The sequence below is a fragment of the Lissotriton helveticus genome, chromosome 3_1, assembly GCF_964261635.1.
Source record: "Lissotriton helveticus chromosome 3_1, aLisHel1.1, whole genome shotgun sequence".
Classification (NCBI taxonomy): Eukaryota; Metazoa; Chordata; class Amphibia; order Caudata; family Salamandridae; genus Lissotriton; species Lissotriton helveticus.
In genome coordinates, this window is record NC_136061.1 from 872,158,840 (window position 1) to 872,230,928 (window position 72,089).

A 72,089-nucleotide genomic window follows, 5' to 3' on the forward strand; every position below is an offset into this window, starting at 1 on the left:
GGTTAGACCAGCCAACCTGAAAAGAAATGTTGATTCTCAAAGTTTAAATGCATAGAGAATCGTGATTTAATTAAAGACAAGGAGGCTAGCATTATTTATTTATTTATTTATTTGTTTAAGAAATTTTTTATTCAGTTTTAACAAAATACAACACAAAGCCATACAATAATGTCAATGAATATAATAAGTTAAAACATGAGGCATAGAATTAATAAAGAATCCAGAATAACCTAGAAGAAGAAGAAAGAAAAAGAAAAGAGAAGAATGAGAAAGGGAAAAGAAAGAAAGGAGACAGGGATAGGAAAGGAGGGATAAGGCAGAAGGAGAGGAAGAGAGAAAGAAGCCAGGAGGAAGAGGAATATATGCTGGAAAAGAAAACAATTCATGCAATTAAGTGGGATGATTAGAAGAGAGGTAATTAACAAAGGGAAGCCATAGGAGATCAGACTTAATTTTTAACGAAAGAGAAGAAGAGGAAGCAACAGCAATCCTATGCTCGTCCCATATAAAATTCCACCAGGTATTAACAGATAATTTGGAATTATCCTTCCAACAAGATAAAAACACTTTAAACGCAATAGCAATAAAAAGATCAAGTAACCTGGCCTTAGATGAGACAATATCAATCTCGTCAGATATAGAACCTAAAAATACATTCATTAATGTTAATGATGAAGAACATTGAAACATTCGCATGGATATCCCAAATACATTTCCAAAATGATAAAACGGAATGGCACTCGTACAATTGATGCTTAAGTGTACCTGTTTCAGAAGAACAAGACCAGCATAAAGAAGGCGATGCAGGTGAAAACTTGGAAATACTTACAGGCGTAATGACAGCCATATGATAAATGAAAAAAAGGGATTGCGTAATGCGTGCAGCAATAGAAACTGTAAATAATTTGGACCATAGGCGATCCCAAACATCAACTGGTAGCGAAACACTCAAATCAGTTTCCCATGCAACTTCAACAGGTGATTCGGGACGGACAGTAACACTTGATATCAATATTTTATATACAAGGGCAGCCTTGGGTTGATGAAGGGAGAACAAAGAATAGAGAGGAGAAAGGGGGAAAAAGAAGGTAAAGTATCAGGTGGTGAAAGGAGTGACAAATGAGATTGTATAGCATTAGTTATGCCGGTGTATTCCTGTAGACACGAAACGGGCAGTTGGTAAACATTTTGCAATTCATGAAAAGGGATAAGAGAATCACTTGAAAAGAATTGATATACAAATGAAATCCCCTTCTCTTTCCAGTATTTGTAATAAAAAGATTTGCCCTTATATTTGAGAAACTTATTATACCACACAATGGATGACAAAAAACATTGAAGGGGAGATAAATCTTTGGAAAATGTGTCATGTAACAGTGATTGAGAGTACTTCAGAACCGGGTGTTTGGTCAAAAATGAATAATTGGACATAAAAACAGTATGTTGAAACGAAAAGTCTTTTAACAGTGAGCCTTCAAAGACAACCCATCTAGGAACAGGGGAATCCAAAAAATCATATGTTAAGAAAAGGATTGTTTAATCACAAAGGCAGAGTGGTAAATTTTGAAGTTGGGAAAACGGACACCTCCTTCATTTTTGGGACGGATGAGTTTCCACAAGGCAATGCGAGGGTGTTTATCATTCCACAAAAATTTAGAGCAAAGAGAATTCAAGCGAGCAAAGTATGAGTTAGGTATTTTTAAGGGTAGCATAGATACAGTATAGAACCTAAAAATACATTCATTAATGTTAATGATGAAGAACATTGAAACATTCGCATGGATATCCCAAATACATTTCCAAAATGATAAAACGGAATGGCACTCGTACAATTGATGCTTAAGTGTACCTGTTTCAGAGGAACAAGACCAGCATAAAGAAGGCGATGAAGGTGAAAACTTGGAAATACTTACAGGCGTAATGACAGCCATATGATAAATGAAAAAAAGGGATTGCGTAATGCGTGCAGCAATAGAAACTGTAAATAATTTGGACCATAGGCGATCCCAAACATCAACTGGTAGCGAAACACTCAAATCAGTTTCCCATGCAACTTCAACAGGTGATTCGGGACGGACAGTAACACTTGATATCAATATTTTATATACAAGGGCAGCCTTGGGTTGATGAAGGGAGAACAAAGAATAGAGAGGAGAAAGGGGGAAAAAGAAGGTAAAGTATCAGGTGGTGAAAGGAGTGACAAATGAGATTGTATAGCATTAGTTATGCCGGTGTATTCCTGTAGACACGAAACGGGCAGTTGGTAAACATTTTGCAATTCATGAAAAGGGATAAGAGAATCACTTGAAAAGAATTGATATACAAATGAAATCCCCTTCTCTTTCCAGTATTTGTAATAAAAAGATTTGCCCTTATATTTGAGAAACTTATTATACCACACAATGGATGACAAAAAACATTGAAGGGGAGATAAATCTTTGGAAAATGTGTCATGTAACAGTGATTGAGAGTACTTCAGAACCGGGTGTTTGGTCAAAAATGAATAATTGGACATAAAAACAGTATGTTGAAACGAAAAGTCTTTTAACAGTGAGCCTTCAAAGACAACCCATCTAGGAACAGGGGAATCCAAAAAATCATATGTTAAGAAAAGGATTGTTTAATCACAAAGGCAGAGTGGTAAATTTTGAAGTTGGGAAAACGGACACCTCCTTCATTTTTGGGACGGATGAGTTTCCACAAGGCAATGCAAGGGTGTTTATCATTCCACAAAAATTTAGAGCAAAGAGAATTCAAGCGAGCAAAGTATGAGTTAGGTATTTTTAAGGGTAGCATAGATACAGTATAGAATATATGTGGCGTAATCATCATTTTAATAGTATCTAGTCTACCCCACCAGGACAGGAATAAGGGAGACCAGAGTTGGAGTAGGGATTGGAGTTTCTTGAGAAGGGAATCAAAAGTAAACTTAAGTGTGTCAACGAGGGATGAGGAAAACCAAATGCCAAGGTATTTTATTTTGGAAGGACACCAGGCAAAGTCTGTCAAGTCAAACATGTATTGGTAACAGATGGCATTTAAGGGTAAAACTTCTGTTTTAGATAAATTAAGTTTGTAACCTGAAATAGAAGAATATAAAAGAACTTCATCCATGAAATGTGGGAGCGATGAAACTGGGTTAGCCATATAGACTAGGATGTCATCTGCATAAGCCGAAATTTTCGTTTCAATAGAGGCTATTTTAAAACCATTAATATGAGAGTTATTTCGGATGCGCTCCAAAAAAGGTTCAAGACATAAAATAAACAATAATGGGGAAAGAGGACAACTCTGTCTTGTACCCCTGGCTAAGGAAAAAAATCTAGAGAACTGGTTGTTGACAAAAATACTAGCACGGGGAGAGGAATAAAGGAGCTTGACTAAGGATATAAAGGAGGGACCAAATCCGAACCATTGCAATGTACGAAACATAAACTGCCAGTTGATTCGATCGAATGCTTTCTCTGCATCCAAAGACAGGGCTGCTAGGGGAGATTTAAAGGATTTGCTATCGGAAATAATGTTAGAAAACATACGGGCATTATCAGAGGCTAATCTACCCTTTACAAAGCCAGCCTGATCAGTTTTAATTAGAAGTGGGATGAGGGCATCCAAATGGGAGGCAAGAATTTTAGCGAAAATTTTACAATCATAATTAATCAGGGAAATCGGGCGATAGTTCTTACATTGGGAGTGATCCTTGTATGGTGTGGGAATTATGATAATTTGGGCATCCAGGAAGGATCCCGAGGCCTTAGCAGAGGAAATATATGAGTTAAAAAGTTGGAGCAATTTGGGCACAAAGATGGCATGAAATGCAGAGTAAAACTCAATAGGTAATCCATCAGGGCCCGGAGCCTTAGATTTTTTGAGGGAGTTGATGGCTTGAAGGATTTCTTGAAGAGAAATATCTTTCTCTAATTAGGCAAACTCTTCTGGGAGTGATGGTGGAGAGGGGAGACCATCAAAGAAAGATGTTAAGTTTGAGTCAGACGGGTGAGTGTCGTCAGTATAAAGAGAATGGTAATAATTATGAAAAACTTCCGCAATGTGCTCATCTGAGGATACTAATTTATTTGTACAATCATTAAAAATAGGGCCGATAGTTTTACGTTCAGATTTGATTTTGAGATAGTTTGCCAACATTTTACCCACCTTGTTCTGGCCCCCATGATATTTAGATTTGATTTTTAAGAGGGTATTGCATGCTTCAACCGTAGCAATTTTATTCAACTCAGTTTTTGCTTTAATTAGACTTTGAAGGGCAACTGAGGATTTTGAGGAAAAATAAGAGTGTTCAAGTAGTTTAATATTCTTGAGTTGGTCTTCATATTTACTTCTATTAGCTTTCTTCTTTCTAGCAACATATGAAATAGTGAATGCTCAAAAGTCAGCCTTGAAAGCGTCCCAATTATTAGGGATAGAGGTATCTGAAGGGTTGTTAAGGGTAAAAAACTCATTAATAAACACCTTAACTTCTTTACCAAAAGCAACATCAGACAACAGATAAGTATTACATTTCCATCGACTGAAACTGGAAGAAGTGAGGGTAAGATCAATGATCGCATGAACAGGGGCATGGTCTGAAATAAAAATAGAACCGATATCGGACTTTTGGAGAGAAGGAAGGAGGGATTTACTGACCATAATATAGTCTATCCTTGAGCGGGTATGATGAGCATTTGAGAAAAAGGTATATTCCAGGGAGTCAGGATTGCATGTCTTCCATACATCATAAAGGGGGCGTGCGGCAACGGCAGATTGGAAACATGTATGAGACTTATCAGGTTGAAATTTGTGTGAGGAAAGTCTGTCAGAGAATGGATCTAACCATTGATTAAAGTCACCGGCTATTACAATATTTGGGCATAGTAGAGATAAGAATTTTGATATCATTCCAAAATTTGGGGTCAGGCCGAACCGGACCATAAATGTTCAATAAAACTAAAGTCTTATTTTGGATCACAACCTTTTCCATTACCCAGCGCCCCTCATCATCATTCTGAGAGGATAAAATTTGGACCGACAACCCTTTATGGAACAAAATCGCAACACCCCCTTTTTTGTTAACAGCAGGAGAGAACACCACTTGACCCACCTAATGCCTTTTTAACTTAGAAGATTCGACATCTGTACAATGAGTCTCTTGTAGAAAAACAACTTGAGAATTAAGTTTGGATAATAAATGAGACAATACCTTTTGACGCTTGACAGGATGTCCAAGACCTCGAACATTCCACGTTACAAAATTACACATGGTGGAAGGTGGGGATGGGGTAATACACTTGGGGTAGACACATGGCAGGAGAACATCTACAAGAAAGGATACAACAAAAAAAGATGTAACACCGGAACAGAATACTCATTACATGTAGAATGAGAAAGATAAATGCGTCCACAATCACTGTGACCGACATCAAGAACCACAGAAACCAGAGAAAGGGAAATAGAGAGTGACCAAGAAGAAAAAAGGAAAAGAGTGCACAAGCCAGAGAAAAAAAACAGAAAAGGAAAAAGTAAGTAAGAAAGGAGAGACAAAAGAGGGGAGCAACAGGAAAGAAATAAGAAGACAGAGCAAGGCAAAAAAGCCAGGTCTGAGAGGAAAGAGATAACCAAGACTTCGGCGGTAGGAGACCCCAACGAGGTCACGGACCCCATTCAGCAGCAGAAGAGCAAGGTCGGACAAGGAGAGGGAGAAACCATGGAACCTCAAGAGAGAGGATGACACAAAGACAGACTCATGACGAATTCAGCGCAATCAGATAACCATAACAATTGCAAGCACGCAAAAGATAAAATCAAACATTAGTGTCCATAGCAGATGCAGAGACAGTCTGAAGATAAGCTTGGAGCTTCTGAGGATCATCAAAGGAACGAGTATGACCATTGTGCGTGATCTTGCACAAACACGGATGCAGAATACCATATGTAATATTGAGTTGTCGCATTTGCAGACGAAGATTCAAAAACTCCTTCCGTCGGGCATTAGTTGCGTTGGAAAGGTCCTGTGAAATAAAAACATTATGCCCTGACCACATGAGACGTCGCTTACGTCTGGCAGATTTGAGGACATTCATTAGTTCAGTAAACTCGAGAAATAAAATGATGATGCCACGAGGTTTAGAAGCATTGGAGGTGAGGCGACCTAGACGGTGAGCACGCTAGATATTAAGAGGATTGGACACAGGTTGGAGGTCCAAAAGTTCATGTAGGAACTTGCGAACAAAGGACACCATATCTGATCCCTCAACATTCTCCGGAACACCATATATGCGATTTTCAAGGTCCTCGGTGTGGAGCTTGAGCAATTGAATCTCTTTTTCCAGTTGTGGGATTTTAGATGAGATATCCTGAATATCACTAACGCGCTACTCCAGGTTTAGAACGTTACCTTCCATAAGGACACACCTCTCCTCAATCTGCTTGAGCTTCTTATTAGTGGCAGACATAAAAGGTTGTAGACCCCGTACCTCTTCTAAGATGGAATCCAAAACAGGATTAGGAGAGGTATGAATAGGAGAAGGGGGGTCGTTTTTGAGTCTCTTAGGTTTGGTGCCTGTGTGTGTCGACTTAACAGTACTTGCGTCATGAGACATTGTGGCACCTGAAGAGCGCGTCAAGATTCAAAGGAATAATGTGACTACTGAGAAGAGTAATGCAAAACTCTCAAAAAACGTAGAGAGATGACCTCAAAAGCAGAGGATTGTAGGACACACAGCAAAGGCACAATAGCAGAATGGCAATAGCAGCTCACACCTGGATTGAGTGACCAACATCCACAGTAGGTATTATTATAACCGGCTCATGAATGACAGAGTGCTCTGAATCAGCAAATTTGCCATGAAGAGAAGTAGAAATAGGAGAAAACAACAAGGTGGACAACATCCAGGCGGAGAAATGCAGACATGGTCACAGGTTGCGCAGATAAAGATACATTTCCATTCCAGAACTTAAAATGGCCGTCACAGCCTCAGAGATGAAAACGCTGAGGGTAAAAGTCATTTAAATAGCAGGCTGAAAACTGTGCACATTGCCAAACCTTGTGAAGGAGAGGATAAAGAAAATCAGCACATTACTGGAATACTGGGGGGAACAGCGCCGGCCGTTGTAGAAGGCTGGATAACTGGTGAAAGGACGCGGGCACGGCGGGTCAAAATGGCGGCTGCCCGCGTCCCGAGGGTGAAGAAAAAAACGCCGAAGTCTGCTGCTTCATAAAACCGGCACAAAAGTCACCGAAACTACAGGCAAGGAATGGAGCGCATGTTCCGCCACAGAAACCTCTAAAATTCCGGCATCAATCGACGGATTTGAGGTATTTATATTATGAAGACGCCCGTAGCTCTGCGGAACTCACGGGATAGCCGTCGTCTCTCAGCGGCGCGTAAGCCACGCCCCGGAGGCTAGCATTTTGCATAACCTTTTATTCACCAACTTCTGAGCAGCACTTAAAAGCTACATACATCACCAAGTGAAGTCATTAAGCAAATTAAACATTCAACATAATATACCCCATCAACATGCTATGCTCTTCCTCTTTTGTTTGCTGCTACTGAGCAGATACCAATGCCTTTTATTTATGTCTTTTAAAAACCTGCAAGCGGTGCATAAATACACACTTTGTACTTAGAGTTGTTGCTTGCGATAAGCAACACTGGCAGTAACTTTGCCTCTTTTACTGCCAGCCTTGCTTCTCGTAAGCAAGGACTATAAGTACAAGGTGTGTGTTTACACACCACTTGCAGCTTTTCTAAACACATAAATAAAAGGCAGTGTCATTTAAAATGCCAATAGCTCAAACTCTCGCAAGTGCGAGACCTATTCCATTGCAAATGCTGTGTATTTTCAGCCTTTTTCCTGATCCTCTGATTGAATAACCATGTTGCTTTAAATCAGAAGTCTTACATGTAGCAGTCCTGCTAGTAGGTCAAAACATATGTGGCCTTAAGTAAGTAAACTGTGACACCTCAAAACATACCTGTAGAACTATAAAGTTGTGAAAAATCAGCCCACAACAGGTGAAAGATGAAGACTGACAGACAATACATAGAGTAATGATGAACTCTCATGAAAGCTTACTCAATAACAATATGTTCAGGAATAGAAAGATGCATATGCAAGAAAGCACTTAAAAAGACATATTTGGAGAGGGATGAACAAGACATTTATGTTCACTGGCAAAGTTGACAAAGTTCTCCATTTCTGCCTTCTGCCAAGTTGTGATGTGTCCTCGTTTACCCCCACCTTCAATGGTGTGATTTGAAGGGGACACTGACATAATGTTTACTCGGTCCATATCCATCCAACCTGCAAAAATTATACCGAATTTTATTTTTTATGTGGAAGTGAAGAACATTAAAGCAGTCATTTTTAGTTTGCCAGGAAAATTATTTTCTGTAGATACCAAAAAGGCAAGCAGCAGTATTTCCCTTGGTTGAAGTTCTTGAGGGATTATAGTTTTTGACTTTGGAAATCCATGTTTGTGCGCAAACTCATCTTTTGACCCTTTCTAGGCATTTTTCCCCCTTCAGATGTCAGCAGGTGTCCTCTGCAGAAATGAGTGAAGGGGAAAGAAAGGGAAGTCAGTTTTAATTGCAGAACAGATAAATGCAGATGTAAATTCATGCTTATATCCACTGCAGAATTAGAACCGAAGTTACACTGGAGACCTAACTTTCTTAAATTAAGATATAGCCAAAAATGGTAGGATTTTCATTTAAATTGCAACTAAAAGACAAGCTTTTCAACTTTCTTTGGAAGGTTGTAACAAAACTGTAGTAGATGGGGGCCAACAGTGTGATACCCTCTTGGTGGTTCATTACACAATTGCTTGGAAAATATGTTATATTTAGCATCCCCAATGATCTGTGTTTACCAATATCTGCACTTATGTAGAATATGTGAGAATACATTTATTAATGAGAATGATAACCCATTGTAATTAATTGATCAAACCCACATACCTCGGTAAATATAATTTAGCAATGATCCTCACTAGGCTTGTGAACTCACTCCATGTCATCATGGGCAGTGTGTTTCCAATGCTGGCCTTTTCACTTGCAAACAATGGTTATAAGGTGTGTTCATTTTTGTTTAGTTCAGGGGTGGAAACCCAAGAATACAGGATCTATAATCTAGAATTGTGTCAGAAGAAAGGCCAGGACTGAAAAAATGGAGATATTTCCACGTATATATATTTTCCCAGATGTCTGGGCAGAAATATCCACCTGGACAGGAGAAGCCCATGCAAGTAAGAGTGGTGGGGCAGTGGGGTGGGAGAGTTTCGACAGACGATGACGAGGAAAATTAAATAAATGATAAATGTTCTCTCGTCATTGTCTGTCGACACCGCCCCACCACTCTACCGCCACAACTGCACGGACCACTTCTGTACCTGGATTCAATTAACCAAACAGAGGCAGATGTATTTGCTAAATAGTAGGAGTTTTTGCCTCCACAGGAGGAGATGGAAAGACACACAATCCAAATTACGACCATGAAAAAAAAGCTGGTAATTTTATTGGCTAATTGACCTTCACCTACTATATGGCATTTGTGTTCCAGGCAATTCCAATCTGAGTCTAGGTCAAAACAACACCTTTTTCTTTCAACTACGTTATGTCTCCACACTCATGTCATACTGTCCAAACAACACACATTTACCTCTTGTATACAGGTATGTACCTCATATATATGTCAATCATATACACTTTCATGATTACATTTTAGAAATATTATATTAATCGTAATGCCTTCTTACATTCTTTTGTGCAGTCTTCATGTCTGGTGCCTTGTTGGTGACAGATATAGCAGCCACGGCCCATTCAACAACAGGGCCACAACAGGTAGCTAATCGGTATGCATCCCTACCACTAACCAGGCAACCTTCACTGCCATGACTCACAATCTTGAGAAGTGTGCAGCATTTCATTGTCATAGCTGAACACTGCCATAAATGTATTATGTCTTTAAATACCCAGTCAACCTATTCATTACATAGTTATTTTGTAAGTGATTCGGATTCAAATGTGCTCATTGTCATCATGTCATTTTCTCCTTTGAATGTACTGTCTTGTCCACCACTCCCCGACTTACCATCACCTTTTCTTCTGTTTCACTGCCCAGGCTAAGGTGTGGACTGGCCAAAGACATCAGACAGATGGCAGAATTGACAACTCAGCATACATATCAACTGATGATTCTCTATACATCACTCTCTCAGCATAAGTGTGAAAATAGTGAAAAATTTGATTGTATAAAATAATAAGGAACCTATGTTCACCTTGTCTCATCAACAGGTGTATTGGGTGAAGTTACAGATCTGATGCCTTTCTTATGTAACATGATATTGTCTCAATTTTCCTTACTTCATTGGTAAGTATAGGTATCGCCTGTTACCCACATAACCCACTCATGTTCCAATTACAACCACTCACAAGATCATTTGTTACAGTACCTACCCTCTTTTACATCATCTCAATCTCTTACTATAACTGGCACCTGTCTCTGAATAGCTGGCACAAAGGTTATTAGTCTGTGGATGGTTAATCACAAATGCTCATATAACCTCACAAAATTGGTGCTGTGATAAAGCCTAGAAAGTAGGTTTATATGTTGAAAATGCAACAAAAAAAATGTGTGCTGAATTTCCATTGTTTGTTAAATTTATGTTATCAAGCTAGTGGAGCAGGAAAATGTCCATTCTCTGATGGATGCACTGTTTATGAGCATGGCAACTGAAACGTGACTGCAAGGGAAGACTACACTCAAATATCTGGTTTTGCATTCAGACCCCCTTTTACAAAGGAGATTTTGGCTAACTGTGCATTTTCAAATTGTCACATGGAAGGGGAAAAATATACTGCAAGGCTATATGCATCAAGTAAAAGATTGCTTCAGTATAAGAATGAGTATTATGACCTTTATTAGTAACTAGGTTACCCGTCGCACGTTGCTGCGATCTCCTTAGAATGGAAAATCAAGGAAACTCGTTATGATAACATTCAATTTACATTGTGTCATTTTTATTGAAACTTATTCATTTTAATATGGAAAACATTTCAAAGTGTGGTTTTAATTCTATTTATTGATTCAAGTGCTTGTGAATACACATTTTTTTGTTTTTCCGTCTGGTGCTTACATCAGTATTCGAAAGATTATGAGGGCCCTGGGGGGCCGATGTTAAAAAAAATGTTATGCCAGTAACATTTGCGGGAGTGTACTCAACAACTTCCCAAAGTTTCCTGTCGATCGGATGAATGCTGTTTTAATTCTATTTATTTATTCGAGTGCTTGTGGATATACGATTTTTAGTTTTTCCGTCTTGTGCGTACATCATTATTCAAAAGATTATGAGGGCCCTGGGGGGCCGATATTTAAAAACAATTTATGCCAGAAACCTTTGCGGGAGTGTACTCAACAACTTCCCAAAGTTTCATGGCGATCGGATGAATGGTGTTTTAATTCTATTTATTTATTCGAGTGCTTGTGGATATACGATTTTTAGTTTTTCCGTCTTGTGCGTACATCAGTATTCGAAAGATTATGAGGGCCCTGGGGGGCCGATATTTTTAAAAAAAAATTATGCCAGAAACCTTCGCAAGAGTGTACTCAACAACTTCCCAAAGTTTCCTGGCGATCGGATGAATGCTGTTTTAATTCTATTTATTTATTCGAGTGCTTGCGGATACACAAATTTTGTTTTTCCGTCTTGTACGTACATCATTATTCGAAAGATTATGAGGGCCCTGGGGGGCCGATATTTAAAAACAATTTATGCCAGAAACCTTTGCGGGAGTGTACTCAACAACTTCCCAAAGTTTCATGGCGATCGGATGAATGGTGTTTTAATTCTATTTATTTATTCGAGTGCTTGTGGATATACGATTTTTAGTTTTTCCGTCTTGTGCGTACATCAGTATTCGAAAGATTATGAGGGCCCTGGGGGGCCGATATTTTTTTTAAAAAATTATGCCAGAAACCTTCGCAAGAGTGTACTCAACAACTTCCCAAAGTTTCCTGGCGATCGGATGAATGCTGTTTTAATTCTATTTATTTATTCGAGTGCTTGCGGATACACAAATTTTGTTTTTCCGTCTTGTACGTACATCATTATTCGAAAGATTATGAGGGCCCTGGGGGGCCGATATTTAAAAACAATTTATGCCAGAAACCTTTGCGGGAGTGTACTCAACAACTTCCCAAAGTTTCATGGCGATCGGATGAATGGTGTTTTAATTCTATTTATTTATTCAAGTGCTTGTGGATACACAATTTGTTGTTTTTCCGTCTGGTGCGTACATCAGTATTCAAAAGACTCTGAGGGCCCGGGGGGCCAATATTTAAAAAGAAATTATGCCCAAAACCTTTGCGGGAGTGTACTCAACAACTTCCCAAAGTTTCATGGCGATCCGATGAATGGTGTAGTAATGCATAAAGGACAAACAGACAGACAGACAGACAGACATACATTCGTTTTTATGTATGTAGATCATATAAAACAGATTGCTGAATTTTTTTACTTCCATTCTGACCTGTCAAAATACCCTTTTTGGCAGTGGGAAACTTTCCTTTTAAATATTAATAAGTTAATCCTATGAAGGCCTTGCAACCCACAAGGCAGGGAACATGGTATTTAAAGGTAGGACAAGAAGTTATTTAATGTTAACAAGTCCTTACAATGATTAGCACCCAGAAGCTATTTTCACAGTAGCAACGCTGGCTAGTTCACAGAGAAACAAAGGGAAGCAAGATTAAATGACTTCTACAATCTCTGGATTATTACTATTTGGACATATGGTTAAACCACTCTTTTATTTCTTTATTAAAAGCCCAACATAATGATGAAAATGGATTTTAATAAATAGTAAAGAAAAGTAACTTTTATAAAGTTACATTTTCACTGCTAGAAGCTCCTGGGGCTAATTTGCATTATCTCTCCAGCAGTAGGCTACGGAGTGCTTAGCCCTGATGAGGTTTGAAAACTGCTCGCAGAGGCAATGGCTTGAGTCTGTGCAGCTATTTTCTACTCATCTGGCAGGGGTACCAGTTGGGGTATACTCACAAACTTAATTTTTTTCAAAGGCGTCTTCCTGTCACAATCAATTGATAGGTGACACCTGGAAGGCCCTTGCTTTTGTTCTTCTAGTCAAGCGGACACCTAAGCCAGTGGGGGAAAAATTGCCTTCAGAGCTGATGGAAGTGACCAAAGAGGAAAGCAATGGTCATCACTCTGCGGAATTCCAGGAGTGACCCAAAAACTCTGTGAGATTCCGCAGAGCTCCACCCACCATAGTAACCATGAAATTAAACCAAACCCCTGCGTTTTTTAAAGCAAGATTTAGTACAGTGAACAAACTGGTACATGGTGAGCACCGAAAGAATTTGAAATCATACAGACAAAAATAGTATGAGCAGAGCATTTCACAGAAGCAAATTCAACAATCGTAAAAGCACATAATTGCCAGAATCGAGCTATGTAACAGTGAGCACCTGTGCATCTGCACTATGTATTTCACGTGGAAAAGTTAGACACACTATAAAAGACTAAAGAAAATTGAAAGAGACAGATCATACAATCAAAAATCGCTTCTAGAGACAGTTTATAGTCTGATATTTACTGGGTATGGGAGAAACAGTGTAAACAATGAAGTGCATGGCAAAATGTGTCTGATTCCTAACTGGATGGCACAAGCACATACAAAATTCAACGTGAGTAACAGAAGAAGAAGAACGGATTCAATAAGAATCAAAAACACATACTTTTCTCCACTCGATTTTGCATAGAGAAGTAGAAAATACATTTCAACCAGTAAAGTGCACTAAGTGTGCCAGGGCTGGTAATTCAAATGCTACTAGTGGGCTTGCATCACTGGTTGTGCCACCCACATGAGTAGCCCTGAAAAGAGGTCTCAGGCCTACCATTGTAGTGCCTTTGCACAGTTTGCTAACTGCCATGTCGACCTGGCCAGTTTACCCACTTGCCAGGCCTTACCCTTCCCTTTTCTTACACATAGGACAAACCAATGGTAGGTCCAAGGTACCCCCCTGGGCAGGGTGCAGTGTATGTAAAAGGGAGGACATGTACTAGTGTGGATAACATGTCCTGATAGTGAAATACTGCCAATTTCGTTTTTCACTATTGAAAGGCTATCTTGACAACAGGCCAGAATGGGGAATGCTGTGTATCATGTTAACCTGCATATCTTCCCATAGGAGCAAGATTGAAATTTTAAATCTGGTACCCCTGAACTCAGAATATAATAACACATATTTTAGGAAGGGTGGTTTTAAAATTCTGTGCTTGAAAATAGCACTTTTAGAAAGTGGCTATATTTGTGTTCAACTTTTCTGTGTGCCTCTGCCTGTGTGTGGATTGACTGTCTGGGTGAGTCAACACTAGCCTGAATAGACCTGTCTACATTTGGAGTGGTGGGAGGAGTAGCACCTGGGCCTGAATAGGGCTGTGTCTGCCTTCCACAATGCTGGCTCCACCCCCCGTAGTGCGTCTGATGACCCTGGCCCACACTAACAATGGATGAAGTTGTGCACTTGCAGAGTGCACACAGGACTGATTTGGACTGGGTCCAGGACCCCTCACACATAGAGAACAAAGACTTTTGGGGTATAAATATGAGATCTGAAACCCCTGAATTTTAGACTACTTTGGAACCAAGAAGGAACCTTTGCTGAGGATAAAAGCTGAAGAGCTGAAGCAGAAGTACTGCCCTTGCTTTGTGTCTGCGGTTGGCCTGCATTTGCTATTTCTGCCAAAGGAAGGACAAGGGACTTTGCTGTGTGCTGTGTCCCCTTGCTTGACAAGGACTTTGATGTGTGCTGTGTCCTGAAAAGAAAGTCTCCAAGGGCCTGAGAAGAGCTGGCCTCCTGTTGTGGAAACACAGGGATATAAAAGTTTCCAAGACTACTTTGTGATCAAGAGGAATCCCTGCCAAAGAAGATCAGCTGAAGAGACTGAGGTGAAGTACAGCCCTCGCAGTGTGTCTGGGGCTGGCCTGCAGTTTGCTGTTTCTACTGAGAGAGGACAAAGGGACTTTGCTGTGTGCTGTGTCCCCCACTTAAAGAAGGACTTTGCTGTGTGCAGTGTCCATCTGAAGAAAAGTCTCCACGGGCCTGAGAAGAGCTGGTCTCCTGTTTCTGAAGTTCCAGGCGCAAAAGGACTTCACCCCCAGCTCCCCTGACTTCTTTGCTGGAAGTTCTAACCTGTCCAGAGGTATCTGTCACTGTGTGTAAGGCCCTTGCTATTGGGAGCTGGAAGCGCGATGCAACGAGGGAGATGCATGACTCTGATGCAGCAGGCTCCATCGCATCCCTGAGAAAGCATGTCGCCGTTGTCGCTGTTCACCAAGCATTACCGGAGAAGCGCATCGCAGGGCTGTCGCATCGCTAAGGAAGCGTGCCGCCGCTGATCGGCATCGCATCATCGGAGAAGCGTGTTGCAGATCATGTCACGGCTCAGGAAACCACCGATTTTGCCACACGGCCGTTGGGCGTGCACGCATCTCATCCACGTTGTTGCATCGCAACAGAGATGCCATTTATTGCATCGCACTGGATCATCACAACACATCGAGGCTCCATCTTGTCGCATCGTAACCGGAGCGCAGGAAGAATCAACGCATCGCCTTCACTGCAACCCTTTTCTTTGTTCTGCGTTAAGCATCCAAGGTACTTTGAGAGAAAAGTGTTGCATTTACCATCTACAAGTTTAGTTTTGCAACAACCCTTTTTAAAGACATTCTACTGAGTATCTGTATGTTGGATTTTTGTCGTTTTGGTCTTGTTTAGTTTAGCTAAAGGTATATTGTTTTTCTAAACTGGTGTGGTGTCCATTTGTGGTGTTTTCACTATGTTACTCTGAGTGCTGGTACAAATACTTTACACATTGCCTTTGGGATAAGCCTGTCTGCTCATGCCAAGCTACCAAGGGGGTGAGCAGGGGTTATCTAAAGAGTGTATCCCCCTTCCCCTGACTAGAAGAAAGGGTCCCTATTTGGTCAAAGGTACCTAACTCTGCCAACTAGAGACCCTAATTTCTAACAGGCCCTAACTTTTCAATGCTGTGTTAGTATGATTTTGCAATAGTAATTGGACCAAATTCAGAATTGGATTTTGTTTGAACCTCCTTATGCAGCAAATTGAAGCACATATTAAAGATAATTTTGATGGCATACTGCAATCGCTCTGTTGGGTTAAGTTTGTTGCCAACTCTGTGGCCCTTCGCGTAGCCTCGCTACGCACACTACGCTCAGGGTTAGCAGGTGCTACAGTGCGGTGGAATTGGCTTCAGGGTCACTCTGTGAGCCAAATCATGCCGCCTCTGCTAGACTGCTGCCAGCATACCGGCCGCCCGGCAGTAACCTTGGAATATGATGGCCAGAAGACTGCTGGTGCTGCGGTGTCCTGAAGGCCACAGCGTTGAGGCAGTCAGACTGCAAAACTCATATTCAGGCCCTTAGATATTTTTTTTTAATATTGCTATTTTCACAAGCTAAGAAGTAATGGTATGATTGGCATTACAATTTAAGTTATTTTGACAACTGAAGCTGCTTTTGATAAATTAATAATATATTTTGTAAGTAGATGAAAAACTTTACATTTTAATGTTTGTTTGGTTGAGAAAAATCGGATTTTGCATCACACAAAGAGGGTCTGACTTAGGGGTCTACGAAACTCACGTAATTTGCTTCAGTGTAATTACCGCAAAATTACACAAACGTAAGCATAACTACGAGCAATGCAAACCTGTCATTTTGCACTATATTTTAGCATGGAAGGTGTTTTCGCATCAAGTTTTGGTAAGAGGATGCCTTTATTCAAAATCACCGTGAACAGTCGTCAATTATTTTATGTTTGTTTCATTTATTGCGTTTGCGCTGAATGTTTACCACAAATTGTGCTTTTGTGGTAAATTGCAGTACATTTCTACCATGAATGGCACATCATTAAATGAGTTGGCCTATTGGCATAATTTCATGAATATCGCATAACAAGTCTAATTCAAAACGTAAATTGTTCCAGCATAACTCACATTTCGCCACGGCCTGTTCTGCATTCCCATGACTCCAAACAATTCCAATTCATGTTCACTCATACACTAGTTGTTCACTAGTACAGACGAAGGCAGAGTGAGATAAAGAACGGTGATGGATTAAACCCAGATCTGTTGACTGTTGACTGGGTGTGAGTGTTTGATTGGTTCAGATGCTCCGACCATCACCACCCCCTTTTATACCACGGATGTAGCAAGGCTGGCAGTAAATGGCAGTGGTTTAACATAAGTCCGCGCAGCCCCCACGGTGCGGGGAGGGGGAGCTCCAGGGGACCCCCTCAGCAAAAGTATTAGTAGGTGGTGGGCTGGGAGATGGAGAGGCCATCTCCGTGCATTTTGCAGTGGGACCCCTCAAGTTTTGTTACGTCGTTACGCCACTGAGTAACGACACAACAAGTGTTCCCAGCAGCCTCTTAAGTGTCTCTTAGCCTCAGTGAGCAAAGTAGCGTTGCTTGTCAAACCTAACCCTTCTGACAAGGTCTCTGGCTGTGTCGGGGCTCTTAATGGGTCATTTTGTTTCTTGTAATGGAATCCGTCATTCTCAGGGGCTCGCCTGACATCACTTCCCTTGATGAGCTATAATAGGCCCAATGAATCCTATTGCTTGCTGCGCTAAATTCTTAATTGTTTCTTGGCCCACATGTACTTGGCGGTACAGGTGACTGCTTCAGTAATGAATGATTCATCCCGTGAAGTCTGAATCTCTCCACTCACAACGCTGACTTGTTAAACGGCTTCAGGGTTGCATTGAAGTTGCCATAACACCCAAGAGGTGTCCGGGGAGGGGGGAGGCCCATTGCCTTGAATAAAATAGGATTCAAAGGACGTGCTGTCAACTGTCTCTCAGTTCTGCACTGATATCAGTGAGCTGGGGGAAGAGAGACTCCCCTGCGTGAAGCTGAGCGTTACTAGAGGTCTATTTTTCTGTCTCCAGGAAGCAATTATTTCATAAAAGTTCATTTGACATTTAATTAAAAATGCTTGAATACTTACTTGCAGAGATTATAGAAGAAGGAAATATTGATTGCATTCTGAGGGCAAGCATTGATCAGTATAGCAGAGAAATGCAGAGCCTGTTTCCCACGGGATGGTGCAAAAATGGGAAATGGCACATTGTCAACGACAGGAACAATCTTGACACAATTTGTCGCATCTCCAAATGGCAACTTTGACCCCATTGTGCCGTCTTGATGGAAGCGAGCCATCATCCTTGTGTATGCCTAGAATGTGTGGATAGGGTGTGTAATACACTCGCAATTGCGAGCAGCGGATCATTAATTTTACCAAGCAGGGGAAATGCCCCCCCCCCCCCCTCACCCCTCGACTGGTGTATGGGTAGTAAAACAAAGCAAACAACATGGTTCAGTGGCCCTCTCTTGACTTGGACTCTGGTGCCACTGCACTTGATGCATTATTGACTCCTTACAAACATAATTGAAGCCTGGCCTTTCCGGAAGTGACAGCACTGAGGACATGAAAAAAGATTGAGTGAGGTGAGAGAAAGGTCAGAGCATCAGTGGGAGCCAAAGAAGAGACTGGGTGATGTGAAAGGCAGTAGATCTACTCAACCTTGTGGCCTTGAACCTGTCTCTGTTGCAGCACCATTTTCATTTCTAGTTGTCTGTAGTGGCCAGAACTGTAGAATTGTGCAGTTCCGTGTTTTAGAAATGCAGTCATTTATTTGTATAGTAAATACTACAGAGGCCAAAGGAAGGAACGCAGAGTTTGTTTTAGGCCGATATAACTGTGGGGTTTGGGCTTATACCATGTGTTTCTAAAAGCAGATAATGGGTCATGGATGTAGATAGCGTAGACACATAAAAAGGGGCACAAGCTTGTGATAGAAAGACCGCTCCATTGTCAAACCCAGCAATAGAGAGCATATCACCATGGGCACTCATACAACTATCATGTATGTGCAGCAGTGACCTGGCTGACCTGTTTTGTTAACTCCTCTATTTATTTATTTTATTTATTTAATGCATTTTTATAAAGCGCGGACTTTACCCGAAGGTGTCAGAGCACTGTACAATAGAACCAGTTACGTTACATGAGAGAACTGTTGCAGGAATAAAACAAACAAAAATAGCAGGCCATCGAATTGGAGCGACGCAGGCAAAAGGCAAAAGGCACACAATCTCATGCACAGCATGAACAGACTGTACAAGCAAAAATAAGAATAAATATGACAAATTATATAATGACTAAAGAACTTCCTGGCGAACAATAGCAGGCCATAGAATCAAAACAACGCAAGCAAAAGGAACACAATATCAAACCCAGCGAGCACAGGATGTACAAACAAAAATAAAAATATTTGTGACAAATTTACAATGACTTAGGAACTTCCTGGTGGGGTCTGAGAAGGAGGGAATTAGTTCTGAAAGTGTCTTTGGAATAAAAGAGATTTGAGGTCCGCTTTGAAGATCTGGATGGAGGTGATGGCACGGAGCGAAGGAGGAAGCGAGTTCCAGATTCTCACCGCATTACCTGAGAACGATTGTGCCAACAATTTTTCCCTTTTGAAGGAGGGGGGTTCAAGAAGGAATTTTTCCGCATTCCGAGAAGGTCTTGAGCCTTCAGAAAGTTTGAGTTTATTCACCAGATAGCGAGGGGAGGAAGAGTGCAAAGCTTTGTGGGTGATGCACGCTGTTTTGTAGATAGCTCTAGCCTCGATGGGAAGCCATCGTAGAGAAGACAGGATAGGAGTGATGTGGTCACTACGTTTGGACCCTGTAATGAAGCGAGCTGCTAAATGGAGGACGGATTTGAAGGGGGAGAGGTGAGATTTGGGGAGGCCAGTCAGAAGAGAATTACAATAATCCAGTCTAGAGAGAACAAGCGATTGGACCAAGGTTTTTAGGTCATTCTCCGGGAAGAACTGACGAATCCCCCATAAAAGGCGCAGTTGATAACGTGTGCTCTTGGCCATGGAGTTGATGTGTGAGATTAGGTTGAGTCTTTTGTCAAGTATGACACCTAAGGATTTAGCGCAGTCCACAATGATGGGTTTATTGTTGAGTAGATTCGAATGATCCATCCAGGATTGAACAGGAGGCGGAGAGAGAGAGCTAGATAAGAGGAGGAATTCTGTTTTGGAGGGATTGAGAATGAGTTGGTGAACTAACATCCAGTTGTGAATAGTATTGAGAGTAGAGCTGAGTAGTGAGAGATCATGAGAGGAAGACACCTTGAGGTAGATTTGGGTGTCATCCGCATAGAGATGGTAGAGGATTCCAGATTTGCTAAAAAGGTTCCCTAATGGTTCCAGATAGAGATTGATCAGAGTGGGAGCAAGGATAGAACCTTGAGGGACGCCTTCACCAACCACCAGTGCAACTTCCCAAGACTCATGTGTAATAGATAGGGCTCAGAATAGCAGTCCAGGCACATCAGTGAGCCCTACCTGTAGAGAGAAACCGCCCTCATTCTCAGGGACCCAGATTGCTTGTTTTACACAAAAAGACTTCTGCTTTGCAAACGTATTTGTTCAAAGCAAACAGAAATGCTGCGCGAGACGAAAACAACATGCTCTGCATTTCACTCATATTTTAGTCGAATGTAGCCAGCCCTAGAGATGGAGGCCAGCAGACAGGCCTCTGACGGGGCAGCTAAGGCCTTGGAATCCACTGACCTTAGCGGCTGGCTGTTCGCAATTAGGGTCTAAATGACACTATCGATTGACCTTTTAACAAGACAGACTTCACCAGTTGTACCCTTCTATTAACTAATGCAGAGAGATGAGATCTTTTTTCTCGATTCGTCATGGCTTTTCATTTTATTTACTCCCACTTCATAAATCTAGCACTTTTTTTCATCCACCATACCCCCTTTCCTAAAACGGTAGTCCGGAATTTTAAGTTGTAAAGCATTAGTGCAAAACTAACTATTGTGCATCAGGCAGCTATAGCGTGAAACTAACTGTTGTGAATCACACATATAAGTGTGATTCCGAATTACTCGTTTTGCACTGCATTTATGTGTAAGGAAATATATATTTTTTTAAAACACCTAGAAATAATGTATAATTGAAGCCTTTAAAATATTTTGATGTAGTAGTATTTTCAGTCATTAAATGCAAAACCGTGAGCTATGCTAACAAATTTGCAAGTAGTTCAATGTTCCTAAATGCATTTAAGCCGAGGTGGAATTTTGACCTCTAATTACATATTTCTCATTAGTTATTAGATTGTTACCTACTAAGACAAAGTGTGAACATTGCTGACCTCAACATCTAATCTTGCTGGAATAGCATGCTGCCGTAATCATTCCAATTTTGCAAATTACTATCATCAGTCAAAATAATACAATGCCTTAGCAATCATGCTCTGAGAGCATTTGTGGACGGGTTTAGACAGTGGCAGGTAATTTAGTGGTGTCACGTAATTTCAAATCACTGAAGCCTCTAAAGTTGTAGGTAAAAGAACAAGACTCCCTATCTAAAAAGGGCAACTTTCACATGGTCAGCGACTAGCTGCCGCCTCCCCCCCAATCCGGCACCCAACACCAAGGAACGTGGACACGAGACGTGTTTACTCTTTGGAAGGCGGGCGCTAGTCGCCCGGCCGTATTTATTAAAGTATGAAATTAAAAAAAGGGTTTTAATTGCATAATCAACGATGAAATACAAAAATCAGCAGGACATTCAGTTATACAATCGTTATCAACAAGTTTGAGAGCCTGACCTTAACAAAACTCTAATACAAGTTGTTCCTAGCTTAACTAAACATCCTATCTTGATTTTTGTACATTTCTGGCCATATGGCAGGGTCACTACCGGTGTCAGGTCCTACAAGCTGCGCCTTCCCCTTAGAAGTGCGCATGCGCAGTGTTACCCCGGGAATTGCCCGGTCTACGCCCCAAACTCCATTTACCCACTAAAGGAGGGCCCTTACTCTGCGCCGGTGGCGTCATGAGTCCACGCGCGCGGGGTGGCTACCAGCCTAAGGAAAGCGTGAACTACTCCTACCCGCGCTCCTTTGCATATTACCTTGCCCCTGGAGTACTGGGAGTGGCCCGCAGGCTCCTCCCCCTGGGCGGGAACCTCCATAGGATGATGCCCGCCCCCTCAGACCTCAAATATGTGCTCACCGATAATGACCTTACCGCCACAGGCCAGTATTGTTAACCGACGATCTGGCCTCCCCCTCTAGCCCCTATCTAAGGACACATCCTCCTACCCCAGCCCTCCAGCCAAGCCCAGATATTGTCAGCCCATAGGACATTACCCTCTTCTGTCAGATGAACCCCGTCTTTCAAGTAATACTTTTGACCCCAGATGCACCCATGAGGTATTGACTGTAACACGGGAGTTCGGAACAACCTATCCAGCCGTGTGTTGATCCTCTTTACCGAGTGATTCAACGCCCTGACTGAATCGCCCCCCGCCACTGAAGTCGAGGTATTAGTTGTGACCATACTAGCGTGCACCCGGGGCAGGTCCTAGCTATCCAACCCGCTGTTGAGATAATCTCCTCAATCAAGGTGCGCCTGCCCAGTGTTGCCAAATCGTTCTCCCCAAGGTGAAGTATCACCACTGACGGTGGAGCCCGCTGGCGTGCTAACAGCCCTTGGAAGAATCCCCTAAACTCGTGAAGACACAACCCTCCTCTGCCAAAGAACGTGATATTCAACCCTAGTTGTGCCGCCCTTTCCTTCTTGACACCTGACAGGAAGACACATTCCGCTCGCTTCACATATGAATGACCAACAATCCAGACATTGCTCTTTGTTGTTTCCTGGTCGCCGCTCCGTGCCGATGAATATTGGCGGTGCCCGACGACAAATTCCTCCCCTGCGTAACAGGTCTGAGAAACTGTAAGAGAGCGGAAAAGAGACCAAGCGTGAGTGACAGGTAATCATAGCATGTCAATCCGAACATAACGTTTATAGCAGTCTGACGACCACCTCCCAATTGTCTTCACTCTTTCCACTGGGAGGCCCCCCGCCACCGCCTCAGTTGCTGCCCCAATCCTGAAGGAATGAGATCCAAAATCTCTAGGATCAAGACCCGCTTTTGTAACCCCTAATTCGAACACTCTCCTGAATTGATACCTGGTTAAGGGGCTCCCGTCGGCGTGACAGAGCAACGCCCTGCCTGCTGAACCGACCAATAACCCTATGAGTGATTCCACGTGCCTCACCGGGCAGCACGGGTTGGCGGGGGCCCGTTGCAGCACTATGGTGTGACCCCTAGCTTCTTGATCGGTCTTTGATTTCTGGATGATCACCCACATGGTGTCACCCCTTATCGTCACCCCAGCCTTCTGCAAGCCACCTAGTATGTCAGCCTTAGATCCTGCCACAAGTTCACTAATTCTCAGTGCCCCATAAAATGCCAGGGAGAATGCCGCCCTAAAAAGAAGCACTTCCCACTCTGAGTTACAAACAAACTCAAGCGTGCCCAGTAAGGCTGTTAGCCGGGCCAACCCCATGGGCTTCCTCTTATCCTTCTGGTGTCCCTGAATACGGCGCCATCCCCTTAAAGCCTTGCGTATCATAAAGGTATTGGTGGGATCCCGGAAGCCCCTAGCTTGAGCGAAGAATGACACTGCTGCCCTATGTCTGGTTGCCGCTGCTACTGAGCGCCCCTCTTTGTGCATCCATTCTAAATAGGCTGCAAACCCATCCTCCTTCGCCCAAAGCACTTCCCACTGTGGCCCCAAAAAAGAACAATAAGACAGAAACGCCCCTTCGTAAGCCGTCTTGGTCCTGGGGGCTAGGCTAGCGACCACGAGGTCTTGTAATATGGGGCACCAATCTGCCAAAGTACTGCTGGAAAGTGTGCTGGCGAGGGGTCTGCTGTGGGGAGATGTTCCCTGAAAACCTGCATTTTGAAGCGAGAAAGGGCGTCAGCAGCATTGTTTAAAACACCAGGGACATGTTTGGCTCTAAAATTAGCATTCAGTTTAAGGCAACGCAGAACAATTTCTTTGATCAAACGAAGTATGAAAGGACACCGTGCCCCCTGCTGATTGATACATTCCACCACTGTCATGTTATCTGACCAAAACACCACTGATCGGTTACATAGGTGTTCGGGCCAAACCATCAGTGCCACCCATATTGGAAAAAGTTCCAGGAAGCCAATGTTGCCGAGCAAACCCCATGTGTTCCATTCTTCTGGCCATTGTTGAGCGACCCACCTATTCCCTAGGATGGCACCAAAGCCCACACTACCGGCCGCATCGGTCCATAGTCCCAACTCCGCTGATGTAGTGAGCGGGCCGGGCCAGACCACCCTACCGTTAAAATCCTCCAGAAATGCCATCCAAATAAGCATATCCTGGCGAATTTCAGACGAGAGGCGCGTGCGGTGGTGCTTTTCCCTCAGCCCCTGCATCGCGTGCGCGATGGAGCGAGAGAAGGGGCGAGCCATTGGGATGATTCTTAGTGCGAAATTCAGTTGCCCTACCACCTCCTGTAATTGCTGCAAAGTAACCTTCTCCTTGCGGAGGCATAACCGTAGCGACGTCTTGAATTTGCGCACCTTGTCCTTAGGTAGTCTAAAACATTTCTCCATCGAGTCAATCTCGATGCCCAGAAATTCCAAGCAGGTGGTCGGGCCCACCGTCTTCCCAGGCGCAAGCGGGACCCCAAAAGCCCGCATGAGCACGCAAAATTCCTGCAATGCTAGTGCGCACTCCTGAGAACCCGCTGTACCGAGGAAGAGGAAATCATCTAAGTAATGCATGACCCTCTGATGGCCTGTCACCTGTCTCATGGCCCATTCAAGAAATGAACTAAACATCTCAAAGTAGGCGCAAGAATTAGAACAACCCATAGGCATGCATTTGTCCATGTAGAACCTATCCCTAAAGGTGAAACCTAAAAGATGTTGATCTGCCGGGTGGACTGGGAGGAGGCGGAAGGCGGACTCTATGTCTGATTTCGCCATCAGCGCCCCGGGTCCCGTGGCCTGTAATAAGGTCACAGCCTGATCAAAAGAGGCGTACTTAACACTACAGATACCTTCGTCAATGGCATCATTCAGTGAGGCCCCCTTTGGCGCTGATAGGTTATGAATCAATCTGAATTGCCCCTTCTCTTTCTTGGGGACAACTCCCAGTGGGGAACACACAAAGTTGTGTACTGGCACTGCAGAATAAGGGCCAGATATCCTGCCTAAGGAAAGCTCCTTGTCAATTTTGGCAGCCACAACAGCCGGATTCTGTGTGACTGATAATTGATTTCTACAGTGCGCACTGCCTGTGTATCCCCCGGCCGGGATCCCAAAACCTTTAGAAAAACCTTCCTGGAGTAGGGTGGCCGCTTTGTGGTCAGGGTATCTGTTCAAGAATGGAATCATTGCCACCACATCCACTGGAGTGGGGGGGCGTGACGTGTCTGACTTATAGTGGCTTTCCCCTACCCCTCTGTCCCGTGTTACCTTGCTTGGACCTACAGGTAGATTCTGGATGAGAGGGGTGCCCACAGGAGGCACATGCATGCCTAAACTTACACGCGGCCCTTGTGCAGGTACGCTTATTAAAATCCCAGCACACTCCTTTCTTCTCTGGCCCACCTGCCCTAAATTTCCCAGGTACTTCACTCGTTTGGGGGGGCCGAAAGGGCTGCTGCGGTCTAGTGAACACCCTGCCCGCACCGAACTGAGGGGGAGGTGCAGTGTCAGAGAACTGTTTGTGCCAGGCCATGGAATCTACCGAGTCCCATGGTAATGCTCTATTGAATTCCAATGCCTTCCTAAAATTTACATCATAACCCTTCCATGCTTCCCCAGAATACTGCTGACTCCACCCCACAATCCTGCTCGAGTAGCAAGCCAATGCAGCCTGCAGATCTGGAGGACGCTCAGCCTTAACTGCAGTGAAAACGGCCCATGCTTGCATCCAATTATTGAGATTTTCCTCAACCCTGAATCTAGTGCACTGCGCCCTCCATTCACTTGGGAGCATCCACTCTTTCAGTGCTTTCGCCTGCTCCATTTCCCTATTATCCAATAATAAAGAATAAATGTACACGTATTTATCAGCCCAAATCATTTCTTTAACAGCTAAAGACACATGTTGAGCTAGATTTTCGCTCCTGGAAGGTACTACACCGTCCCCCAAGAGCAGCAATGCCACTTCCTTACCAAGCGCGGGCACCGGGGGCGGCTGCCCTTGTACTCCGTCCAGCTGGGGAACACTTGGACCTGCAAGGGGAGAAGAAATTGGCAATGCAACACTGTCGGCGATCGGTGCCGATCTGATTTTTTCTACGAACCTTGCCGCCTCTGCCGCATGGTCTGCAGCATTCGGGAAGGCTCCTCCTTTTTGGAGCCATGGCATCATGGCCGTTAACTGAGATAACAATTCGGGTGGCATTGAATCTACGTTACCCCCCGGGACAACAGGTACCACTGGGGTTATGCCCAGTGGTCCTGGCACAGCTGGCAGGGCGGGCGTCGGGTGCGGCCCGCCTGTACCCGGGATTGTGGGCACCGGTGCGGAAGCAGCCCCAGCGTCTACTGGTTGACCTGCCGGCACCGGCACCCCAGGGGCAATGGGTGTAGGCACATGCGGGGGTGGGACCACCGCGGGCGGTGCGGCGGGTAACGTATCCCCTGGGCCTGGGGTGGGTACCGCCTCCTTGGGTCTTTTGGACCTAGGTTTCCCTTGCGGGGTGACAAATTCCCCTCTTGGCACTGGTGCCACCCTCTTGCGGACCGGTCTCCCGGACGGGCCCGGTGCCTCGCCATCTCTATCCTCCAGCCGGGCTTCCCGCTCCTTAATTTGTCCTAGCTGTTGTTTAATGTCACTCATCTCCCGCATCATAGCCCGCATCATAGCCTCCATGTTGGACCCCCTTTTTCCACCCCTTGGACCTGGCATGATGCTAACCCCCCAAAAAACACCCGCTGCCTACTTAATTCCCAACAGGTCAGCTGTGTGTACCTTTCAGATGGAGGGTCACCAGGGGGCTTTCAGCACCATGCAACGGCGACCGCAACACTAGCGGCTTGTCCGCTTATGTAAGGGGGTGAGTAAACCTAATGTAGACCCACCCGGCGGCCACCAGGAGCGATGAATGCCGGCCCCCCGTACCCCTCGTACCGACCAGTCCTGCGTCCTCGCCGGCGATAAAGATCAGTGGTTCAGGTCGACACCACGTTGCACGCTGACCGCCTTTCCGCTAGATAATCGCACCAAAATTGTCGTTGAATTGCCTGCAATTGAGACTTGTATTAACACAGTGTACTGAAACAGGGACGGATTTAGGGAAACCAAGTTTAAATACAATTGTACCCCCCTGTCCACCTCCCTGGTGCTGTGCACCACAAAATCAATATCAGCTCACTTCCCAACAATATTCCGCATAAACAAGATCAGGCAAAACAATGCACCCTAGAACCGCACTGTACTGAACACTTGTGTAATGATTACGAGCACCAGGTCACTTATTTACTAACACCCCGCTTTCCTGTAAAATTGTACTTCGTTTCTAATCATGACACCCTATTACTTGTTCATAAATACATGGCAGCCGTGTAACAATCTTAATTGTTCCAAACAAACTGTGCAATATTCCCTTGGGGACTCTGCTCAACTTCCTTTTCAGCGTGAGTGAGGATGCGCGCCAAAACAACCGCCTATTCAAATTACCCCGCAGTCTCTACACTACCTGGACGGCCACAGAATGCGCGCGAATGCCACACAATTGAGAAAGGGGGCGTCCGAGTACTTTGTTAACTATCCCGCTTTCTAAACCAACAGAGCCACAGAATGCCTCCGCAATTCCCAGGCTCTTTATTTCCCCTTTCCCAACAGCGCGCTCACCGCTTGTGCAGTCCGCGCCTCTACCCCCTGTCCCCACACGATACCTCCTGCGCCTCAGCAACGGGCCGCTCCGCTTGTGGAGTCCGCGCCTCCACCCCCTGTCCCCACACGATACCTCTCCGACCTCCGTAAGGGGCCGCACCACGCCTCGTCCGCCCGCGGCTTGGATTCCTCGATGAGTCGCCGCCTCCGCAACCCGCGATGCGATGTTCCTCGCCTCGCCCTAGCTCCACGACGCTGAAAAACAAGCGGGAATAATTAACAAAGGCAGCCCGCTCCTCTACGACGCGGCGGCTCCGAATGTCCGATTTCTGCTCCGCTCCACGTGCTCCGCTCCACGGTAAACGCACACCTGAAAAATATAAAGAGAGATTACTAAACAAAGAAGCCCCGAACGCGGGGCACAACGTTCAGCGAGGGAGCGTCCAGGGACAAGGGAGTCTCCTGGGCGCTCCCTACTTCTTATTCCCGAGGGGCCGGGTGGCCCCTCCTCACGCCCGCCCCCCCCGACCCGGAACCAGTCCATTGATTCCGGGTCAGGAGGGGCGCCGGCCAATCGGCGGTGGGCCGCGCCCCCAGGGCACGCCCCCACCGTCGAAGGACCCGCGGGGAGAGGGGGTGAGGCGGTCGCCGCGCCGCCATGCGTGCGGGGGGGCCGAGGGCCCCCCCTTTTCATATGAACTGTAATGCATAACGATTGGCCACGGGCTGGACGGCGTTTTAATTCTGTGGTCCAAATTCCAAAACGTTTGTCATTTCTGTCTTTCGTAAAGTTGCAAAAGAAGTGAGCTTCTATCGGGAGCAACAGTTTCCTCCAAAACACCATTGCACGAGACGAGAAAATCCTGGCCAAATACACTTTACAGAAAAAAAGCTCCCGTAAAAGGTAGGTTTTGACGCAAAGCAAACATTTCCATGCACTTTTTTCATCCTGCTTTTGCTTATTTGAACTAAGTCCCGGTGTAATTTCTTTTACACCAGTATTCATTTGCATAATTTGGGTATTCCGCATCACAGATGTGATGCATAATGGCCAAGATTTCACTATTAAGCCACGCTACGGAAATGAGGGGCCATATTTCCTAAATTCTCAAGCAATGCAGCGCAGCAGGCAAACATGTTGTGCTGCGTTGAGTGCGATAACCCCGCACTCTGCCCCACTCCTACATGTCAATACCATTACCTTTTCCTTTCCGTACTCCCCCTCCCGCCAAGAAAGCCACTGCACTTTTTGTCTCGTGGTGGTCATTTGTTGGCTGCATTTTATTAGGGTTGCAGGGAAACATATCTTTCTCATTTGCATGTTATGTCATTATACATTTCCCTGATATTGTCTCTTGGCCCTTCTGGGGCGGTTCTTTTTGTAGGTTGGACTTTCTTGCGCCTCATTTGCGTGGGAAGGGGATATCCGTTGTCCCAGAGCTAGGCCGCCTCTCTACCTTGTCCCACTTTGTTGTGCCCTGCCATCCGACGGGGTCTGAGCTACCCCTTCCCTTAGTAGCCATGTCACCCAGCCGTTAGGCATCCCAGAGTTGCTGTCCTTAGGCCACCTCACCCAGCCGTGCGGCATTTAAAGGTGAGTGGACCTATTCTAGCGCACCGCCCTCCGGTGTGCCTCCGTACCAACCGTTCTCAGCGTAGCCCTTCGCCACGCCATCAGGGAGGATGCCGTCTTCCTGCGGCTCCCCCCACAATGCCCTCCTTTGTTACTGACAGCCTGCCAACACCATGGTGCCCCACAGGTTGCTCCAGAACATTTCCATGCCTTGCACTGAGAGGTGCACCCCATCGCTGACGTAGTATTCCGGGCGGCCAGTGTGTTTCAGCCCATGCCTGATTGATCCCATGCCATTTGCCCTGCAGAACTTGCTCACTGTGAGGTTCAACTTCTTCCTTGAGTTCTCCACCCCTTTGTACGATTCTGCCACGCGCAATTCCTGTCTGCTGATCAGCTTGGACCAGATTATTGTTGCGAGCCCAAACGCCCTGGACATCTCTATGAGGTCGTTTTGTATCGCGAGGAGGAGTGCCCTCTGCCCTATACCAGCCAGGTCGTTCCCCCCCGAGGTGTATGATCAGGACGTCCGGGTGCCGCCCGCCTCCTCCCGTAGGCCTTTGAGGGTTGCCGCCAGTTGCTCCCATCGCATGCCCGACCGGCCGAACCACCTAATGCTTGTGCGCCGTGTTCTGTCCCCGAGCGTGCGTCCCATGCTTTTCCACCAGGCGTCCATCCGTCTTATAAATGAGTGGCTAACCACCCATACCAGGTGCAGTCTCGTCCCTGTCGAAGCAATAGAAAAAACGACCGGTCACTCTCTTGTTTGCCCCGCGTGCCTTCTGGTCATAGCAGCTGGGGCCTCACGTATGTCTTGTATGTATGCGAGCGCCACCTCCCCACCGCCTGTATCCCTGCCTCGGTCATCCCGTGTTGTGCTGCGGTTGTGGCTGCCCCTATCCGGAATTAATGAAACCCAAAGCCCCTCGGGGGCAGGCCCGCCCTGCTGAGGGCAAGGCGCATTACTGCTGTGAACTGGAACTTGCTCAGCTGGGTCCCGTCTTTGTGTTTGAACAGTGGGCCCTCTCCTCCTGGTTGCACTGTCATGAAGGCAAACAGGCAGCATACCGCGCAGAGTCTCTGGTCTTGGATGCAATGTAACCTGACTATGGTCCCCTTGCTGGCCTGGTCTGTTTTCGACCGCCGTAGCACCATCTCCACTCCCTTTGCCGTTAGCGTTACGTTGCTGGCCTGTATGCAGTGCTCGGCCTGGCCTTCCCTGGCAGGGGCCACTAGTTCGCTGATGCGGAATGCCCCAAAGAAGGCCATGGTCAACGCCGCCCTGAAGAGCAGTAGCTCGTATCTGTCTGTCGCTATGCTCCCCAATGCCCCCAGCAGCGTCCCTAGTTTTTCGAAATCTATTGGGCATCTTGTGTCCACCTTTTTTCCTTCTTTCCTCCTTCAGCGCCCTTCATTGCTGTCTTTATGTAGTGGGATGCAATTGGATTATGCCCTGTTTCTAACTTTGCGTGGTGTGCCACGGCTGCCAGGTGGGCCTGCGCCCAAGACCTAGATCTCTTGTTCTCGTAAGCACAGCCAATGAATGGCTCTGCCGCCCTGCGCGTGTCTCCCGAGTTAGCCAGGGATTGAATGCCCCCTACTCTCATCACTGTCACTACGTATTTACTGTACTGTTTCGCTGTGGCAGGGGTGAGCGTATTCGATCAATTCTGAAAGGTCTACCCTGCCAATTTCCACAGCTGCGTCGGGAAGGGGGTCATGCTTGTTTCCGCCCTGGGCACCAGTTCCCTGAATTTGCTCATCTTGGCTCTGGATAGGGCATCCGCTATTTCGTTCTCAACCCCTAGCACGTGCCTTGCTCACAGTTCTATGTTGCCCTCCAGCTGTAAGTTAACCAGACGTCGCATTAGTCTCAGTGTGTCTGGGCACCTGGCCGACCCCCTGTTAATAGCCTGCACTACACCCTTGTTGGCCGACCATAGGGTCAACTTCATGTTCCGGTGCTCCTCCTTCCAAATCACCAGAGCCACTACGATCAGGAAGAGTTCCAAAAACTGTTATATTACCCTTTATACCTTGCCTATGCCAGCTGCTGGGCCACTGTCCTGCACTCCACTTGTCCTTCAAAATTGCACCAAACCCTGTGCTCCCTGACGTATCGGCGTATAGCTCGATCTGTTTACTGGTCAGCCAGCCTTCCTCCATATCAGTACCCCATTAAAGTCTGCTAGAAAGGTGTCCCACATCAAGAGGTCCCTTTTTACTTCTGCCCGAGCCAGACGTAGTGGTGTTTCTGGGTCCACGTGTCAGCTGTGTCAATCGCCTAGCGAACACTCTGCCTGCTGGGATGACCCTGGTTGCCAAATTCAGTTTCCCTATTAGCCGCTGTATGTCCCTCAGTGTGGCTTTTTTGCATCCCGCATAGGCTTCTGATGTCTTGTCTAAAGTCCTCTACTTCCTTTTTTGGTACTACCCCCAGTGGTGAAATTACCATCTCCCCACCCTCCGCGGCTGGGAGGGGGCCCTCGATCCTGCCTAATTGCCTCTCCTTCTCTATCTTTTTAGTCACAACCTCCGGGTGCTGCATTGCTGATTTCAAATTTCCCTTGCAGCTAGGGTGGAGGGGGCCTGTGAATGGAATGGAAAAACCGTTCTCAAATTCGTGTACCAGTATCTCTGCATCTGTCTTATTATGGTATCTGTTGGCTAGAACACGTAATATTTGGGTGTTAATGGGGGACCATGCTATCGGGGCGCTTCCCCGTCTCGCCCCCGCTCGCTGACCTCTCTGCCGGCCTCATTGCTTCTTTTTCTTTTATCGCGCTTTGCGTCATCTTTGCGCCTACAACTTGCCGCAGGGTACCCCCCGCATGCTGAACATATGTGTTGGAATTTACATGCTGCCCCATATGTACATTCATTGGCCTCAAATTTCCAGCATATTGCAGGCGGCCCACTTGCGTGTGTTTCCTTCCCTGCGCCGAAGTGTTTGTGCTTTTGAAAAGGCCTTCCTTTCCCCGTTTGAAAGGACCCACAAAGGGCTGCTCGCTCCTCCCCCCCATGTCCTGACTTCCTTCGCCATCATCATCTTATGGATGAACCCAGAGACGTCTCCTCAGTCCACTCCATTTCCGGGTGTGTTTGCATTTTTAGCTTGAAACCTTTATCGTTTTCAAGCCGTGCTTTGCCTTGGAACTGCCACTGTGCATTGTATATGTTTGCCTCGTAAAGCCATAGGTCGGCTGCGCAGCGCGGGAATTTTTCGACCATGATGCATGCCATTATCCTGAATGCATCAAACCAATTGTCGAATGTCCGTTCCTTGCGCTCTCTCCTCCTTTTCCTCCTATCTTCCTCTTTCTTGTCGCATGTCGTCAAGTCTAGCCCCTCCAGTAAGGAAAAGATATCTATGAACTCTTTCTGCCATATTCTCTCTTTTACTGCTAAGGGCATGAGGCTGGCCAGACCTGTGGCCCTGGTGGTCATGGATGCCGGACCTGGCGAGGGCCACGCGTAAGCCTCAGGTATGTCTACTGCCACGGGGGGTCTGCATGTGGGCTGGGTGTTCCCCCATGCCACCGTGGGTGACCCTACCTCCCCTCTGCAGTTGCTGTGGCCTGCTCCCCTATCCTGTGCTGCAGCGCCATGCCTGGATTGAGCAGGTGCCAAGGTACCCCTGTGGCCTCCATTCCCTGCAGTGTCATGGCTCCCTCCCTCTAATAGGACCCCTGCCCTGTGCTTGCGCCCCTGCTGACACCGCGTTGTGCACCCCCAACCCCTTTAATAACAGTGGTGTCATGGTCCTGCAACATTCTTGAATGATCACGCTAATATGCTCACCGTTGATTGATGTCTCATTGTTCCCCTGTCCGGTCCCGCCGCCGCCGTGCTGGCTGCAGGTGGCTGTTTCGGTGCCTTTGTGGTCTTTGCCGCCTCCGCGAACTTCGCTAGCACCCCCATACTCCTCTTGGCCGCCGGTGGTGTGCTTGCGTTGCGCTGCTGCCCGCTTGTCCCCTCTTCTGGATCACAATTGATATGTTCCTGCAGCCAGTCGTCCCCATGCACCTCCGAGGCTGCGCTTATTCTCCTCTGCAGGTCGTTCAGGTCGTCCCAGCCTTGCCGCGTGCTCCCTTTTTTGGCCATTCTTCCTGAGCGGGGTGCTGTCGCTGCTGCTTTGCACTGACTGTGTGGCTGGGCGGGGTGCTGCCGCCAATGTCCCTGCACCAAACTTGTCCGCTGTGGCTTGCGCTGGCGGGGTGCTGCCGCTGTGATTGTGCACCAAAAAGACTCCTGTTGCTGCCAATGCTTGCTGCATTTTTTTTTTTTTGCCTCACAGGTATTCGCCCTGCTCTCCTTTCTTGGCTCGCTGGTGTCCCTGCTCCCTGGCAGCCCATGCGCCTCACTGCCGGTTTCCTGGGCTCCTCGGCCTGCCACGAGGTGAGAAGGGAGGGGGCGTGCTGTTCCAGAGCTGCCGAGGGGGCGGCTCGCAACGGATGCTTGCGACGCGGCTCCCCCACAGCCCCGCACTCACCGGGTAGGCTCCGGTCGTGTCGGGTGTTCTGCCCTCTCTTTCCCGCATTCACCGTGTAGGCTCCGGTGGCGTCGGGGAGACTGCTCCCTCATCTTGTCCCGCACTAACCGGGTAGGCTTCGATTGCGGTCGGGAGTATCTTTAGCGATGCTGTACCCCCCCAGGTAGGACTCTAGTTGTGCCGGGCGGCTGGTCGGGACGCACCGGGTGGGCTCTGGTAGCGTTACCAATGCGCTCAGTGTGCCACGAGGTAGGCTCCCGCCGGTCGCTTCTCCACGCTGTTTGGGACGTACCGGGTGGGCTCCTGTAGCATTGCCGAGGGGCTTGGTGCGCCGTGGGGAAGGCTCCTGCCAGTCGCTTCCCCATGCTGGTTGGGACGCACCGGGTGGTCTCCGGTAGCGTTGCCGATGTGCTTAGTGCGCCACGGGATAGGCTTCCGCCGGTCGCTTCTCCGCGCTGCTTGGGACGCACCGGGTGGGCTCCGGTAGTGTTGTCGAGGGGCTCAGTGCGCCGCGGGGTAGGCTCCCGCCGGTCGCTTCCCCACGCTGGTTGGGACACACTGAGTGGGCTCCAGTAGCGTTGTCGATGGGCTCAGTGTGCCGCGGGGTAGGCTCCTGTCGGATTCTCCTCCGATGCTGCTGCCGGTCCTTCACGCTGGTTGCACGGCGTCGTCGTTGTTTTTCCACCCACAATATTTTCTTCATGCTGTGCTGCTCCCCCTGCTCCTTGCAGATAGGAGCATACCTGGGGGAGCGGCACTTATATGCCCCTCGGCTCGCTATCGCGCATCGCGCCCCCCCCCCTGCCATTGGGGGGTTTAAAATCGCATGCACTCTCATTGACCTTGATGTGGGGGGGACCTTTGGGGGCTTCCCCTGCTCTTTGTTTAGTGACCCCGTTTTCACGCCAAACTGTGGTCCCCTGCCCCCGCCTAACTGGGGGCTCGACGCCGGGTAATGGTGCCGGCTCCTAAGCCCCCTTTGGTGGCCCGTCTCTGTGAAAGAGAGAGGAGGAGAGCACGGTACCTACAGAGATATGGCTTTCTCCTCCCCTCTCCCTGGCGTCAACGCAGAATTTTGCTGCTAAGCACCTCACACACACCTTTGTGCCTATTTACTTTACTTATATACTTGAAAGTATTGCATTTCATAATGCCAAGGGCGCATACCACGGGTGGTGCATGGGCATTCCCATGCAACCACCCAGACTTTCTGGCACTAATCCCTATTTGCTTTAAAAAGTACACAGGGTTTAGTGTCAGAAAATAGTCAGTCAAGTAGGCATTATGAAGGAGAAATGCTTTCATTTCTCCTTGCTGCACTGTAAAGCACACATACAAAGTGGGAAACGGTTTAAGGTTAGGGCCAGATTTGAAAGAAAAGCCCGAAACGCAGTGCAAGCCCCAAAGAAGCTGCGCTGCATTGCATGACAGGGAGGGAGCAGGAGAGCATCATATCTACAGAGATATGACTCCCTCCTCCCCTTTCCCTAGTGCCAGCACTAATTTCAGCTGCTGTATGCCAGGTACACACCTTAGCACCATAGCATTAAGGTGTGCGACTGAGTCTAGCATTGGTTTGCTACCGGACGGGTACCCTTCCTGTACAAAATACTATGCCTGGACAAGTTCAAACACTTTTCCCAATTTGTGTGTGCACTGCACAGTGCAGCACGCATGCAAAGTAGGAAAAGAAATGAGAAATGAAAATATTTCTCCTCTTAATGCCTTCTTGCAGATGGCATTAACATTTGGCACTAAACCCTGTCTACAATTGTTTGTAGAAAGGGTTTTGCAACAGAAGGCATAGATGGTTGCATGGGATCGCCCATGTACCACCCATGTAACGCCCCCTTGGCGCTAAGTAACACTGCTTAGTTTCACTTGTAGGGTACTTTCCAATACAAAACAAGTTTTGCGCTGGAAAGTAAAGTGGTAAAAATAAAATGTGCTGGTTAGCGTCACTTTGGAGATGCTAAGCCCATGCAAAATGTTTAAAAATCTACTCCCAAGTCTGAGCATAGTATTTGCAACTGGAGAGCTATCCTTCCAATGCAAACGCTTGAATTTTGGCGCAAAGGTGTGCACCTAATTTTAGCACCCGCAGTAAGGAGAAGGGAGCAGAGCGCCATATTTCTGAAAATATGGCACTCCCCTGCTCTCTTCTCACGCAATGCAGTTCAGCCTTTTTGCCTGCTTCGCTGCGCGATCTTTTAGTAAATCTGCCCCACTCTGTTGTTTGACCGATTTTATTTTCTATTTAATTTTGTGTTAATCTTGTACCACAGAGCGAAGTGACCAGGAGTTCGGAATTTACTGGGACTTTCCCGATTTTCCACCATCTGCACCAGCTAATTTCGGAAAATGTATCCCAGGTACCATTTCCTAAAGAGCACAGAGGGTGTCCTGTTTTCTTGTTTCAAGGGCAGAATTAATTAGTAAACATTATTGGAAATCACTTTAATTAACACAGATGATATGCTGTTAAAGTTAGAATTAGGTGTCCCGAAATACCATGTTTTCTGTCTTTTATTTATTGATGAATGTTATCTTTTATGTTATTTTTTTCTCTCGGTCAACGCAGCATTGCAGTCCTGCTTCTATATGAATGAATGTCACAGTTTTTGGTTCTCAAAATTTAGCTGTGCTACTGAAAGCCCAAATCTGGCAATTATTTTAGTGTATAATCCATTTTCATTTTTTTTGTCTCTGGAAATCTCTTAGAGATCACATACAGTGACAACTTACTCTTCCTGTGGAAAACTTCTCCCTGTTCTTCCAGTTATTTTAATGCTGTGCAAGAGTTATTATGCAGTCATGTTGATGGCCTTGTATTTATGACAAAGTGAGGTTATTTTTTAGTCTAGATGTTGCTGTTTGTGGGTGGGGAGTACCAGAGTCCAGGTATTGATCTATTTTCATTTGTTCTCAACTCCGTAATTCTCAATGTCTTTGTGTATAATTGGGTGTGTGTTAAAGAGAAATAGTTTATTTATGTATATTTTCTGAAACTTTTAAAAGCCTTTGGCTGGTGTAATTATTGCTGTTTGTATTTTCAGGATTTCTAAAAAAAAGTGTAAATGTTTTTTGTGTCAATTTCCATTGTGCTTAGTTTTTTTATCTAAATTCATTTTTATACATCCTCACTGCTACCGTACTGGTGAGGTATGGGCAGGTGCAGAGTCTTGGCATATTTTGGGTGTTGTTTTGTGCAATCTTTGCCCTATACATAAATAAATATCAGTATTTGTAAAGCACGAACAACTACCCCTAAGGGTGTCAAGGCACTGGGGGCTGTCGTGGAGATTAAGCGAGTTATTGCCTAGAGTCACATGGTGGTGGGCTAATCTGCCGCAGGTGCTGGGGATCGAACCGTGAGCCCCGGTGTTGCGGAGTTAGCTGCCCTGGCTGCTGCACCGCACTTCTTCAGCCCTATATGGATGCATGTCTTTATTGGGGGTGTGGGGAGAAAGTGACTCCAGGGAAGACCGACACATTTTGTTTGCACTTCATGACGTTGTCGATTGGACTGCTTCGGAGAACGGCACCATCCCATGAGTATTATTTCTAATTTTTGCGCTCTTTTGATGGCACTTCTTATTCCCAGAAAGGGACACAGTTCCCCAGACTGAGATATAGTACCTAGTGGTAATCCAGTTAACAATACAAGATACCAGTACTTTCTTTTCCTTTTTTTAAAATTATTATTCATTCGGGCTACTTGAGACTTCACCCCAGCGCTAATTTTTATATTTTGCTGTAAGTTCCCCAGGTCGCCCTCAATCCTGAAGAGACCCTCTTATACCACATCAGGGTCAAAACACCATTGACACATCTGCAGCATTAATAGAACACTTTGTGAATCCAACTTAGGGGCCAATTACGATGCCGGTCGGCATTCCCTCTGACCGACACCGTGGTTAGCGGTTCTGACCACCTGATTATGATGCAAAAGAACACTGTTGGGTCTCATACTCCCATTTCTCTATAGGAGCTTGTACTATGGCCATAACCTGGTTGTAATACAGACTCCCATAAAGAAGTGAGTGTGTGTGTGTGTGTAAAACCCTGCAGCCTGTGGCAGGCACCCCTTTGGGCCTGTCAAACAGTGCATGGATTCACATGAGGGCACCCTAGTTACCCCCTGGGCCACAAACCGTAGGCCGCTTTCCAAACGCCTTTCTGTGTTGGAAAGGCCAGCACAGAAAGGCTGTCAGAAACTGACATCAAAATCCTGAAGGCAGAAACGCCTTCCATGGGGGATTACGGCACAGGTCCGATCAGCCGGAAGACTCCGAAAGCCGGTCAGAACCACATCGGAATGAATGGCTGGTTTTACGCTCGGGCTGCCTTCATCGTATTCGGCGGCCAGACCGCTATCTGACCAGGTTGGTCAGAAAGCCTCTGACTGCAGGCGTAAAATTTCTGACTAGCGGTCGGAGGTTTTCCGACAGACATCATAATTAGCCGCTGTTAGAAATGGGATTTCTGGTTGGCTAGGGCATGTGCCTAACCCAGGCAGAAACCACCACACTAGTCAGGGCAACGCTGAAGATAACCCCTGCTCACCCCCATGGTGGCTTGGCATTAGCAGTCTGGCTTATCCCAGAGGCAATGTGTAAAGCATTTGCACAGCACACTCGCACAGCTGCAACACACTAGGCACACCACAAAAGAAACTCCACACAAGGTTATATCAAAAATAGCCTTTGTATTATCATAAACACATTAGAATCATAATCACACAGTATACACTGTGCCAACTGGCAGTAGGCAATATTCACAGGGGATTATATACAGGACCAGGCCAATCTTGCCACAGTCAGGACCATCAGAATGCAGGAAGTAAATGTAAGACACAACCAGTAATTACTGGTACAATAATGACCTCAGCATTATCACATTAGACATAAAACACATTGGGCCCAAACCTCATTAGCATAAACACATTACGCAAGAGACCTCACCAGCATTAACACATTATGCCATATTCATGGTGCATAAATCATATTTGGCAAGCATCAGCATAGACACATTATGCATCACGCAGCAGTGCACCACTGTAACCCTACCACCAGGTGCAAACATCACCTTAGGGCCTTGCACCCTTTCTCCATCACACTTATGACCCCAGGCCAACTGGCCTTTCACTGGGGCTCAAATACCCTATGTCCCGAAATGTCAGGGCTCTAAATGATAGGACCTTCCCAATGGCCCTCTGGCTGCCAATGCAGAGGAAAAGATGTGTGTGATGTATCGGTGGCCGAGGGGTGCACCTCACTCCTTCCTGGCATTAAAAATATTATGCCCTCGTCGGTGGAGCTGCCCGTGCTCTAGCAGTGCAGCTGATGTGGAAAGAGCCCTGGCACCACTGTGCCACCTGAGTCCCACTGGGACTCTAAAGACAATAGTGCCAAAACATTGCAGCTGCCCACAACTTTGGTGCAGTTGTGAAGGACAATTCGGGCACTGGCACTACTGTGCCTGGGGAGCCCCACTCTGGGACTCCTAACACCCTAAATGCCCCCAAAAAGAACTCAGCCCTGGGAGCTCTGTTCACGGGACTCCTCCCAGTGCACCTCTCTATGCGCCAACTGTGCTCCAAAAGACTTCGGACCCACTCACCGGTACTCGCTCCTGGTGCCCGTGATCGGTACCAACAATGCTTCGTGGAGCCCGCCTCACTGGGGCTCCTTTGGTCACCAGACTTCGTGGGCCCTCGTAGGCACCGACAATGCTCCTCCCCCACTCCTCTACTCACCGGGCGAGGTCTCTGGTCTCTTGGATGCTCCGGTCTCCTTCTTGGGGAGATTCATCACTGCGGGGTAGGCTCCCGCTGGACACCCTAAGGCGGGGTGGGCTCCCGCTGGTCTCGGCCCCCACAGAGTGCAGTCTTCATTCCTCCTCTCGACGTGCACGAAGGCGGAGTAGGCTCCTGCTCTCCATCTGGCACAACGCTGCCCCTCTCTGCATTCATGGAGGCGGGGGTAGGCTCCCGCTCTTCGTCCGGCACAACTCTGCCTTGCGCTCTTCTTTAGGGCTCCGGGCTTCCTCCGGGATCGTCCAGTGTGGAGTGGGCTCCCACCTGGATTCTCCTTCTGGTTAGGGGGAGTAAGGATACACCCCCAACCAGGCACGGGCGACTGACTTCCTCTGCCGATCTCAGCGGTGCTGTGGTGGCTCCTTTCAGGTGGCACAAAAGTGCAGGGTGGGCTCCCGCTGGACCACAAAGGCAGGGTAGGCTCCCGCCTATAAAATTAGAATCAATGTGGGGTGAGCTCCCGCCGATAAACACAAAAATGTAGGGTGGGCTCCTGTTGTCGGGGAAATCCCTACGTTGGGATTCCCTCTAAATCATCACTCATCACAGAGCTGCAGGCCACCCATGCTTCTGGAATAGTAAATAGAGCGCCCACGCGGCTCTAAGGCCCCCATAGGTCCAGGGCAAAGGCTGGGCCCAGGCAGGCAAGCTCACAAGGTCCTCCAGCAGGAAGGCAGTACCTTGTGTCAGTTCCTCCTGGGGCCCAGCAGCAACAGGTCGGTCGCCAGGAATCACAAAAGCACAACCACTTCAAGGGGTCACAGCCCCAATATTTATACAGCACTTTCTTTGGTCTGCCCTGGCACAGAGCTTGGGGGAACCAGCCAGAACTGGTCCTGGAGCACTTTGTTGACAAGGCTCCTCTTCCCCTTTGTCAGGTGGGGGCTCGTTATCAGACATACCACAGTGGGGGGAGGGGGCAGAGACAGCATTCACATAGGCCTGCACAGACCTATTCAGGTTCAGGGGACTACTCCTCCCACTACTCCAAATGCAGATCTCCTGTTCAGCCTAACGCTGACTCACCCGGCCCTTCCAGGTGCCACACACCTCACCAGCCCCTGTCTCTCCAGAGCCAGACATGCAATACACGTCAGGCAGGCAGATACATAGCACACAGAAATGCAAACTTCTAAAATTGGTATTTCTAAGATAGTGATAATGAATCTGGGCACACCATTGTGCAGCATTTATTATTACTATTCCAAACATATCAAACTTGACTTCGCTGCTCCTCTCATATCAGGGATTACCTCTGAAACATTAATCAGGGAATCTCCATTGCATTCCTATGGGAGGACAAACTCACAGCAGTGAGAAACCAAAATGGCTGTTTGTCACTACCAGGACATGTCTCACACTTAAGGTACATGTCCTATCTTACACCTACGATGCACCCTTCCCATAGGGCTAGCTAGGGCCTACCTTAGGGGTGGCTGACATGTAGCAAAAGGGGGGGTCACAGACATGGCACACACTTTAGGTGCAACGTCACAGCAGCAGTAACACTGTGCGCACAGGCCCTGCAATGGCAGAGACCTGAGACAGGTTTGAAAGGCTAAATTGGTTGGTGGCACAATCAGTGCTGCAAGCCCATCAGTAGCATTTAATTAACCAGCACTGGGTATATGAGATACCACTTTACCAATGACTGACAGGTAAATATGCCAAACAGGTGTAGACCAATCTTACCATGTTTTACCACAGAGAGTGCCTGCACTTTACACTGGACAGCAGTGCTAAAGTGCCCCGAGTCCTAGAGCCACCAACATGATGTCAGAAAAAAGGGCTAGGAGAAAGGCAAAAAGTTCAGGGATGACCCTGCAAAAAGGGCCAAGTCCAATAGCTGCTTAGTGTTGCTGTATGTTCAGAGGAAAGTATTGTATATGGCTGTTTGCTAAACTAATATACCTGTATCACACGCACTGTTTCACAATTGTTTTTTTGGGTACTGTATGTCAAATGGGGTAATGTGCACTTTACACTGACTTAAATCTGTCTACATAGTTGCGTTTTCCATGCACAATCGTTTGACTTAAAAAGTTTGAAGATAACCACAACATACTGGATCTCTCTTGATTTTACCTTGACAGTTATTTTTGCTGTCTTACTGTAAAGTTCATACAAGAGTTCCATGTGAAGGCTTGTATAAATTCAGTTTGTCCTTAGCAAGCCTTGTGCAATCCCAACCTTTTTGTGAAACCAGTGTGTATCTGATAGGAAGTAATTTTTAATTTGTTCTCCAAGCCCTCATCCTTGAACAAGCCATGTGTCCATCCATAATTAGGAGAGGCCAGTGTGTATATCATAGATGGCTATTTTGTATTTGTTCTCCATGCCTTCTTTGCCAAGCTATGTGCACCACCATTTTGTGAAACCAGTACGTGTTTGATGATTGACTATTAATCACTTTCTGCCACTTTAAAAAAAATCTTCTGGGAATATTCAAAGTTATAGCCCTTTAGGTGTTCAGAGACATTCTGCTTCATTTTACATTTTAAGTTGCTTGTAGCCTGTGCAGTCCATAGTTATTATTATAATTAATGTAATCAATTTTGACAACCTTCACTTTACTCTCATGGGGGTTACATGGTTCCTTTTGGAAGTCAATTTTTTATTATCTCACATAGGTCTTTGTGATTTGTGGTAGTGGTTTATATCAGACTCATTATATCAACTCTGAATATCAAAGCTGTTTTTAGCATTGAAAAACATTATTTTGATATTTCTGTAGCTTTCATTGATTTTTCTCTCACTAGTGCCCAGTCTAACAATTAATTTACACATAAGCATATTATAATTACATGTTATGTAGACGTTCACTTAAATGGTCAAGTCTGACTCTGCACTTTCATATTGTTTATTGTCTGCAAGTGATGAGACTGAAATAGAGACAGGTTAGTGAATTAGCTGTCACTGGAGCCCGGGAGACCTGTCTGGTAAGAGCCACTGCTAACCCAACAAGAAGTGAAGAAGATGGCACCCAATAAACAAACTCATAGCAAGAAAACTCGCAGCCAATAAGGAGAAGAAGACTAAAAGAGCCAACTTTTCAGATTTTTCCGAAACTGAGGCTCTGACATAGATTGCCTCAGCTGCAGTGGTAGGAAATTCCAGTGGTAAGATGCATGAAAGCGAAAAGATCTTCCGCCAGAGCGGGCTTTCTTCACTCTGGGCGCCTGAATTAGTAGAGCATCTGAGGACCTAAGGAACCTCCTATGAGAATAAGAAGTGAGAAGAGGATGAAGATAAGTTGCCCCAATCTTCCTGTGAATCGTATGCCAGTAGCAAAGAGCATTAAAGGAGAGGCGCTTCTCCACCGGGAGCCAGTGCAGTTTCTGAAGTGCCAGATCCATAGATGCACGCTTAGGGATTTTGAGCAGAAGGCAAGTCGCTGAGTTTTGCACTCGCTGGAGTCTCTTGATCCTAGCCTGAGACGCTCCCAGATATTAGATGTAGGAAAGTGGAATCTGACTGCATGGTTACCCCCACTTTTTACCTGGGGTTTTGATGGCTTTTGACTTAGGGGCCGATTATGATCGCGGTTTTCCCGCATCCTCCGGGCCGGCGGACGCCACCGCCGGCCCAGAGGATGCGGGAAAACTGTCGCGGAGCCTCCAAAGACCCACCGCCATATTAGGATGGCTGGTGGGTCTTGAATTCCGTACGCAGCTTTTCCGCCGCGGTCGCCTTCCGACCGCGGCGGAAAAGCTCCAACATGGCTGGCAGTGTCTATCAGACACCGCCAGCCATATTAGGATGGTGTAAAAGTCATGCTTTTCCGCGGCGGCTTCTCCGCCGTGGAAAAGCATACGGACTTTGACTTCGAGGGCCCGTTGCGGGCCCCCTGGATGAAGGTGGGGGTGGGGGTGCACATGGGGGGTACCTAGGGTACCCCCTGCATTTGCGTGCACAAAGCAGCAGGCAACGCGCAGTGCCTGCCGCTTTGTGCATGCAAATGCGATGCATGCATTTTTAACCTTGCGGCGGGTGCAGCTTGAAGCTGCACCCACCGCAATGTTAAAGATAGAGGATGTGACCGCCACCCTGGCGGTCACATCCTAATCTGCTCGGAGGGAACGCCGCAGCCCATGCTCAAGTCCGTCCGCGATCCTAATGGGCACCATAGTTTGGCTGGGATCCTGCTATCCAGGGTCCCAGCCTATCTGTTTCCCTCTCTAAACTGATTGGATGTACATTAGGTACACTCCAGATTGGGTACTTGGTTACCCTTGTGAGTCCCTAGTATATAGTACCTTAGTTACCAAGGGCATAGGTACCCCAGAGGCCTACCAGGGGCAGAAGCATGTATTATGCCACCCCTGTGAAGCCTTCCAAAATGGCACCACAGGTCTGCTCTTGCAGCTTGGGTAAGGTGGTATCAGTACCCCTTACTTAGATATAGTATACCTATATCTACCTATATATATATATAGACACATATAAACCTATAAGTCATTCATATGGTAGAGTGCTTGGTTTTGTGTGAGAGGGTGCCCACGCATGAGCTGAGCCCCTCTGCAGCTTTTGAAATCCCTTCCTTATAGCTGTTCTATGATACAGCCATACCATATACTCTGCATTATAACCTCGCGGTTAACACCAACTTTGGAATGGATGCATCAAAACATGTTGTGTTTGTTGTGAAATACTTTGGAATACTACCCCCCGCCAGTTCTGGCAGCGGGGATAGCATTCCACCCTTCTAGAGGGAGAAGACAGGTACAAACTGGTAAACCCAGTAGAAGTTAAACAGAGCCCCTGCATCACAAAATGGATTCTGCTGTTACATACACAAGTCTGACTTCCTGCTGCTGGAGGAAACTCCGGCAGGGGAGACTTGGAAAATAGGTTTCCTGTCCAGGGAGGTGCCAGCACCTCCCCAGACAGGCTTTAGTGTATTGGGGCAGGGTTGGTTGCATTCAGTGAATGCTTTCCAGACAGTGCCTGGGGCACACAAGGTGTCCCCGAGCATTTCCCAGTTCAAAGCAGTTGCTGGGGCACTCAGCCCCAGCTCTGGCGCAGAACTGGACAAAGGGGAGGGGGTGTAAACACCCCCTCCCTAGGTCCTCCCATAGGTAGGACCCTAGATGTAGTCAAAACCCTAAACTTAGTATAAGTATAGCACCCCAGTCCCTAGGACTTTAAATTACCCTGGACGAAACTCTGAAATGTAAATCTTGGACCTTCGACATTCCATTTCGACTGGAAGACGGAAGAAACCTCCCTTGCAGTCAAGGAGTGACCCCCCTGTTCAAACAGCCACCAAAGAAGCATCTTGCCGGTCTGCATTTTCGAGGCTCTATCCGGATCCCGAAAAATCTGCGACACAGGACATGGACTTCCAGACATCTCCGAGGCTGACCCGAGTCCTCAGCAAAGCTGAGACCTGTAACCATCAAGAGAGATGTGTGACCGGAACTCCTGGACATCCAGTACATTTGCTAGATCATAGACTTCCCGAGCTTTCCCAAAGTTGTGCATTGGGCTACTTATAGTCCAAGTCCTGAGCAATTTTTGCACTGAAGGTTGTGGGCCTACACTTCCGCTTCCTGCATTTTCTGCTTGAGGCCCCTTTGCAATCCCTAGTCCGTCAACTAGTCGGTCCCCACAAAGGAATCTTCTTTGTTCCTTGCACTTCCCTTGTTGCTCCAGATGTGCCCTGACTCCACTTCAAAGGGTGAGTCCCTCAGACCTTGCTGGTCTGCACAGAAGCCAATCTTGTCATCTTGCTTGGGTTGCTGTTGCCAAGGCTTGTTGGGTCCAATCCGGATACAGATGCTGCAGCACTCGACATCCAATGTGGGACAGCTCGAATCAAGCTCCTGGTTTTCGCTGACACCTCCTGGACCTCGTGGCTGAAGAGTCAAGCTTCACCTACATCACCTGAAATCACCCGACGTCAGCTGGCATCTTCTTGTCGCCTTCCTGGTCACTGGCTAGTGGCCCAGACTCTGTCCCCTCTGCTTTCAGGTTCTTCGGATCTACGATCCACTCTTGGATCCATCCGGACACTTTCTCCTGGACGCCTGCAGCACTTCTTTGCAGCTCTCCCTTGGAAATGACGACGAAACCCGACACAAAAAGACACCTATGCACCCAGCTTCCCTGGGTGAGGTAACACGAGTACGTTGGTGCTCACGTGGGTCTTGACTCTCGAAGTGTCCAGTACTGAAGGGGTTTGTTCCTAGTCTACTCCTTTTTTTTTTAAATCAAATTGTGACTTTCTACATAGACGTCAATGGCTGTGTTTAGACACTGCACTTGTCCCCGTGGGCCTCCTGCGTCCCTACCTTGGGTGGTTCCTGGTTGCCCCAGCGGTCCTACAGGCCCTAGGCCTTGCTTCTATCTCCCTCATGTTTCTTATACCATTTTCCTAGTATATGGTTTGTGAGGTCCCTAGGGGAAAAAGTACACTGTGCTAATTTACTGTGTGCTATTTAAGTCCTTGTATTGTACTTTTGCCTCTAGCCTCATAAAGAGACTAGAGGGGTGTGTTTAGAATAAATTCATATATTTTATATATACACCTGGTGTGGTTCTGCTTTCATTTTGTGATTCAAGAGATTATAGACTGATGAAACAAGCTGATTTACATTCCTTCAAGACTTAGCCTGAAGGCTGCTCTACACAGCTACCACAAGGATAGCTTTCTATAAAGGTTGTCTTAAACCTACCATCAATAAGGGTCATTTGGACTGGTGCAAGGTGCCCACTAGAATAGTGGACATCATATGCAAGGTCAACTTCTCACATTAAATGTTGCAGTAGTCCATCTGAGAAACCTCTAATTCCTAGATCACTGTCTTCTGGGCCGAGATAGGTAAAACAACTTTTGAGAGATTTAATAATGTCAAAATACTTGGACGCTAAGGCTATGATTTGACTTTTGAAAGTGAGTTTGTCGTCAAACCAAAACCCACGTTTTTAACCTTGGGTTTAGGCTGAGGAAAGGGACCATGACTCTCCAGCCACTAGGAAGAGGACCATATAGAGGGCTGCTTTCCAAACTCAGGATTTCCGTCTTACCTGCATTTAACTTCAGGCTGTTGAGGTCGATTCAGTGAGACACTTCTTTTTTTTTTTTTTTATATATTTTTATAGTGATATGTCAGAGGATAATTGGTGCAGTACAATTGTTCACATATAGGTAAAAGGCGAAGCATTAGATGGATTAGTTAACGGTACATGGCCATTCAGTCCACAACCCTTAGGTCGGACGGCGACTTAATAATACAACACCATACGAGAAGCAAAGCACTACCTGCACAAGGCACTGATAGGGTCATCATACCACATGTTTTTTATAAACAATACCAAATTAAGCAAATATTGAAGTCCAGCAGAGTAACTTAAATCAGCAATCAGTACAGTCCAAGTGTTCAGTTCCGGCCTCCAGGGTACACCGGCCAGGGCCCCCGCCGGTCTGGAAGCAGTCTCCCGGGGTCAGACCCCATCTCGCAGAAGCCCATGCAGTTCACAACAAAGGCGAGTCTAATCTCGCCCGATTCCTATCCCCAACCCCGGAGTTCTACGGGTTAGTGCCAGCTCCGTATTCGGGGAGTCGCACAGTTCGCCACGGTATGAGTTCCAGTGGCCCCACTTCTTGTCCCAGACCTTAGGGCAGCCCCTTATTTTATACACTGTCTTCTCCGCTATCATGCATTGGTCCATTGCGGCCACCCATCCTACCACCAAAGGTTTATCTGGGGAGCCCCAGCCCATCGCCACAGCCCTTTTGATCAACAGAAACCCCAGTGCCGCCCATTTCAATCCAACCCCCTTGAATCATGCGAATACCTAGGGCTTAACATAAGAGCGGCAAACAAACAAATCTGCAATCTACATGCCCTTTACCACCCACCAGGAAACAATATGAACTTCATTGACCAACTGATGGAGATCATCACTGTTAACACCAACTCTGACATTAATAATATATTCTTAGGTGACTTCAATCTTCGTTGGAATGACAACAATGACAAACAGGTCAACGCCTTTAAAGAATTTTTAAATGATATGAAACTATCCCAAGCATGTCTTCAACCTACTCACTCAAAAGGAGCCACTCTGGACTGGATTCTCTCGAAAACTAAGGACATCACAATCCTCTCCATTGATCAATGTGACTGGTCTGATCACCACGCTATAACCTTCCAAATACCTACACGTGAGAAAATAAAAACAACTCAATCTACCAAAATGAAAAGATGGATTAGAGATACCAGGGATTCAAATCTGGATTTGCTAACGGAATGTTGCAAGAGAGACTTAAACCCACCTGAAAACTTGAATGATGTGAATGATCTAACGAACCACTACTACAACACAGGAACGGAAATAGTCAATGCCACTATACCACTCAAATTTAAAAGAGTGACGGAAAAGAATAAAAATCCATGGTTCAACGAGATACTGAATGAAGAAAGACGCAATTTGAGAAGAGCAGAAAGAAAATGGAGACAACACCCTTCCTCCCCTACACTGAAATCTCTTAGAAAAATCAGAAAGGAATATAACAAGAAGATCATCAACACAAAGAAGGAATTCATCAGAACAGAATTGGATAACGCCAAAAACAGACCACGTAAATTATTCGAAATCATAAAACAACAATCCAACAAGTTGGCTAAATCTGTCCAAGAGGTCACCAAAACACAACTAAGTTGTGATGAATTTTCTACCTTCTTCATTAACAAAGCCAATAAGCTGGAAGAAGATCTTAAGACCGCCGCAGATAATATTAAAGACAACATGCCATCAGCACTATTTGACCCGAACCATGCAAACCAATCGACTAAAAACAAGGCACACTGGAGCACCTTCAAATTATTAGATCATAAGGAACTTGCTAACACACTTGCGACCACGAAACCCAACAACCATTATAACGACCCACTACCATCGAAATGCCAGAAAGAAATCAGCCATACTATGATCCCAAAATGGGCAGAGATCATAAACGCCTCACTATCACAGGGGTGCCTGCCAGAATGCATGAAGACTGGACAAGTAGTCCCGATCATCAAAAAACCCACAGCGGACCCAACAGATCCAAACAACTATCGCCCAGTGACCAACATCCCTTTTCTTGCTAAACTCATAGAAAAATGTGTACAGAATCAGTTGAGTGAACATATCGACAACTTCGCACTGCTAGATGACTGCCAATCTGGATTCAGAGCAAATCATAGTACTGAAACAGCAATCCTAAACATTGTCGATGATGCTCTTCAAGCTCTAGATCGCAATCAATCCTGTCTACTCATCCTCCTAGACTTGTCAGCAGCATTTGACACAGTTAACCACGGAAAATTACTGAACAGACTGCAAGATAGGATGGGAATATCTGGCACAGTACTGAAATGGTTCGAATCATTTTTAAAGAACAGAACGCAGAGATTCCTAGTAAACCAAGCACATTCGCCATCTTGCCCGAACACACTCGGAGTACCGCAAGGATCCACCTTATCTCCGTCACTGTTTAAATTATACATCGAACCTCTCACAGAAATTCTGCGGAATTCGAAAATATCCTACCTCATGTACGCAGATGACACGCAACTTTACATCAAGATTGCTAGCCTGGAAGACATAACCACAATGAACGACGCCCTCAGAATATCGCTAAAATGGTTAACTAACAATCATCTCAAGCTCAACGCTGACAAAACAGAATTCTTACTCATCACACCTCAAAAAAACAATTCATTAGTGAAAGAACGGTCAAAAATGATTACAGCATTAAATTGCATCCCAACTCTAGTAGATTCGGCAAAATCTCTCGGAATCACATTGGATGAGAACCTCAATATGAAAACACATATTAAATCTATGGCAAAAAACGCCCGCTTCCATTTGAACTATCTAAGGAAGATGAAATCCTTTTTAACGGAGACAGACTTGAAACTAGCTGTACAATCTCTGGTTGTCTCTAGGATAGAATACGGGTGTACTACACTTGCTGGCCTTCCAAAAATCTCAACAGCACCACTAAAAGCTTGCCTCAATTCAGCGGCAAGGCTTATTACTGGATCCAGGAAATTTTATCATATCTCGCCTCACCTGAAGACCTTAAATTGGTTACCGTACGAAGCTAGAGTACAGATGAAAATGGCATGTATCACCCATAAAGCGATTCATCACAACACCCCTAAATATCTAGCCCACAAAATAGAAATCTCAGGAAGAAACAGACCTGTCAGGAGTGCAAATTATCTACTCCTGAAACCACCTATCTTTAAGAAGAAAAAAACTTATGAGAGGACATTCTGAGGAGTAGCTCCCAGGATATGGAACACCCTTCCTGCAAACATCAGAAAAATCAAAAACACGATAACATTCAAGAAAGAAATTAAGAATTTTCTTATGAGCAAGTTCCTCCCATAACAAAACATACGCTACCGAAGACGTGCCGCGGATTGTTTGACAGTATACCTTATATGGGAGTAGGATTTGACCGACTGATCTTTGAAGAAATACTATCTCAGAATAATGCAACTTAAATCGCAATCAATTCCTTCACATTAGTATTTTCCACGATATCAAACGTTTACGATCTAAATTGCTATATATATTATGTTTGTAACGTGATCACAGAATGTAAAGCGCTCTGATACCCACGGGTCATGTTCGCGCTATAGAAAACTGTAAAATAAATAAATAAATAAATTGTAACTCTGGGAGGTTTAGGTCGTTTGGGCCCCATATATTGAGGATACAGTTCCTAGGTGAAGTAGGGAGTGGATTTCCCAGGGAGCTACTCATTTTATGCACCGTTGACTTCCAGAACTGTTGTATTACTGGGCAATCCCACAATCAGTGAGACACTTCTGACAAGCAAGCCCTCAGAGCGTCGACCGCAGCAGCAGAATTATGTGACAAGGTAACGAGCAACTGGGTATCATTGGTATATGAGATTCTTTCAAAGCTGTGCCACTCAGAATTGTCTGACAGGGGGTGGATGTACAAATTACATAAGGTAGAGCTCAGCTAGAGAAATCACCTTGGAACAGAAAGGCTTCTGGAGGACCTGGAAAGTGTGATCATCCAGGAAAGATGCCAGCCACCTTAAGGTTTTATGGCCAACACCATAACCCAAAAACCACTCGCAGAGGAGGCCGTGGACTAGTGTTAAGGCGGCCCTTAAGTTCAGTAGCAGTAGAGCTGGTGTCCCCACTGTCTGTAATCTGATGCATGGATTTTGAAGCGAGCCGAAGATCCAACTTGGTACTATACTGAGGGTGGAAGCCAGATTGTGTTCTCTGTAAAAGAACTTTCTCCTCAATGAAACCTGACAGTTGTTGATTGATATATTTTTCAGCAACTTTGAACAAAACAGGAAGTAAATTAAAGGCCTATATTTCTCTGGTTTAGCAGGATCGAGAGAAGGTTTTTTTTAGCAGAGGTACTACAACTGCAAGTTTCCAGTTAAGAGGTACCTGAGCCACCTCAAAAGAACTGTTAAGCAATTCCTTAAATACAGGAAGGAGTTCAGCAGCTCCACTCTCCAAAATACTAAGAGTAGCTGGGTCAAAACAAGAACCTGACTTGAGGGAGTGGCCTGAGGGGCAAGATGGTAGATGCACTTTAGTCCAGCTCCAATACGTATCACCCTTATTCAATCAGTTATCGGACCACGGAGCGGCATCCTGTGGCACATGGCATGAGCGCGGCTTCCCTGACTTCACCGGGATGTCCCGGCGAAAGAAAAACTGACTATCGGCACTGGATCATTGCGGATGCAGAGGGAAGTTCAAAGGTGGGTGCGGTAACGAGGCATGGCGCTGAGGACAAGTACAAGGGGCTTTGGATGATGAGCTACATAGCCGCCGAAGGCTGCAGGAATGAGGTGAGGCGCGAAAGCGAGCAAGATGGCGGCCGCTTGAACGGCCGGTGCAGTCCAGCGATGAGGACGAGGATTAAAACTCACCCGGGGCCAAGCAACATGCACGGGGGTCTACACGCCTGAACGTCTGAAGCAGTGTACTACAATAAATAAAAAACCGCGGCTGACTAAAACTCGCGGAGAACATTTACCGGGTTTCGGAGTGGGATGCTGACTCTCACCTGTGCCACGGTGGCGAAACTGATACTGAGGGCAGTTCGGCTAACTCTGAGGTCTCTCGCTGCTACCTTCGCCTTCCGTGTTGTAGAGAGGCGGAGTCAGCTGCGAAGTCAGCTGCGGAGCCGAACGCGGAGTCGGCTGCCGCGGGGATCTCTGACACAGAGCAGCAGCAGAAACGGCTGGAGAATCGCCGACCTATCCGTGCGGCCGGAGCAGTATCGAACGCAACTGAGGGGCGGGAGCAGGAGCAAAGAGAGCGGAGTAACGCTCAGTGATTACAATTGGGCTTGTCAAGCAGTGAAGCACCTTAGGGAGTGTACATTGTTGGAAATGGCACCTAAAGTAAATCAAGGGTCCAAATTCACGCAGAGAAAGAAAATGCTAAAGGAGGAAGCTGGTAATGCTGGTAATACAACTCCTGACAATTCTTGTGGTAATGAAACCTCCACAGTACCCGATGTGCAGCAAAAAAAACGACAACATGGGGCCCCCAAGACCCGGCTGGCGACCGCATCAGTGTTGGACCTCCTGGTAAATGCGGGTAAGGAGAAGGGGGGTAAAGATACTGGTGAATGTAAAACACCTGAGATTACAAATAAGTTGAGCCAGCCATGTTTCCCCATGACCCAAACACCAACACCAACACCAGGATCTATAACTGAAAATGGGACTATTGAGATAAACGAAGCTGAGATTGTGTCTATGGCAGCGACTATGGCAGAGGGCTTAAATCCAGCCCCTATATTAAGCAAAAACGGTGACGTTATAACTGTGGCACAGGAGCTGGATGCAGACACCCAACACACTAGTGAAGTCACCACTATCGCAGATGGAGAATTAACTGTCCCCTTAATCCACCCAACTACTAAAGGTGAAACTATACTAAATGGCACTATAGGGGGAGGTGGGGGTGACAAAGAAAATGACCCCAGTGAGGCATTCTTTTCAGTCTCGGACGGAGGCGAATGGTCCGAAGATGAGGAGGAACGTAGCTCCTGTTTAGAGACAGACACTGATTTGGAGGATAATATCCCGACCACAGCCATGAGGAAAAAAAAAAGGCTGACTGGGGTCAAGAGATGGAACACCAGGAGCACCAGGAGCTCACCTGGGATCACTCCTCCGCACAGCCGCTACTAGGAAGCCCCCATCTGGAACAAGCTCAAATGTCACTACTTGAGACAATCCATCAGGTGATCTTAGCACATCGCGAGGAGACACGTCAAGACAGCCGAAAATCACAGGCTGCCATGAGGAAAATGCAGGGGGTAGTGAGGAAGCTCTCCAAGATCTGCGCCACCACGGGGGACAGAGTGTCAAACCTAGAGGAGAGGGTGGTCGCAACAGAGACTGAGATGGCGGCTGCTACGGTTAAAGTCGAGGCCCAATGCTCTCAAGTCGCAGATATACAATGGAAGCTGGAGGAGATGGAGAATCGGCTTCGAAGGAACAACCTTAGAGTCCTTGGGATCCCTGAGGGAAGTGAAGGGTCAGACATCCGAGCATATATGGTGAAACTCTTCCAACAGGCTTTCCCTGAATTGCCCGGTTGGGATTGGACTAAAGAGATACAGAGAGTCCACCGTACCCCCTTTAAAATAAGAAGAAATACTACAGAAGGAGACAAACCTAGGGCAGTGCTGATCTTTCTAGGGAACTTTGTGCTCCGACAGGCAATTTTGGATAAGGCAAGACCGGATGCAAAGAAAAACTGCGACGGTGTTTCTTTCTTTGTCCGCCCGGATTTCTGCCATGTGACGGTGGAAAGACGATGGCGATTAAGAGGGCTAATAAAGCCCTTTCAGGATAGGAAACTTCAAGCCTACCTAATAAATCCAGCCCAGCTTAAGGTTATTAATGAAGGAAGAACATTATATTTCTCATCTGAGATCAAGGCCAAAGAATATTTGGACAGTCTTGACAAATAGTAAACGTTCAGAACAAGAGTGGGGAAAAAAAAAAATGTAATGTGTAAGCCCTCATGTGTGGCAAGTTTGGTTTCTGCGGTGTTTAAGTCGGTTTTCTCATAATTATGGTAGTTGTTCTTTTTTTTTCCCGCGTGTAAACTTTACTGTAACTAATTAATGATATATTGGTATCCTCAATCGCAACTGCACGATCATCACATGCACAAACAAGCGTTGTGCGCCTCACAGTGTGGGAGGGTGTGTTGGGTGGACAGGGTGGGGGGTGGTGGGGGGAAGAGGAGGATGGGTGGGGTGGGTGGGCTCGGGGGGGTGGAAAAATGAAAAAAGATATAAAATGGAGTTCAGGATACATTGTTATGGTCAAGATCATATTAGGACATAGGAACCATCTAAATCAATCGAAAGATAATACCAAATCTAAGAGGCAGAAGATGACGAAAGGTCAAATTAGAAAAAGAGATGTCAGACATTAAAATATGTACATTGAATGTCGGAGGGCTAAACGACTGGAGGAAAAGACAAAGGATGACCCATTTTGTAAAATTCAATAAAATTGATGTGTTATGCCTTCAAGAAACGCACCTCCCCTGGGCAAAACGAAACCTCTTGTCAATAAATGGATTTGATTTGGCTGCGTGCTCACGGCAAACCTCAATGGTTAGGGGAGTAGCTATTCTGATAAAGAAAACCTTGGGTGGGGTCAAGAAGGTAAAAGCTGATAGCTATGGCAGATGGGTGATCGCTGAGTTGGAGCTAGGATTTACCATCTGTGTAATTTATGGCTCGAATGGCGACGACCCAGAAATTTTTGATTTTTTGGAGATTGAACTTGCAGGTTGGGCGGTGCCTTTAATAATATGTGGAGATTTAAATATTTCTGCTAGCTGGGAGAATAATGTAAAATATATTGGTCGAAAACCACGAGTTCACAGGGCAATCAAATCCTTGAAAGAATCAATAGACCTAGTGGACATCTGGGGCATCAAGGTTCTGGTTTTACGTATTTCTCAAATCCTGCTCAGAAGCACTCTAAACTGGACTATTTTTTTATCTCTACACCAGAGATTAATAAAGTAACTATTATTAAACTACCAAGAATGCTATCTGACCACAACCCCCTAGTAATAACATATCAAAGGAGCTACCGTAGAACAAATAGACCCCCATGGTCTTTTGAGAGGAGATTACTGGAGGATGCCAATCAATCAATCAGGTCATTTATAGAGCGCACTACTCACCCGTAGGGTCTCAAGGCGCTGGGTTGGGGGGGGGTGCCGCTACTGCTCGAACAGCCAGGTCTTGAGCTTCTTCCTGAAGGAGAGGTGGTCTTGGGTCAGGCGCAGGTCGGTTGGGAGTGAGTTCCAGGTCTTGGCGGCCAGGTAGGAGAAGGACCTTCCTCCTGTTGTCGCTCTTCGGATGCGGGGGACGGCGGCGAGGGCGTGGCTGGTTGATCTGAGGAGGCGCTTGGGAGTGTAGAAGTTGATCCGGTTGTTGAGGTAGCTCGGGCCTTGGTCGTGTAGGGCTTTGTGCGCGTAGGTGAGGAGACGGAAGGTGATTCTCTTGTTGACCGGGAGCCAATGCAGATCTCTCAGGTGTCCGGAGATGTGGCTGCGTCGGGGGATGTCGAGGATGAGTCTGGCCGAGGCGTTCTGGATCCGCTGGAGTCTCTTCTGGAGCTTGGCGGTGGTTCCGGCGTAGAGGGCGTTGCCGTAGTCCAGTCGGCTGGTGACGAGGGCCTGGGTGACCGTCTTCCTCGTCTCGGTGGGGATCCACCGGAAGATCTTACGTAGCATGCGCAGGATGTTGAAGCAAGACGAGGAGACGGCGTTTACTTGTCTGGTCATGGAGAGGGAGGAGTCCAGGATGAAGCCCAGGTTGCGTGCGTGGTCCGTTGGTTTCGGTGCGGTGCCCAGGGCGGGGGGCCACCAGGAGTCGTCCCAGGCGGAGGGCGAGGAGCCCAGGATGAGGACCTCCGTCTTGTCCGAGTTCAGTTTCAGGCGGCTGGTCGTCATCCATTCGGCTACCTCTCTCATCCCTTCGTGCAGGTTGGCTCTGGCGGTGGCGGGGTCGTTGGTCAGGGAGAGGATCAGCTGGGTGTCGTCGGCGTAGGAGATTATGTTGAGGTTGTGTTGGCGTGCGATGGCCGCGAGGGGGCTCATGTAGACGTTGAAGAGGGTGGGGCTCAGTGAGGATCCTTGAGGGACGCCGCAGATGACTTTGGTGGCCTCTGACTTGTACGGTGGTAGGCGGACTCTCTGTGTTCTTCCGTCGAGGAAGGAGGTGATCCATTCCAGTGCCTTGTCCTGGATTCCGATGTTGCCGAGGCGCTGTACTAGGGTGCGGTGGCAGACCGTGTCGAAAGCCGCGGAGAGGTCCAGGAGGATGAGGGCCGCTGTTTCTCCGTTGTCCATCAGAGTTCGTAAGTCATCGGTGGCAGCGATGAGGGCGGTCTCGGTGCTGTGGTTCGCTCGGAAGCCCGACTGTGAGGGGTCGAGGGATCCATTCGTCTCGAGGAAGGCGGCCAGCTGTTTGTTGACGGTCTTCTCGATGACTTTGGCCGGGAACGGGAACGGGAGGAGCGAGATGGGACGGTAGTTCTTGAGGTCGGTGGGGTCTGCTGTGGGTTTCTTGAGAAGAGCGCTGAGTTCGGCGTGCTTCCAGCTCTCAGGGAAGGTGGCGGTGTCGAAGGAGGTGTTGATGATGTCCCGCAGGTGGGGTGCGATGACAGCGTCGGCCTTGTTGAAGACGTGGTGAGGGCAGGGGTCAGATTTATTGCCCATATTAAAAGCTGGGCAGATTACTTTTTCTCGGCCAACAGATATAGCGCCACTAGGAACATAGTATGGGATTGCTTTAAAGCGGCTCTGAGGGGGGAAACTATCAGCTATTCGACTAAATTAAGAAATGATGACAGAAAAGTCGAAGAAAAATTATTAGATAAACTCATGAATATCGAGAAAGAACATGTGAAAGTCATTGCATCAGGGGGAGACGGTAGTAGCAGTCATAAAGTACTTATGGCAATTAAGGCAGATCTCCAGAAAGTCTCCACTCAGAAAGCGATGGGCGAATACCAGGCTACAAGAACCAACCGATACGAAACGGGCGAACACGCCGGTAGAGCCTTGGCCCTGCGACTTCGGCAGGAACGGTCCAAAAACACCATTAAGAAGATAGAAGAAAGGGGTAGAGAATACACAGAAACAACAGATATCCTCCGTGTCTTTAGAGACTTTTATAAAAAGTTATATGATGAAGAAACAATGATCGGGGGGCGATATACGAATTTAGAAGACTCTGGTCCCTGTCTTGATCCCTCTCTTCAGGAGGAATTGGACAGAGACATTACCGAAGTGGAAGTTAAAACTGCCCTTCAGGAGCTAGCTCCAGGGAAGGCCGCCCGTCCGGATTGCCTCCCCCTGGAGGTATACAAATGTATCGAATCTGAAATCATAACCCTATTAGTGGACCTTTTTAACGGGATAGTGTACAAGGGAGGAACCCCGGAATCTTGGAAAGAGACAAATATTATTATCTTTCACAAAAAAGGGAAACCCAGTGAGAATCCGGGGTCATATAGGCCGATATCCCTAATTAATGCCGATACTAAGCTCTATTCCAAAATATGGGCTTCTAGAATGGGCAGGGTCATTGGCGGTCTGGTCTCCCGGTGGCAGCACGGGTTTGTCCCTGGACGAGGCACCACTGATCATACAAGCAGAGCAATAGCTATTTTCGACGCCCATGCTGCCACGGGGGGGGTCGCCATGATCCTGCTCGACGCGGAAAAAGCTTTCGACCGCGTTGTTTGGAGCTATCTGTGGAACATCCTGACAGGGAGAGGTTTTGGGCAAAAAATTATCGGAGCTCTTAAAGCTAAGTATATTAATCCTGTGGCAAGAGTTACGGTCATGGGCGAGAAATCCGATACTTTCAACATCAAAAGAGGAACCCGGCAAGGATGCCCATGCTCCCCAATCCTTTTCTCCCTATATATTGACCCACTTATACAGGCAATTCTGGGATGCCCTAGGTTAAAACCTGTGATAATAAATGGGTTCGAAAATAAAATATTAGCCTATGCAGACGATTTGGCCATATTTACTGATAATCCCCAACAAGCAATGCCAACTTTGGTCGATCTAACAAAACAATTTGGTTCCAACTCAGGTTATTTATTAAACGAAGCAAAGACCCAGATAATTTGCACAGGGAATGTGTTAAAGGCAGATTCCAGATATGTGGATGCAGCAGTATATCTGGGGGTTACAATTAATGCTGCTGTAGAGAAAATAGTTGAAGGTAATTATTTACCACTTATAAAATCAATAGAGTCTGACCTAAAAAGATGGGATGGACTGCACCTCTCTCTGATTGGCAGGATAAATGCAGTCAAGATGTCGATGTTCCCGAAGCTTTTATATCTTTTTAGGGCCATACCACTATTTATTGAGGAAAAAATAATGTCAAAACTGGAATCTGTCTTTATCAAATTTATTTGGCAATATGGGAAAGTAAGAAGATCAACAAGTCTTTTATCTCTCCCGCGGGAAAGGGGGGGCTTGGATTTCCCCAATTTAAGGTTATACCACTGGACCTGTATTTTAATACAAATGAAGACACTTTTTCAATCAGATGTCAATATTGACAATGATAGACCAGAAGTATATCAATTCCCCTCTATTTATGAATTACTACTGGGAAGAAAGGCTACGGGTATCATGTTATGTGAAGTAGATCGAAGATTCTACAAAGAAGCAAGATACAAGATTATTGATGGTGCTTGGAGGGTATGGAAGGCTAGTAGAAAACTTTGTAACATCCCCAAAATTAATGCTCATATTCATATCAATAGATTCAGCCTCTTTTCTAGGCTTGGGATTGGAAGGGCCTTGAAAATTTGGAGGGAACTGGGCATTAATGCTCTACGAGATATAATGGATGCAGAAGGGATTATAAGTTTTGAGACACTACAAAGGAGGTATGGTATTCCAGATAATCACTGGTTTGCCTATACCCAGGTTGACCGTTCCCTGAAGTCCATTAAACCAAAGCCGCCCCCCCCAGAAAATAGCCCTCTCTTGGATGCATTGTCCAAAGGATGCAATAAAATCAAACCTGTATATAACATCCTTCGTGCAGAGATCCAGGATGATGTTGATAAAACAGAGGTTGCATGGTCCAATAAATTAGGGAACCCGAACGTAGATGTTGACTTGGCTATAGCATTGAATAAAAGAATATTTAGAGCCACAAACCTAAGAGCTCAACACTACAAAACGGTGTTTAACTTATACTATACCCCGGCAAAATTACATACATGGGGGGTCAGAGTAGATGATAATTGCCCTAGATGTGGGGGGGGACAAGCAGACCTTCTACATATGTTCTTCTCTTGCATTCTCTTGACTCCAGTGAAGAAAGAGATTGAAAAATTATGGGAGGGGCTGCTAGGTCATAAGATCGATCTATCCCCTACCCTGATGATCTTGGGCACAGATTCGAATTTAAATTTGGGCAAGGAAGAAGAAGCATTGGTGTTTATTTCTGTTGCCGTCCTTAGGATTCTGATTTCGGCGGGGTGGAAGGATACAGTTGCACCATCTTTTCAAATGTGGTTATCCAGGTTCCTTGGCATACACAATATTGAGACTTGCCTATATGAGTACAAGAGGGGGAAAGTACGGGACTTCGGAAGAAGGTTCTGGGCCCCGGTAACCAAATGGAGGGAGACCCATGTAAAAGATGTATGAATTGTCACTATGTATATTATGATGTTTATTAATATTGGAAATATAATTATGCACTCTGTCTCCCCCCCTCCCTTTTTATATTCCGATGGTTTTATACAAACTTTTCCATTTTAGAAGTCTTAATTATTTATCTAATATAAGTTCGGATTGAGTATTTATCTTTTGTATTTAATGAACATGAGAATCAATTATTAAGCCTGTGTCCTGAATGATCAAAGTATGTACTTTTAAAATATTTTTGTGATGTATTTTGACTCCAAATTAAAATAGAAAAAAATAAAAAAAAGGAATGAGGTGAGGCGCAGCAGCAGTGTGAACTGAGGAATTGCCTGAGCCCAGACTGTGGAAAACAACCCGGCAGATCCCTGGGGGAGAGGTGAACTACACTTGCCAGAGAGGGCCTGAGCCGAGGCCTAACAGTAGTGAGCGGAGAAGCGGTGTCCGATGCCTGTACCTCTTCCACTGACACGCTGACTACATGGGACTGGCTTCATTGAAGGGAGCCCTCTGGTTTTGGGAACAGGGCCATTGCAGAAAACGGGAACTGAAGGTAAAATTGAAGCTGCGGTGTTGAGTGTTGCATGGGCCGGCTGAAGAGGACTCAGTCATGGGGTGCCACCAAGACCCTTCGACCCGGCCTGAGGGAAGCTGATAGAGAGCACTTAGCTGGAGGAGTAGCCCCTATAGCTGACCACTAAGACAGATTAAGTCATTAAGGGCTGGAGGCTCCCTCCTGACACGCGAGAAACGCCCCGGGTGGAATCAAATTAAACAAGGTCGCTCCTCACTGGACACTGAGGGCTTGGGAGTGGAAGCATTGGCACCTTTGCCCACTGAGAGATGTACATGAAAATAAACTGAGGAAAGACAGCCTCCCGCTGCCATGGTGGTGCTATGTGATGCAACAGGTATAAAGCACTACTGGCACAAATTCTTCTGGTGGTGCTCCAATTCTACTAGAGCATGAAGGAGACACTCCTAGCGACATACTGCAATGCCAAAGCCGGCAGGGTATACCCCGGTAGGCCCACCAGGCTGCACAGCAGATCAGTGCATGTTGGCATTCTACTCCCCTCATGACTGATCACTAATTAAACTGGCCAGTCAACTGGGGTGGATGAGACACCGCTCTCTACCGCTGGGACCATACCAGGGGTCACAAGAATGTGTCGTTAACAAGGTGCTGGATCTAGAACCTCCTCATGCTCCTCGTTCATAATGGAGTCAAGACAATTGGAATCCTAGGATCTGCGGGGATAGACTGGACGCTATACTGAATGCTATAGAGAGAACCAGGGTCTTGATAGGATCCAAAATCAACAGTGTGTCAGAAGACCTCACACAACTCTGTGCAGACCACAGAAAGCTGTCGGACAGGGTCAGGAACATGGAAAAAATCCTATGAGTGCTACAACCCGTGTCTGAGTTGGTGGAAAAACAACTGCAGGACTGCAAGGCCATAATTCGACATCTGGAAGACAGGGTGGTAGATGCGGAGGGATGCTTGAGGCACAACAGTGCCTGCTTAATTGGCCTACCGGAGGGGTGGAGGGCCTAGGTGCAGCGTCATTTCTGGAGAGGTGCATCAAGGAGCTAATTCCTGCTTCTTCTCTGTCATAATAATTGAAAAAGCGTATCACATTCCTCCCAGGAGACCAGCACTAGAGTCAGGACCCCAACCGTTCATCTTCAAGGTCCTACATGTTTGAGCTAGGGATCCAATATTACGCAAAACATGGAAATTACAGATCAGACAAGAGAATGCTCATGTGATGTTCTTTCCAAACTACACTTTGGGAGTTCAGCCCTAACATGGCTCCTTCTTGCAAGTGAAGCAGAAACTCCGGCAGGACATTCAATACTTCTTGTTGTTCCCTGTACAGCTTTGTGTGGTGACCGGTGACCAGGCAAGATTCTTTGATGCACCATAGGATGCATGGGACTGGTTAGACTCCACCGGACAGTACTCAGGTCCTCGACCAAGTAACAGGGGTGGAGAACGGAGCACCACGGAAGAGGTTCCTAGGCCACGCTGGCGGAGGTGCAGAAGATGCACACCCCGGTTGGCTTCAGTTTTGGACCTGGAAATAATCATCAGAGAACAGCAGAGGGCTCTACATGAGGCAGAATGCATAGCAGACACTCTCAATGATTATTAGAAAGATGTAGTGTCCGCTCAATCATCCAGAGATGAGGAGTCATCTATCATTTGTCTGTCAGAAACAAACTAGCTCAGCTTACCAGACATTACACTGCAGACATCCGATGCTAATATTTCACATGAAACCTGCTACTACCTGTTCTCTGCTCTCTTCTGTCATTCTACCTTTCTATCTGCATGTATGATAGAACTACTATGATGTCACTATACTGTGTGGGGTGAAGTAGGTCGGGAACAGTTGAGTGTCACTATGGCTCCCTGAATGGGGGTAAGCTGGGGGGAGCCGCCTCTAACGGTTTTGGCTTAAGGCTGTACTGCCTCCAATGGCCTTCTATCTAATGGTAATGTTGGGGAATGTTACCCTTAAGTGCCTCTCGAGGTTCCACGTAATCTCACCCACACTAATTTGGGGTTCAGTTGATTCTGCAAAGTTTAAGTATTAGTTTGGGCAGCCTCTAATGTTTGTAAGGACCACTATTGTGGTATTGTTGCACCACCATTTTGACACTTAAGTTTCAGGCAATGTTATACAGGTTCCACAGCAGACGCTTATTTCAGGCTTTTGCAGTCGTTTCTCTACATAGTCACATGCATGCCTTAACCCTGGGAGTATCAAAATCCATTACGTATTTGTATGGCAGATCAACTAATTTTCATTTGGAATGTGTGAGGCCTGCACACACCTTCCAGCTGCTATGCAGTATATTCCTACCTCAAAAGACATAAAGCTCAAATTGCCCCCTACAAGAAACACACCTGACACACTCTGAAACAGCGGAGGTGGTGACAGACACAGAGGGAAGATATGTCTTCATAAAGACGAGATTGAACGGTTGACACCTCCTACTGGGTAACATCTATGCCCCAAATGTATAACAGGGCCCCTTGGTGTAGTTGTTATCTTTGGTGCTTTCTAGGTGATGGGGTCTGCCATGGCTGAGAGGTAGGAATTTTACCAGTGTCATGAACACTGTCCTGGATTGATGTTTTCTCCCTCTCCGCTGCACAACCACTTCCACCAATACATCCACACTAAGGGACTGGACGCAGTAGTGGGGATTAGTAGACACATGGAGACATCACAACCCTACGACGCAAGTGTATTCCTTTTACTCCATGCCCCATGCACTACATGTTTGGTTAGATAGAGTCTTAGGCACGCCCAACCTGCTTCTCTCTGTTGCAGACACTGATTACTTAGAACGCACCCACTCAGACCATAATTCACAACACATAACAATTGCCTAGGAAATGAGAGCCCCCACCGGTCCCCACCTGACGTTTACAGCCGGCCATGCTGGAATACCCCCCCTTTTGGTATTCCCTTAACACCGCCATCGCAGACTATTTTGCACAAAACACAGGCACGACTACGTTAGTCTTGGCGGAATGGGAAGGATTAAAGGTTACACTGCGGGGGCAATATCTGGGACTGGGGAGTGGAAGGATGAAACAAGTGGAGGCAGGCCTATTGGACGTCGAGCGCACCGTAATAACACTTGAGACATGTGCTGCCGCCACATCCTCCTGTGCCCCGACACTAACAGATGTGCATAAAACACATGCAACACTGACTGAGTGACTAAGAAGCCTGAACTATACTGCACACTCAGCGAGAACACACACGACAGCTGACCATTCAGGAAACATTCTTGCCTGGCTGATTAGGCATGAACAGCCAGCTGGAACCATTATTGCACTGTTATCTCCTGATGACGTGATACGATGCACTCAGCATGAAATACATGGTGAGATGGTCCTCCATTTCACAAAATAATATCAATCGATGCTGGAAGCGTTGGACTCGGACATAAGCTCTTTTTTAGAGTTGGACACTCCCATCACACCTACCGAGATATGGGGTGCGATGCGCTGTTTTAGCCTCTGGGGAAGTGCTGGCCCGGATGGCTTTCCATCTGAATTCTACAGAGCATATGTAGACATTTTAGTTCTGCAACTGCACCGGGTGTATGAAGAGGCACAACAATCAACACATCTACCCAACTCCCTCAATGAAGCTACACTGGCCACTCTACCAAAGCCTTATTGAGACCCCACACAACTAGGATCATACTGCCCACTAGCACTATTAAATGCAGATTACCCCAAGGTCCCATATGTCCTCGTCCCGTTCATTAACTAATTGGAGATAACCATCTCCCGACAGAAAAAAAGAGCAGAGGCATGCTGGGACCCTAATACTGCCCCTCCCACCGGGAGAACATAGGCAGTACTTACCCAGCATCCCGTCTGTTCTTTTTTTCTGTCTGTCGACAGAAGTTTGCTGTGGTTACTGGTGCTGCTCCTGCTGGGCTTGAGTGGCTTCCCTTACTTGGTTCTCCCCGTCCCGCTGCCTGGCTGTGCAGTCGGGGTGTCTGCTGTCCTGCCCGTGCTGGGAGGCTGGTTTCTTTGTGTCCTTGACTTTGTGGATGTGTGCCGGCCCTTTGCGGCTGGTGCGCCGGCCTCCGGGTCTCTTCCGGGTCAAGGGGCTCGTCTTCCTGGATCCTGGCTGCAGAGAAGACGCGCTGCGATTGCCTCCGGCTGCCTGCCCGGCCCTGACGTGGTTCCTGTGGTGTGCCTTGGGCTGGTGGGGGGGGGCCTTGTTTGTGTGCCGGGCCTTCCTCCCAGGTGAGTCCCGCATAGCAGTCTCTGTTTCCCCTTCTTTGCTTCTTGTTCTGTGCGTTGCAGGCTGCCGCTGTTGGTGCTTGGGGGCTGGGTTGTGTCCCGACGGCTCCTCTGCATTCTGGGAGCCGTTCTTTATGCCGGTCTCCAGGTGTCCTGGCCGGTGGGGTGGGGGGCCTTGTTCCTGGTGTTGGCCCCCCTCCTCCGGGTAAGTCCCACTTGCCGGGTTTTTTTCTTTGGGCTACTGTGATTGTGCGGGAGACGGAATGTGCTCCCTGACAAGCATCGCTGGAGCAGGGAAGATGTGGCGCAGCGGGCAGAGCTGCGGTCTCCTGTGCTGGGGTCCTGATTCGAGTCTGAGTTGGGTCATTCTGTGTTCTGGGCGATTATTTGTGCTGTACTCGTCTGCTGCAAAGCCTGGGAAAGACTCCTGGTGCTGCTGGGGTTTGGACCCGGGACCTCGTTCTTGATTTGCTTTCACTCTGCCTCTCTTCATCTGCAGGTGTCCTTTTCAGGGTTGGTTTGAGGGCTCTTCCTGCCTTTTGCCCTGGCTGCTGGGCGGGTCGGTGTTGCTCTCCTTGCTGTGGCTGTGCCCTGTTGCCCGGGGGCTGGTCTTCCTCACGGCCATGCTTGGTTCAGTGTGGTGTTCCTCGCTGGTGGCCTGCTGCACCTGTGGGTCCTCCTGGTCTCCTTCCCCGCTGTTCTGATTGCTTCCGGCATCTGCTGCCCTGGTTCGCATTGGTATGGGTAGCTGTGTTTCCCCTGGATGTTCCTGTCCGGACTGCTTTCCTCCTCCTCCGGGCTGACCTGCTGCGTCGCTCTCCCGGGGCAGGGGTGCGTTGGTGGCTGTGCCTGCTGCTGGGTCGCTTGGAGGTGCCTGGTTCTGCTCTCGGCATGCTTCGGGGCTCTTTTTCTCCCCGTTCCTTGTCTTGTGGGACTGCTGGTTGTTGGCGGCCCTGTGTCGGGTGGCTTGCGTGGGGTTTTCCCGCCGATGCCTCTTCCTCTTCTCTGGCTCTTCTTCTCTGCTGCCGGAGTCTGGGGGGGACTCCCGCTCTGCTGCTGCTCGCCCCTGTTCCTTACTTTGCACGGCTGGCCTCTGGTTCGGGGTGCTGGCCTGTTTCCTGGTTCAGTGCTCTTTAGTCTGCGCTGCCTCTCAGTTGCCTTTTGGGTTTGGCGCTGGCTTCCTTCGCCTGGGATTACCGGTTTGGTTCCCTTCTGCGGTGCCTCCTTCCTGTGCTCCTCTCCCTTGGTCTGCGTGGTGGGTGTTTCTGCCGCAGGTCTTCTCCCTTTTGTTCGCTGCCTTCTGGTGGTACCCCTGTTCCTGACCGCTCGTGCTCCTGAGTTTCTTTCAGGCGCTGTTTGGGGGTGGGAGGGTGATTTCCTCTCCCTGGCGTTCGTTGGCTGCTTATCTGTGTTGTTGGCCTTCACTCTTTCCGTTTGGAGGCCTGCCTCGGGTTGGCATGGGTTCCTGTCGCCTCTGTGGTGGCTGGTTCCCTTTCTTTCCTGGCTCTGTCTGTGGTTGCTCCTGGGCTTCCCGGTGTTGTTGGGGTCTCTCCTGCCTGCTTGCTTCCGCCTTGCCCTCTGCTGCTCTTGTGTGGGGGTCGCCTTTTCGCTTCCTCGGCGGCGGCCTGTTGGGGTTGCGCTTCTGTTTCCCCTTCTTCTGGTTCCTCTGCAGCTCACTGCCCCCGGCTGGTGGTGGGTCAGTTTTCCGGCTCCTCGGGGGGCTGGGTGGGGGTGGGTCCTGTTGGCTCCCCATGGTTCCTGTTTGCCTGCCGCTGGGTTTTCCTGCTTTTCTTTCTGTCCCTCTGCGTGCCTCCTTCTCGGGGTGTCGCGGGTATGGGTGTCGTGGCCTGGCCTCGGTTGTGCTGTGTCAGCCCTTTTTTTCGTGTGGCCTTGCCTCCGCTGCGGGCTGGCTGTTGTGTTGTGGCCTGTGCTCCACTTGCTTGCTGGTTCTGCGCCTCCGCTTCCTGGCTTTGGCATGGTTGGTCGGGGTGTGGGGCGCGGGGGCTCCTAGTTCCTGTCTTTGCTTCTCCTGTCCCTTGGGGGTGCCTGTTCCTTTTTCAGCTTCCTGGTATCGTTTCTGCTGCTCTCTGGGGCACACTGCCTGCGCCTTGGTGGTTCGTGCTGCCTTGGTTGTGGCTCTTCTGTTCTCCTTTGCTCCGGCCTGGGGCTTCGGGTGTTGTCCCGGGGCCTTCTTTGTGCGTGGTTGCTACTAGGGTCTGGCTGCTTCTGTTCTTCCTTGGTCCTGCCCTGCCTCTCCCTGTGCTTGCCTTTGGCTTGCTTCGGGTGTTTCCTGCCTGCCCTTCCTGGTGCTACCTGGGTTCCTGCCTGGTTTGTTACCGGATGGGGCCTTCTGTGGGTGCCTGGTGCGGCTTCTCTGGCTGGGTTGTTGGGCACCTGCTCTTCTTGTCCGTGGCGCTCCCCTCCTCCCCGGGTTGTGTTCCGGTGGTGGTTCGCCTTTTGGGCCCTGGGGTTCGTGCAGCTGCTGTTTGGGCCTGGCTGTCTTTTGCTGCTGCGGTGTCCTTGGCGGGGCGCCTGTTTTCCCCTCTTATGGTCTCCAGTTCTCCCGGTTGATGGCCTGTGGCCGTGCTCCCAATCTGCGCTGGCTGGGTGTCTGCTGGGGCTTTCTGCTCCTGCATGTTGGTCTTCTTCTTGGGCTTTGCGTCCTTGCCTGGGCTCTCTTTTGTGCCCTGGCGGGGCGCTCTGCTGTTGTGGCCCAGTCCTGGTGGGTCCTTCGGGGCCTTTTCCTGCTGGCGGTTCTCTTCCCGGTCTTGTTTCACCTGGGTTGGGGCCCTTGTGGGGTCCTGTGGCTCCAGTTGTCTGCCGGCTTTCTTCTGGTTCTGGTTGTCCTCAGGATGTGCCTCCTGGGTTCCCTGGCTGTTTTAGCCTGCTCTATGGGGTGTTTTGCTGTGCGTTTCCTGGTTTTGGTGTCCTGGTTCGCTTCTGCCTCCCTTGCTTCTCTGTGCTTGGTTGCCGGTGTGGGTCTGTTTGGGTGCCCCCTCCCCCCCTCTCTCTGGTTGGTGTGCGGTTCCGTGGTGCTCTTGCCTCGGTGGGGTCTTCCCTCCTGGTGGCGGGTTGTGTGTGGTCTCCTGCTGCCTGGCCCTCTGCTTCTCTGCTTCCACCGGCTTCCGCTTTGACGGTTTTCTCTGTTGCCTTCCGGCCTTCTGTGAGGTCCGGTGGTGGTGGTGCGCTGGGGTTCCCTGTTCCCCCCTGCCCTTTTGCTGTGGCCTGGGCACTGAGTGGGCTCCTTCCGGGGTTTTGTTGGGCCTGCGGGTCCTCCTGCATGGTCCAGTTGCTTGGCTCTGGACCTGGCTTCCTGGTTCCTTTGGCGTTTGTTGCCCTGTTTGGTGCTGTTTTCTGGGCTCCTCTCCGGCTTTGCTGGTGTCGGGCCTTGTGTGCTTTTGGTTTGGGTGCTGTGCGCCCTGTGGCTGTTTGTTTTTTGGCTACTCCTGCCCGTGCTGCTTGCTTGGCCTGGGTGTGGGGTGCCTGTACGGTCCTCTGCCTTGTTGGCGCCTGCTTTTTTCTGCCCTCTCTGCCTGGTGTGGGGGCTGCTGGGTGTTCCCCGGTTGCTCTGGACTCTGGTCCAGCTTTGTTTCCCTTCCTTTTGGGGTTGGGGGTTTTCTGGGGGTTGTGGCCGGTGGCTCTGTCCCCGCCCTTGTTGGGCTTGTTCGTTGTGGGTTTCCGGTCTTGATGGCCTCTCCTTTCCTGGTCGGCTTTAGGCTGGTGCTTCTGGGGGCATCTCTGGCCGGTGGTCTTTGGGTTGGCCTTCTCTTCCCCTGCTTTTCTGGGTTTGGTGGCCTTCCTGGTTTGGTTGGTGGCCTCCTTCCCTGTTGGGTTTTTGGCCTCCTGGGATTTTTGGGTGTTTTTCGCCTTCCCTGTCTTTTCTGTTTGGTTGGGGTGTCGCTCCTGCTCGGCTCTTGCTCTGGTCTCACTGGGGCCTCGTCGTTCGGTTTGGTGGGGTGGGCCTGTTTCTGGCCTGTGCTTCCTCGTCCCTTGTTGGTCCGTGTTTTTGTGGCTGGCGTGTCCTGTGGGCCTTCCCGTTGGTTCTGGACTGGGCGGCCTTGTCTGGTGGGTTGCTTGGCCGTGTCCTTTGGGTCTTGGTTCCGGTTGCTCTGTCTCCAGTTTCTCTGGTTGGTGGCCTCCTTGTTGGGGGTCCTGGCCTACTGTTTTTGGGTTGTCTCCGGTCCTTGTTCGGTCCTGCTGTCCTGTTCTTGGTTGCAGTCCGGTTGTTTCCTGCGGTTCCCTTTTCCTCCTTCTCGGTGCTCTCTTGGGTTGCTGCTTTTGTTGTGGTTTCCTGAGTGAGCTTGTGGGGGCGGAAGGCCGGTTTTCTGCTTTGGTATTCTCCAATTAGTTAATGAATGGGACGAGGGCATAAGGGACCTCGGGGTAATGTTCCATTACTAACCGGTAATCTTCATTACCCCAGGTTCTGCTGTCCTCATCCCATTCATGCGCCCCTCCCTCCCTCCCGGGCGACCGGCCTTCCTGACTGGGCTTGGTTGTACAGACGGGACGCTGGGCAGGTACTGCTTATGTACTCCCAGTGAGAAGGGCAGTATTAGGGTGCCAGCATGCCTCTGCTCTTGTTTTCTGTCGGGAGATGGTTATCTCCAATTAGTTAATGAATGGGACGAGGACAACGGGACCTGGGGTAATGAAGATTACCGGTAAGTAATGGAACATTATAAAATATGGGCCGGAGTACTAGTGGGGCGATTGGCTTTATTGACATCACAGTTGATAAAAGGGGATAAGAATGGGTTTGTTTCGGCACATAACATCTCTCTTAATCTGTGCAGGCTATTCCACTTAATGCGATGCGCTCCTCACGTTTAGCCTAGATTAACTGACCATACGGGTTCAGACTGGGAACTTCATATTGAAGCCCATAAAGTGCCTAGGGGCACCAGACAGGGCAGCCCCCTATCTCCACTTATCTTTTCATTTGCCATTGAACTATTGGCGATGGCTATACACGCTCTGCAGGTCAGTGAGGTTTACCATTTTGAGCAGGGACACGCGCAACATTGCTATACGCAGATGGCATCTTACTATATATCAGGGATATCGGATAGGTGCCAGGCGACATACCCAGCCTTCTCAACCTCATGCCAACCTTTCTGGGTTGTGTGTTAATTTGAGGAAATCATGCCACTTTCCATTTGTCTCCAATACACCAGTTTCGGCCCTCACTGTTTGCTATGTCCCAGTCATTTGGAGGCGATAATGTTCTGATATTTAGGAATTCGGATCTATCATACCAATCAAGACCTAATAAAAGGCAACCTCACCAGAGCGATCACCTCTTTGATGTCACAGATAGCATTTTGGAAAACACTTGCTCTTTTGTTTGCAGGGAGAGTCAATCAATCAAACAGGGGATTATAAAGCGTGCTACTCACCTGTGAGGGTCTTAAAGCACTGTGGGGGGGGGGTGCAGCTCAGGATCCGTCGAAGAGCCAGGTCTTGAGGCTCTTCCTGAAGGTGTGCAGAGTGGGGGAGAGTCTGATGTTGACTTGGAGCTCCTTCCAGTTTTTTGCTGCGATGTAGGAATAGGCTCTTCTGCCTGCTCTGGTTTTGTGGATGTGCGGCGTCACTGCCAAGGCGAGGTCGGCGGAGTAGAGGTTCCTTTTGGGAATGTGGAAGGAGACTCTTTCATTGAGGTATTTGGGTCCGATGTTGTGGAGGGATTTGTAGGCATGGGTGAGTAGTTTGAAGGTAACTCTCTTCTCGATGGGTAGCCAGTGGAGGTCTTGTAGGTTCTGGGACATGTGCTCCTGTTGTGGTGTTCTGAGGATGAGTCTGCCTGCAGAGTTCTGAATGGTTTGGGGCATGTGTAGTACGGTTTTGTTGATTCCGGCAGAAAGGGCATTTCTATAGTGTAGTTTGCAGGTTATGACTGTGTGGGTGACGGTCTTCCTGCATTCGGGGGGATCCACTTGAAGGTCTTGCGTAAGATGCGGAGGGAGTTGAAGCAGGTGGAGGCAACGGCGTTGATCTGATGGGTCATGGTGAGAGATGAGTCTAGAATGATGCACTCATTAAAATGGTGTTGCTCCCTCGTCTTTTATATAACTTCAGCAATCTACCACGCTATTTACCCCATCCTTTTTTCACGCACTAGAATGGATGCTCCGTGATCTCATATGGAACACATCTTGCTGTAGAGTGGCGCCTGCAAATCTGTATTTAATCTCAGTTCAGAGAGGACTAGCGGTCTCCAACCTAGAGCACTATTATTTAGCATCACAAATACAGTGGGTGGCCAGATGGGTAGTAGAGCTACTCATGTCAGACAAGGCAGAGAATGATAGTCCATACACTTTAGATGCAATACTTCATCTTTTTCACCCATGCACTAGGTCACCCAAGTCTCTCTCATTGCTATTACAGGTCGCCCACCGTTGTTTCCGTCGCATTCTGTTCCTAAAAGCACATCACACCATATGCACCAGAACTTCCATTACTGGGAATGCCTAAGTATATCAGGAGGACGATGCTGGCCGAACTCATGACCTGCCATGAGGCGGGCATTCACATGATAGGCGACCTCTACCAGGATGGCACGCTTATGATACACGATTACTTAGTGGAGGAGGAGGGAATGCCACCGGGTCATTCTCCTAGTCACATATCCTGGATAAGCACGCTGCAACGACACTGGGGAGACATTGCACAAGAGTAACAAACACATCTCATAATGCAGTATGTACATGTCATTGGTGAAGGGAGACATCTTACTAGATGGTTCGCTGATGCACTCCGTATGCAGATGGCAGTATACTTGGCACCCCTTGCAAAACCGCTGGGAAACAGATTTGGTCCGTCCATGCACGCCCAAGGAATTGGACACAATACTAGCAAGTCCTACATTTATCCCCCCAATGCAAGGTTCCGACTGATTCAGTATTACATATTTCATAGGGCATATCTTACACCAGATAAAATTAATCAGTTTTTTCATTGACAAGATGCATGCTGCCCCTGATGCAGTCATTGTGATGCTGATATCCTACATATGCTATGGTTGGGTCCCGCGCTGCACCACTACTGGGAGGGGGTGACTCGGTGCCTGTCCGAGTGCACTAATAGAGCGCTCTCAAATTCATGGGAAGTCTGTATACTGGGCATATTAGCAAGAGACAAGAAACATAGAGCTCCTACTAGATTTTTGGACCTTGGCTTAGTGGTTGTCAAGCGTCTCATCACAAGACACTGGAAATCTGGCAAACTCTGTCGTTACAGGGCTGGTCCTACTTAATACTCAACTTGGCTAGAGCGGAGGGCGTATCTCTCCACAGGGAGGAAACTTTGGGGCTGCGTAAACCCCTATCTCATCCAACTGGGAAGCAATATTGCTGGGCCATACAATGTGCATAAAGACCTGATGCCATATTATCAAGGACGGCGATAACATTATCGCTGCTTTAACGGCAGGAAACTGCCGCTAAAGCGGCGATAAGAGGCTTGATAATATGCCCTAGAGAAATCCAATAGAAGCCCAGGTTCTGGTGTGAAAGACCAAAAATCTGAGCTTCTATTGGAATTCTCTAGAGCATATTATCGAGCCCCTTATAGCCGCTTTAGCTGCAGTTTCCTGCTGCTAATGCGGCGATAATGTTATCGCCGTTCTTGATAATATGGCCCCTGAGGAGGAGGCTGATGATACTGGCAAAATGTAATTTGCAAATAAACTAGTGCGCACCCACATGCTATAGATCCCATAGTTATGTTGATCCTGAAGGTGTAAATTATGATAAAAGAAGAGAGACAAATCAGAAAACAAAGGCAATGTTAATATTTATTATATAGCGAATGTACACTGAATGGAGCTACAGCAGAACTTTTCA